The 72089-nt window shown below is 33.9% G+C and overlaps 2 protein-coding genes, 1 long non-coding RNA gene and 1 pseudogene across 3 annotated transcripts; 2 read left to right on the top strand and 2 right to left on the bottom strand.

Annotated features, from left to right (window-relative positions):
• Nucleotides 1-1875: 1875 nt before the first annotated feature.
• On the bottom strand, nt 1876-5656 carry LOC120143159 (annotated as a pseudogene).
• Nucleotides 5657-17078: 11422 nt separating this feature from the next.
• LOC120143161 (receptor-like protein CLAVATA2) lies at nt 17079-19591 on the bottom strand. Its single transcript, XM_039157550.1, has 3 exons — nt 19507-19591; nt 18543-18808; nt 17079-17772 (listed from the first exon to the last, which is right to left on the bottom strand). The coding sequence occupies exons 1-3, from the start codon at nt 19589-19591 to the stop codon at nt 17248-17250; spliced, it is 876 nt and encodes a 291-aa protein (XP_039013481.1). The 3' UTR covers nt 17079-17247.
• Nucleotides 19592-20947: 1356 nt separating this feature from the next.
• Nucleotides 20948-33219, top strand: LOC120142984. The gene is made up of 3 exons (XR_005517904.1): nt 20948-21151; nt 32376-32379; nt 33209-33219. It is a non-coding gene; the product is annotated as an uncharacterized LOC120142984 (long non-coding RNA).
• Nucleotides 33220-47468: 14249 nt separating this feature from the next.
• Nucleotides 47469-70348, top strand: LOC120143162. The gene is made up of 7 exons (XM_039157551.1): nt 47469-47554; nt 48009-48189; nt 66862-67002; nt 67457-67785; nt 68766-68942; nt 69135-69395; nt 69472-70348. Exons 1-7 carry the CDS (start codon nt 47469-47471, stop codon nt 70346-70348), a joined length of 2052 nt encoding a protein of 683 aa, XP_039013482.1.
• The last annotated feature ends 1741 nt before the right edge of the window (nt 70349-72089 follow it).

Below are 72089 nucleotides of genomic sequence, written 5' to 3' on the forward strand. Positions count from 1 at the left end.
TCGTTCATTTTTTTACTTCGTAAACGCGAATCAAATGTTTGCTTCACCAAAAAATGTCGTAAGCTTTACAAATATAGTTTAAAAACACTTCAAATTCCTTTAAAAATAAATTGTAATAATAAATTTATCATTACATTCCTTTAAAAACGAGGAGACCAAACATCTAAATTTATATCATCATACATTCATATTATAATGATAAGAATTTAGTTTATATAAATTTTAATAAATTCTATATTACACGTAATTTCTGTCTTTATTTTTTCTAGTATTTTGTGTATTATATAAGGAACTTCATGTCATGTGTAAACGTTTTCTAGTTACTAAACAACTTGAAACTCAAATATTAATATTCAAAACCTCAGACACCCCTAATAAAAAAAATAAAAAAATCAGACACCCAAATTTACTAACACCAAGACCTCAATGGAGTTTATTTTAAATTTCTAAGAGTAAAAAAAGCATAATTATATTTTTAAATAATTAGAATGTAATGTATTGATAACATAAATAATCAAAACATAATTTTTTAAAATTAATAACCAAATTAAGCTAAACTAAAAATAAAAGGGATCATTCTTATTATTTTTTTATTTATTCGGGGTGATTACAAGATAATATGTATTTGAAAGTCTCGAAATCATTTGACAATGAATGTTCATACACCCTTGCGAACATTGAATTCAAACTTCAGACTTTAAAAAATAACAACTATCTCTTTAACCATTGATTTTGTTTCATTCGTGTCGATCCTATTATATTAAATATAGTGTTTACCACAGACAAATCACAAATCATAGTCGAGCGACGTGATAAAACTATCCACAACCGCAAAACGCGTATCCAAATCAATCCAAGGGTCCAAAACATGAAATATCAACATGATAACAAATAAGCGACATCTTGATCAATCGTGGTGATGTCGAATCCAACCATGAGATAAAAGATAAATGAAAACAAACAACAAATAGCCGAAAACTACCAAAAGACAGAGAAAATATACTACAAATGCACAGATAAACCTGTCACAAAAACAAAATTATTCTTATTAAAAAACTAAAAAAGAAACAAAGAGAAAAATCGACCGATGATCGACAACCATCATCAAAACAGGTACCGCCACCAACTAAATAAAATTAAAGAAGAAAAAGTTAATATGATTTATAAAAAATAACACAAATTGTAAGAATAAAAAGGGGAGAGGATGGAGGGAGAAGAAACTATACGAAGTTATTTGATAGTAATTAGCATTTTTGTTTATAAATGAAAAAAGTTCATTCTTTTAAAAATTTTATTTATGCTAACTTTTGTTACAATGGATATATATTTTATGTTAAAAATATATTTATAAACATTTTAACAAATAAATATTATTAAGTAGCAGGAGATTTCATATAAACACATTGGTTTTCAACTCAATTCTTAAATAATATTTTTAAATTATTTTATTTAAAAAATATAAGAATATAAAAGATAAGATTATTTTTATAATATTTTTAACTAAATTGATTCATGAAATGAATTTAATCATTCATTTTTAATATAAAATACATATATTATGTTTTTGAAAAAACAATTGACATTTTCTTGATCTGAAAATTAGTTTTACTGGATAATAAATAGGAGAACGTGCACATGCACATACACATGTAACATGCAAAGATGGTATTCTTTAACTTTAACTCCTAAATAAGCCATAATACATCCAGACAAATCATGTTGTCATGCAAACTCAAACTATATTATTAAATATTTGTATTTGATGCTGTCACATTTATACATCTGTACATATATTTAATTTAAAAAACTTTTTATCCCATGGTGTGTAAAATTTATATGCATCAAGTAAAAAATGTATATATGTGTGTAGTTGTTGTGAAGGTTAAATGATTGTGGACTAGCTGGTTTTCATCACGTTATAGTCCATAGTTTGCTTTCATATATGTATTTGTGATTTCTTATGGTTCATCTGTCTTGAAGAAGCATTTCCTTCTTCTCTTGAACAAGAACTTTCTCCGTTACTATTCATACTTGTACTTCTACAGCTACTGCTACCGTGATCGTCGCCTCCGTCATCATTGTCGCAATCGTCATGGTCCGATTCGTCATCGCTACACTCCTGGAGTTGCAGATTGGATGAGATGGAGGGAGGAAGATTGACAGGATCAGAGTGGTCATTTTTGGCCACGGAAAGAAAACTCAAGGCTGTCACAACATCACTCATCAAAGGACGGGCAGTGGCTTCGTCCTGCAAACACATGGCTGCGATCCCGACAGCTTGATTCAAGTCCCGTTCGGGGAATTGCTTCTTGAGCAAAGGATCATCCATTTCCGGGAACCTTCTCGGTTCCCTGAATATCGGTTGAGCCTGTTTCCATCATATAGAACCAGCAGCCAACAGGTAGATAGTTACTAAAAGTTCAATGGTACAGAAAGATTGGAAAACTATGAGTAACCAAATACACTTACCCAAGCAACTAAATTCTGCTTTCCAACAGGTTTAGTAGTGTCCATCACTCTTCTTCCAGTGATAAGTTCCAATAGGACAACCCCAAAACTGTACACATCTGCAATGGGTGTGAGTCTACCTGATCTTGAATACTCTGGTGCACTGTAACCATAAGTCCCCATTGCCCTTGATTGCATAGGCATCTTGTCGGTCGAAGGGTCGTGCTTGTCGAGTCCGATATCAGACAGTTTCGGGTTTAATTGTTCATCCAACAAAACGTTTGAGGACTTGAGATCACGGTATATAATGGGTGGGTTGGTCATGTCATGTAAATACTCTAGACCTTGAGCTGGCCCACATGCTATCTTCATCCTGGTAACCCACTCTAAGGGCTTACCCTGAGCCATTTTGCCTGCAAATTCACGTTTCTCTCCATCAATGCCATGTTAAGGAGAAAATTCCATGAAAAATGACCAAATAAGTTGCAATTATACCAAGTAGACGGTCTTCTAAAGAACCCTGGGGCATGAATTCATAAACAAGAAGCCTTTGATCTCCATCAGCACAGTATCCAATGAGATTCACCAAAGTGGGATGCTGTAAGCGACTGAGTCTGGCAACCTCAGTAAGAAACTCTTTGTTTCCCAGCACCGCATTCCTGTCAAGTTGTTTCACAGCAACCACCTATCTCCAATTTCCATCAATGGGTGACTACTGACTAGGAACATACAACAAACGAATTTTATTTCTTTTTACCAATAAAATAATCAATGTTTAGTATCTAAATTATTAATTTAGTTTCATTTTAATATTTAATATTTTATTTTTTCTCTTCAAAATCATACTCAACGTTTAAGTTAATTTTTAATTTGGTATCCCACTGTTAAAAAATTAACATACCTGCTGACGTAACATTTTTTTTTATTTTTTTAATGATGACGTGACATTATCTTATGACAATACATTAATATCACCGTTAAGTTTTAAAGGCGGGATACCGAAATAAAACCTAAACTAAATGTTAGGCATTAAAAACAAATAAAGTTTAAGTACAAAAAGCAAAACAAAAGTAATATTTTAGATACTAAACGTATAGTTTACCAAGTAATCAATAATGTTAATACTAAATATATATAAAAAGAAGGGTAAATTACACGTTTAGTAACCCAACTATCACTTTTGTTTTGTTTGTCATTCAATTATTAAAAAAAAATCAAGCATAACATTACATTTTGGTTTCATTTTGGTCACCTACCATTAAACAATAATAATGGAATTGCTGACGTAATATTTTTCTATTTTTCAATGATGACATGACATTACCTTATGGTGATACATCAATCTTACCATTAATTTTTAACGGTGGATGAACGAAATGAAACTAAAACTAATGTTAGGTGTGAATTTTAAAAATAATAATAATAATTTAGTAACTAAAATTAGAAGTGTTCATTGTTCGGCTAAAACCGAATTAACCGACCGAACTGAAAATTTGGTCGGTTAATTTTGGGTTAGGTCGGTTAACTTTTAATGGTTTTTTCAAACTTCGGTTTCGGTTAATTCGGTTTGAAATCGATTAATTAACCGAATTAATCGAAATTATTAAATATTTAATAGGTTGTTTATATTATTTAGCTTTAGGGGTTTTAAACTCGGTTTTAACCGAATAAACCAAAAATAGTTAATATTTAATATATATTATTTATAAATTTTAGTTAATTTGATTAACCAATCAATTAACCGAACTTAATTTGGTTCGGTTAAATTTTTTTGAAAAAATTTCTGTTCGGTTAATGGTTAAAGGGGAAAAATTCGATTAATAAAATTTGGGTAATTCGGTTCGGTCGGTTAACCAAATTACCTGTTTGAACAACCCTAACTAAAACGGAATAAAAGTGATTGTTGGAGTACTAAATGTATAGTTTGCCCTGAAAAGAAATATTATTAGGTATGAAAAATAAAAAATTTAGTGTGTAACCTGGGCTACGACTGAAGGGTGCCCTTGTAAACTTTACCGAAACCACCTTCACCCAACACAGATTCTTGACGGAAATTCTTGGTGGCGGCAGCTAGCTCTCGGAATGTAAATGCTTGAGCCTCTACATTCTCATTTTCATCCTCCAAGTTTTCTTTCTTTGCTTCTTAATCCACACAAAAACGACAACTTTATTCTTTAAATCTTTCTTTCTCAATAAAATCACATATTCATAAACAATATTTCATGTTTTAATTATTATGAGATAATATTTTTCTAATAAATCTCATTACGAAAATACACAAAAAAAAACCTATAATAAAATAAATTTACAAAATCACTCATGTTCCAGTCGTTGGTGCTCGAATCTGGAACCGCTAAGGTAATTTAGTTTGTTTCAAATTTAAGTATTTAACGTAGGCAAAATCTCACAGAAATCATACAATTTTTAAAATATAAAGTTAATATATAAAATATTATAAAATTATATCATTAATTTTTTTTATTAATATGGAGTAAATACAAAGTAATATCCATTGAAAAAATAATTCTCAACGATTAAACGTTCACACCTCTAACATTCCTAGTGCTCAAACCTGAGATCTCAAGAAATAACAATAATTCATTTACTATTGAGATCGTTTGATTCATGCTATCATTAAATAATAACGAGATCTTAAGTTGGTCAAGTGATTATTAACGTCACCATGTCTTTATAATTAAATTAATTGAAAATGTAATGGTATAAAAAATATAAAGTCAAATGAACGGATGTAATTGTTTTCTTAAATTTTTATATAATACTTTAATTTCCAAAATAATTTATATATATTAATCTAATTTCAAAACATTATATAGTAAATTAAAGATTAAACATGTAAAATCACCCAATGCATTTAACATATATCAACTCTAAAGTCTAAACGTATCTTTGTTTCTCTTTCTTCCCTGGAAATTCTACATCTTAAAAGGAAAAAAAGGATAAACTACACCTTAATTATATTTTTTATGAATGCTCTGTATTCCTATGAATGCTGTTCGGAGAAAAGCATAATAATCCATGCGTCAAAATTGAAATGCATTGTGTTTATGGCGTACTTCCTCCCAAGAAAGAAAGACGTACCAGGTGGCTTGGATTTGATAGGCTGGGCGGGAGATCTGTGACTGCGATCCCCTCTGAAGCTAGGTTCGCCCTTGCTTTTAGGCGACGAGAAACAAGAGAAGCAATTCATTTTTGCTGACGATGCTCTTTGGTGATAAAATCGTGGAAGTACAAGAAGCCGAGGCCAAGAGTCCCAGAAAGGAGAGACAACGGATAACCCTGTAACACCCCAACCCGTATCTGATCCGAATACGAGTCCGAGATGTTACATTGACTTTTCAAAACATTTTTCTTACAAAATATCAAGACATTTGAACTCTTTTTAAGAAAATACGATGATATATTGTTGAATCATGTTTGTTATAATCAATTTAAGAAAATATACGTTTTATGAACAATAAAATACGATATGAACAATGAAAAATACCGTATGAACATTAGTGAACAGTACCGTGAACTGTACCCGAATGTTAAAATTTTCCAGTTTGTAATAGGGGAACCGATCCCCTTACTACAGGGAATCGATATCCTGCTACAGTACTTCCGTAAAATACGTATAAATTTATAAAAATCTTAGTTTTCATCCGTATAAAATTTCCATTTACAAAAATACGTTTAAACATTACAAAACTTGTTCAGAGCATATTAGATTCAAATCTTTTTATTACATGCCAACTAAATTCTTTCTAACAAAATACATGTAATTCAATCTACATTTCTGATCTGATCTTCGGTAAGGAGAACTGACCTGTCTTGTTCCTCTTTACTTCTCTTTTCGCTTTCCAAACCTACGTGTGAAACAATCACATGCTAAGTCGATGACTTAGTGAGGCATATAAAACATATAGTATAACTAAACATATCTCCCATTGTATAACCAATGCACACATATACATTTATCATGAACATATTTATCACTAATCATATTATTATCACTAATTCCTTTTTATCATATAAGCATATGTTGAACATTTCCATACACATCATGGAACATATATATCATTTCATAACAAAACACACTAACATCGTATAATTCATATAATGCATTTCGTATCATAGAAACAAACATATACATCATATATATATTGTATTTGATATTGTCTCTTTATTAGCCCATGGTACACTGGTGAGAACTGAAGGTATGTAAGTACTGTGAGGTTGTGCACTATGCTGTCACCACAGCTCGTATAAATTTGCACCGAAGTGCCACGTAGAATTTGTCCCGAGGACCGCGTAGAAATGCACCGTAGTGCCATATAAGATTGTCCATAAGGACCACCTATAAATTCCTTATTTTGTCCCGAAGGACCACGTAGACCCTCTACTCTTGGCATGCCAACTATACCTCTAGATCTCATGACACATAACATGGGCATTATTTTTCATATTTATCACATATCATATCATCACATAATTCGCTTACACGTAGAACATTTTCATATGATTCATATTCATATGTCACATAGCTTATACTTTGTCCTTATGCCTTCTCATAGACATATATTCTTTCTCACGTAGTCACATAGGTCCATATTATATAACATATATCATTTCTCATTTGTCCATGTACGTATGTCATATCTTGTTCACATATGTTCGTATATACATCACATAGCTCATCACATAGACATGTATTCTCATATATTCACATAACTTGGATTGAATATACATATATTCCCATATACATGTCATTTTATTTATCCTTATTATTCTTATCATCCCCATTGACCCCTTTTTACTTACCATATTCATATCACATAACACATATATCACAACACCAAGGAACAAACATGTCATCATGTAATTTCTATAACATATTTCATATTTTTATATAATCTTATAGATTATTTATATTGTTTCATATAACTTATCACACTAACATATACTTATGCAAATCATGTAAGATACATAATAACCTGTTAACACATATAAATCACATAACATTTTAGAATTTACTTCTTACCATAGTAAATCCGTCACTGGCTCATCGCAAGCCAATGTTCGTTCTATAACATAAGCACAAATTAAATTGCACTCACCTTAGCCTTGCTTTGATTCAATCCTAATCCTTTGATTATTCTGGAACTTGTTTAGGCTCAATATCTACATAAATATAACATTTCAAAACAACTATCAGAAGCCTAAACCTTAAACTTGATGTTAATAACTTAAGCCGGTTTAATGAACCAAAATTCCATTTTTCATTTAAGGGGGAATCGATACCCCCCAGGGGGGAATCTGTTCCCGCTGCACAATCTGGAATTTTCGTTCAAGCCCATAAATCACTGTTCATTGCACGAAAATTCTCTATTTCCACTTCAATTCTTCATATTTCATCCCCTTTTATATTCTTAACTCAAATATACATAAACTAATTTATATCCATTTATTTCATCTTAAATCTCAAAATTCTATTCTCCATATAGAAATCAATAATCATACCAAATTTTCCAGGTTATCCAAAACTTAATTCTAACACTTCTAACTTCTTATTCTCATAGATGACAAGTCAAATTCATCCTCCAAATTCATTTAAACCTTCATATTCAAAAATTCACTTCAAAACCCATTTTCTTTAATCTGTCATAACTCATTTATATTTTGATTTTAAGATAACTTAAGCTTTCCTTAAGCTTAGTTATCATCTAACGATCAAAACCCAACCTTTAATTCAACAAATAATCAACAAAATAGAAAACTCACATTTGCCTAGCTTCCACAGGGAGGAGGAAGAAGAAAGGAAGAAGAAGATGAAATGTTTTCATCATCCCACGTTTTAATCTCCTATTAAAGGGGATAAAAATATATTTTATTGTCAATTGACCAATTTTCCCTTTAATTCATTTGATAATTACTAATAACTTTCCGGAAATATTCCCAAATAAATCATTGAATTATTCAACTATTCTACTTTAATCACCAAATTTTGAAATTTTACAATTTGATCACTAACCCAGTATTGAGGATGTTACAAATCTCCCATCCTTTTAAGAAAATTCGTCCTCGATTTTTTATTGCACACATTGATAAGAACATATATTTTAATACTCTCATGTTGTTTCCTTTATTTAATCTTTCCTTTCTTTAGTTCTTCAACTACATTTTCCCCTTATTTATTCATCTACTATAATTTATCATATAAACAGTAACCTCATCCATTTCAGTCTTTTCTCTCCTTCGATTATGCATTTTCTTTTGGTCTTTCTAAAATTCATATAATGTCACTCATCACGTAGACACTAACATTCATTCCTTACTACTCAATATTATGAATCAATTGATTTCCTTCATCATTCTTTAATTGCTTTACACCATAAACCAAATCTTTACTCATTCCTTAATTCTTGTCTATATTACAATACACAAAATCTTTTCATATAATCTCTCATACTTGTTCAAGGAATAATCACTTTTTTTTACCAAAAGGTATTAACTTAAATCTTCTTTTAACGTGATTAAACGTATACTTTATAGAATCACACAATCTTTCACATTACCTTGCACATTTTTCTTACTTCTCCATCGAACTTATAATCTACACTTACCTATAACCTTTATCATATCTGATCCTTTAATTTCCTTATCCCTTTTCTCTTTCACAATTCAAAATCTTCTTGTAACATAGATCATATCTTTTAATTCATGTACACATACTCTTTTCCTATCACTTATATTCATCTCTAATTACCGATCTTTATCACATCATTATAGCTTTGATAAGCATCTTCACTTATACATAACCTCATTCTTTACCATCTCTTGTACTTGTATTTTTTTTCTTTTCTCAAAGCTCCTTTTTAAAACCTATAAATACTTTTCTCATTGCCTTCATCATATCTATATGGTTAAAATACATAACCATATATAGATCCATATTATACTTGATTAATTCACTTTATCTTTTCTTCCAATCTTATTACTCTATCATCTTTACTCTTACAGCTAGTCAATAACAACTGTTCAATCTAGGGCACATACCCTTATCAATTAATCATATACCTTTTTTTTCCAACCAGAATTATCTCAACAATAGTTTACTTAACTTTTCAAATCCACTTCATATTAGGTTATCATAACCTGACAATATCTTATAATTCCAATACATTTCTATCACATAATTTTTTTAGCCATTGCTAACTCTTTCCATCTATAATACAAATCTCTTATTATATCCACATTCTTGCTTATACACAATACTATTTACACGTCTACTATTCCCTTTTACATATCACCTCTTCAATAAATCTTTCGTGCTATCATAAACTTCACTTCATTACTTTAATTCTTTCATTACCTTTTCCCTTATGCTTTTACATTCCTTTCATATCATTTATACTTTTTCTTCTTTATCCTTTTAACTTTTCTATCAATCCATAGTTTCCGTCAAACATACAAATCCTTTAACCTTAATACATTCACTATCACACTACTTTATTAGTCAACTTATTTCTTTCAATCAAAACGTAAACCTTCATCAAACTATCCATATATGTATTCTTTCCAGTCAAAATAATTCATCATCTATTTCTTTCACTTATCAAACCTTCATTCTCACCCATCCATAATACGATTCCTTTAGTTCGAATTCAACCATTCCATTTACCTTTTTATAATCAGCATTGTCTTATACATAACTAAATCATATCACGTCCTTTATACTCACATGCTCTTGTATATCACATATATTTATCCTTAACTATCACTCCTTTGATAGTCAGATTTACTTGCACATAACCTTATTCTTTATCATTCTTATACTTGTGTTTTCTCCACTTGTTTCAACAATTACCAGATCTCAATACTCATCTCATCCCTTTAAAATAATTTTTCTGCTTCAATTTTCATAACTTCTAACAGAGCTATTAACCCAATTCACAAAGGTTGTCTTTAACCCTGACTTATTATCAATTAACTCCTTGTTTAATCTTTCAAGATCAAACCCTACTGCTTGAGTTTGTCGGACTCTCATCTGATTTGATTCTCTGACGGAGAATACAACTAATTCATATATGATTTAAAGTTGAAAACCAGAATCTCTATCTTTCTTTGATGGTGCTTAACTCTATGAAGCACTAATTCTCTTAATCATATGAGATTTTTGTTCTCCAATCCTTTCATTCTTAGCTCTTGCTAGAGCTTTAACGCGATTAACCATTTCTTGAAACGAGAACAAATTCAAAACCAGTAACACTCTTTAAATTTAAGGCGCAAACCGTAAACAACCAATCACATGTATCCTTCTTATCATTCTTAATCAGAATTAATTCAGCAATAAATTTGCTTAACTTATTAAAATTATGCTTATACACATACATGTGTAATTCCCTTTCTTCAAGCTTATATATTCGAGCTTCATTTGTCTTATGATCTGGTCTTTGATTTACTTATTCTTGAATTCTTATACAAATAATAACCATGTCACTTGATCCTTTAACATTCTTATGGTGACATTTGTCCACCATACTTCTAGCTTGCCTATGTAGTAACGAAACTACTCAATTTAACTTCTCCAATTTGGAGAAATGAAAACCTTCTAACATTATCTTCCTATTATTTAATCAAATGTCGATAACAATGGAACATTTCTCAAATTCGTCTTTGAACTCGGGTATTCTCAACTCTTTTCGATACATTCCTTCTATGAATTATAGAAGTATAAAATTGAAAACACATCATAAAATCATTCAACATCATGAAACATTCTCTAATCTTGTACAGACACTTCCTGAGGTTTTCGCTCTTATCCCTGCTATTGCCTTGTGCTTCACTTTGGAAACTCTCATTATCATACATCTAATATAACATAACACCTTAACTATATTATCAAGACATTATACTCCTTACACTATCAGATCAGAAAATTTTTCACATTGTGTTGGCATATATACTTTTTAAAACACTTTTAACTTCATTTTTAGCCTAGAATCGGCTAAACCTGTAGCTCTGATACCATTAAATGTAACACCCCAACCCGTATCCGACCCGAATACGAGTCTGAGATGTCACATTAACTTTTCAAAACCTTTTTATTATAAAATATCAAGACATTTGAACTCTTTTTAAGAAAATACGATGATATATTATTGAATCATGTTTGTTATAATCAATTTAAGAAAATATACGTTTTATGAACAGTAAAATACGGTATGAACAGTGAACAGTACCGTACGAACAGTAGTGAATAGTACCGTGAACAGTTCAAAACCTTGCTTTGATTCAATCCTAATCCTTTGATTATTCCGGAACTTGTTTAGGCTCAATATCTACATAAATATAACATTTCAAAACAACCATCAGAAGCCTAAACCTTAAACTTGATGTTAATAACTTAAGCCGGTTTAATGAACCAAAATTCCATTTTTCATTTAGGGGGAATCGATACCCCCTCCAGGGGGAATCTGTTCCCCCTGCACAATCTGGTATTTTCGTTCAAGCCCAGAAATCACTGTTCATTGCACGAAAATTCTCTATTTCCACTTCAATTCTTCATATTTCATCCCCTTTTATATTCTTAACTCAAATATACATACTTAAACTAATTTATATCCATTTATTTCATCTTAAACCTCAAAATTCTATTCTCCATATAGAAATCAATAATCATACCAAATTTTCCATGTTATCCAAACTTAATTCTAACACTTCTAACTTCTTATTCTCATAGATGACAAGTCAAATTCATCCTCCAAATTCATTTAAACCTTCCTATTCAAAATTTCACTTCAAAACCATTTTCTTTAATCTGTCATAACTCCTTTATCTTTTGATTTTAAGATAACTTAAGCTTTCCTTAAGCTTAGTTATCATCTAATGATCAAAACCCAATATTTAATTCAACAAATGATCAACAAAATAGAAAACTCACCTTTGCCTAACTTCCATGGGGAGGAGGAAGAAGAAGATGGAATGTTTTCATCTTCTCACGTTTTAATCTCCTATTAAAGGAGATAAAAATATCTTTTATTGTCAATTGATCATTTTTCCCTTTAATTCATTTGATAATTACTAATAACTTTCCGGAAATATTCCCAAATAAATCATTGAACTATTCAACTATTCTACTTCAATCACCAAATTCTGAAATTTTACAATTTGGTCACTGACCCGGTATTAAGGATGTTACAAACCCATTGAGCAAGATGAGACGGTTGCTTTTGCCGATAAACCAAACAAAAACGTTTCATTTATTTTCCCTTTTCCTTGTTCGAGAAAAAGGGCAATTCCCTAAATTTAGTAGACGGACTATTATTTTAAATATCCCTATTACGTTGATGTTAGGAATTTATTCAGATGTTTTTAAAATATAATGTAGTTTAAAGTTATTTTAATTAATCATATTTGTCCGTCTTGTAGATCAGATGTTATGAGATTCAAGAGAAGTGAAACTAATGCTGCATGAGTACTATTACCTTTGATTCATTCTCGTGCCGTTGCATGTAGTCTCATTAAATCCATTCTATTCTTACTTGCACTTCGCATCATCGTTTTCTTATTAACATGCTTGCAATACTTATTCTTAAATCTTAGGTGGTGTTTGTTTTTACTGTGTCAGGTCTGCAAAGCTCTTATGTCTCCGCCGCGCAGACCACGCGCAGACATTGGGCTTCGCAGACCGTTTGTTTTTTAGAAGACAGAAACTCTTCTAATGTTTGCGTGAGGTCTTCTTGGTGCATACATGGTTTTATGTTTTCAAAGGTCTTCAAACCTCTTCAAAGAAATTAAAATTATTTAAATCTATTTTAAAATGTATTTTAAAATATGGATTGATTTATTTTAAAATATGGAGTGATTTATTTTAAATTATGGAAAAATTTATTTTAAAATATGAATTGATTTATTTTAAAATATGGATTGATTTATTTTAAAACATGGATTGATTTATTTTAAAATATGGATTGATTTATTTTAAAATATGGATTAATTTATTTTAAAATATGGATTGATTTATTTTAAAACATGGATTGATTTATTTTAAAATAAGAAAAAAATTATTTTAAAATATGGATTGATTTATTTTAAAATATGGATTGATTTATTTTAAAATATGGATTGATTTATTTTAAAATATGGATTGATTTATTTAAAAAAAAATTATTATTGTAGTTGTATGGATTATTTAAATTTCATTATTATAAAACTAAAATTATTTAAATTTCAGTATTGTAAAACTATTTTAAGTTAAAAAAATCAGTTTATTTTAGCAGTATGCAGACGTTAAAAAACAAATAGTCTTCTTCTTGCAGACTGTAGACTTTTGGTCCACATCTTCTGCTGCATATGCTTGCAAATGTGGTCCGTAGACTGCAGACTTTTTACCTCTGTAAAAACAAACACCTCCTTAGTCTTTGTGTCATTCATACTCTATTATGCCTACTTTATTATTTGATAACGGCGAGCACTCTTATTACGCAACGCAACAAGTCCTTGTCATGATTAATTATTACTATTGCATTTAACTTATTTCTTTCATTAGATAAGTTGAAACACATCAGAAGGGACACTAAAATTGTGGCATCAAACTAGAAATTGACATTGAACTTGCAGGCCAGCCTTGAATTATTACTAGCTGCCTCCTTTACCTTATAGGTTCACAATTTTTTTATAAAAGCTGGAGTTCTCATTAAAAACCCCCTTCTTATTCGTCCACATACTAACAAGTATGTTACCGAACATTGGAAGAAAGAAAAGAGTACCTCAAATTTCATTAAATAAAACACTCAATACATATGACAACACGAAATACCCTCATACAAGGACAAAGACCATTACAAAAAACCAAAATAACCTAAAAATCGCACCACCTCAACCATAAAGCCCCAAAGATAATCACCCTAATCCTAAGTTACACCTCCAACAAAAGAAAAACAACCCAACACCTAAGGACATAATAAAAATGAAAAAACGAAATCAACCCAACACCTACAACCATAAAAACGAAATCAACAGTCTTTGAAGAGAACACCACTGAAAGCTCCATTACAAACCAAAGCCACAAAAAACAAAGAAATCATCAATGGAACAAAACCACACTTCCTTCCAATCAATCAATATGTCCTTGCAACTTAATTCTAAACTTCTTTCTTTTGCTTGCATTTCTTAACCACACGATTTCTTCTTAATTTCCCGAGGAGAGGGAACACTGCTGAGGAATTTTCCCGTAATTGTATTGCATCATCGGATAGACCATTAGAAGAAAAGAGGCCCATCATAAGAACATCTTTCGAGGCTCGGGGGCTGATTCCATTAGAAGGATCAACTGATTTATCAACACAAAGCTCCACGATATTTAAGTCCGAATGATCCAAACCCTCCGTTGAATAAAACCCTGAATCTAAACAAGAGGATGAAGACAATCCAAACCCACCACCAACGGACCTGCTTTTAATTATATCATCCTCATCAAATTCGTTACTCAAATTATCAACACCTTTGGCACTCTTCCGGAGTGAAACCTTTTCTAGGCTGGTAGCTTCAATTGCAACATCTTCATCGGAGCATTTTGAACTAGAGTAAAACATCGGCGTCCCTGACTAAGAATTGTCCGGCGAAGCCCCAAAAGAAGAAACAAGTTCTAATGAATCATCACCTTACTCAGGGACCCAAGACTTTGGTTTGAAGGAAGGCTCAATTTCATGCACCAGGATTTTAAAAAAATTATCACCGACCTTCAAATCCAACGACTCATCAATTCTCACTTGAGCCTTTTTGAGGATTTGAATTTTTTCCCGATCAAAAGACAAAGGAAATTGAGAGCTTTCGTTTATTTCTAATAAATTTCCCCACCTAGCTACAATGTTCTTGAAAGTACCCCAATTCCAAGCGTGAAAAGGAATCCCTTCGCAAACTATCCACACTTGATGGCTCTCTACAACCAGACTATTCGACCAAGTAGCAACTTTGGAAAACCACTCTGCAAGAGTCTCTGTTTTTTCATTCTTCACATTTATCAACATAGCAGGCCTTCAAATATCATTAGAACTACGTTCCCAACAACTCTCATTAACTAGAAACCAGCGAGGCCTTTGGCTTGCATTTGGCTAGCAAGATTGTCGATTTTGATAAAGTTCTTGCACCACCCCATTAGACAGTTTCCCAACACTTGAAGTTTATCTTCTTCAATAACACCTTCTACTTCATAAAGATTATTCCTCGTAACAACTTCCATCTTAGACTTTCGGTGGACAACTGGTGAGGACTTTCTCCAATAAGACCGTCGAGGGTTGTATTTAGCCAAAGAGGCACCAATTTTGTTGCCACCAATGTGAGAACCATTCATCTTTGAGATCGCTTTCCTTGCTTCTTCAATTGTTGCGAAGCGAATGAACCCGAAATAAACCCCTTTGTATTTCTTTTGTTTGGAATGAAAGCATCAATGACCTGACTGTGGATGCAAAATAAATATCCAAACCTCTTCTAATGGATCTTCTCTGGTGAGTTTTCAATGTGTAATATAAAGCATCCAATTATGAACTCATTCCATATTTTTGGGACGCCTTCCTTCCACCAATTATTAAAACTGATTCTCCCACTTTTTGCTGCTGTACCATACTTGTCATCGCAACACCCAGCCTGAACAGACACAAAAATGCTTGGAGCTGGTACAGGAGCTGAATTTGGTTCACAATAGATTAAGGTAAATTGTGTATTTTGGTTCCCTTTTACTCACGTTTATAAAAATCATCAATAGCATTATGTTTTGGTCACCCGTCGTTAAAAGATTAACGATGATACTGAGGTGTCACCATAAGGTAATGTCACGCCACCATTGAAAAAAATACATTGGCAGTTTTGTTAATTTTCTAACGAATGATGACCAAAATGAAACCTAAACGTAACTTTGACAATAATTTTGAAAAAAAAATAGTTGGATGACCAAAATGGAACCAAAGTAAGACTTAAGTGACTAAATATGTTATTTACCCTAGATTTAAATGCCAGACTTGCAAAATTTACTGCATTCTCCTCTTTTATTTTTTTCCAATAAATTTCAGTTAATTGCACTTTTTAGAGTCTTGGTCGTGTGTATTTGCCGTTTATCACTTCTTTTTCACCCTACAATAAGGATTTATTGCATGTAGATGATCGGGAATTAGTAATATTTTTGTTTAATCTAATGATAGTTACTGTTTCCCCCCTTCATTTTAGACTGAAAAGGATTTTCATTTTAATCAAAATTGCTTGGTAAATTACATGTTTAGTACCTAAACTATTTTGTTCCATTTTGGTATCCAAACTTTATATTTTTTAAAAATCATACGTAACATTTAATTTATGTTCCATTTTGTTACCCATCATTAAAAATTTAACGGTGATGTTGCGTGTCACCATAAGGTAATACCACATCATTCAATGTTCTAGAGAAGTTGTTGGAGCTCAAATCTACAATCTCTAAAGATTTTAACCCTGCCAAGGTCAATGTGATCTCACCAGAAATCTTGTTGTGGCTTACATCCAATTTCTTCAAGCTGTCCAGTGCAACGAGCTCGGGTTGAATTTCACCAGAAAGATTGTTGTTGTTCAGTATCAATGCAAATGACTGAAAGTACCCAACAATATCTAATGGAATCGAACCGACAATGAGTTGTGTAACAAATCAATCACTTAGAGATAAGTCAAATTTCCAATCCTTGCTGGAATTTCTCCCGTGAGGAGATTATGAGAAAGAAACAATGCTTGCAAGCTTTTCAGCTCGGTGATCTTCAATGGGATTTTACTGGAAAACTAGTTCTTAGAGAGGTCCAAAAAAAGAATGCCTGATTTTTCTGTTGCCGCTGTAATCTTCCCCGGAAGAGGGCCTGATAAATCATTGAAACTCAAATCCAATGCAAGAAACTTTTCAGTAAACACAAGTCTCGGAGATATGCCATAACTCAGGTGATTAAATGACAGGTTAAGATAAGATAACACTTCCTGAGAGCCAATACAAGTAGGTATTCCTCCAACAAGAGAATTATTAGCCATTGTAAGAAAAGTTAGACTCTTTGTAACAGCAGAAAAACAAGGCAAAGTACCAAAAAACTTATTCGAAGGAAGACTGAGATACTCCAATGATTGATAAAACTCATGAGCATTGCCCGATAAATCATTGCCTCCGAGATTCAAATGCCTCAAAGACTTCAAATGAAATAAGCAATCAGGTATCTTGCCATGAAACGAATTCGAACTCAAATCAAGTTTCTCCAAATTGCTCGAGAAGTTACCAATCCACCGCGGTAAAATGCCACCGAGTTCTTGTTGGGAAATAAACTGCGTACGAGTAATTTCCCTATAACCAGATTAGTGAGAATGCGAAATAAAAGCAGAAAAATAATACCCGAAATTGATAACGGAGTTTAGCCAATTATGCCTACATCTCCGGACTGTTGCAGATCTTTTATTAGAGAGAAAATTTACAGGTGTTTACAAAACACTCACTACTTAAAAGAAAACTCTCTAGTATTGGGAGAAAGAAATGATTTGGGATTTTGGATGATTTTGAAGCTAAATGGGATATTGTATTTATAGTTAAAGCTTAGGGACTAATCTTGTAAATACCATAAAAAATACAATGAATAAAGTTGCAATATTTTCATTTTCATTTTCAACAAAAACAACACCGAAATCGGTGCATTAATTCCCAACCAAAATTGTTGAAAGTTTTTGGCTCATGCTTGACTTTTCAACAATCTCCCACTTGAAGACTGATTTTAATATGTCTTCACACATCGATCAATGCAACAGTATTTGCAGTCTTGTTACTCTAGCATGCCAACTGAAGCTAAACACAACTTCAGTTTGTCTGTAGTCACCGCCCTGTAAACCCACTTGTTATTGGGCAGTTTCTCCGTGGTTACCTTGTCCCTCAACGTCTTGGCTCCCTTCGACTCTTGTCCACTAGTCTTTGAAGGATTGTTCCTCACTTGAACATCCTCGGTAAACCCTTGTTTTGACCCTTCTCTTGAGATGGTTTCTGAAGCCATGTTCTCTACACGAACATGCTCGGCAAACTCCTTGGACACAGACAACTCTTCTTGCACTTGGCTTCTACTAGCCTTGGCAGTAACAAACTGTACTGAGCCGAGTCTCAACGCCTCTTCGATCCTGGGTTCATCCACTTCTCTGGACAACTCAATCCTGGGCTCATCCATCACCTTGGATGACTCGGCTCCCCTCTGGTAATTTTGCAACACTTCTAGCGTCTTAAGTCTGCGCCCCCTCGCTTGCTCGACTCTTATCCTTGGCTTAGTATCCTTGGCACTTGAATTTGTGCGAAGACTGCACACATCTTCCCCAGACTTACCATCTGGTTCATCATTGAGTGAACTTTCTCTGCCACTCGAGGAACAATATTCCTCATCCTCTGACTTACCTTCATCACCGAATTCCTTACCGCCATCCTTGGCTTTCGACTTTGCTTTGGAAGTCTTGTTCTTCTTGACTCCAAATTCTTTGATGGACTCAGTGGTTGTCAAGACTTTAGACAACTCCTTGACTTCCCTTCGTTCCAACACTCTCTTTGCCCACGGCTTCAATTCGAACATGAATGTGAAGATTCCATCTTCTTCATTCAAACTTGGGACTTTGAGCATGAGTTTTCTGAAGCGGCTCACATACTCCTTAAGTGTCTTGTAACATCCCAAACTGTTGGGGTGTTACATGTCCCTTTATGCCTGAGACGCCTCAACTTGGACCACGCCTTTATCCTGGCATACTCTGAGCAGACTCGATCACTTTGCACCCTTGGCTTGGTAGATTTAACACTTGCAACCACACCAATTCCTACTACTTCTCCTTATTCCATCCTCTTCATGATGGTTGTAAGACGACGCTTCTCGGGACATCCTCTAATAAAATAAGGATCATCACAGAAGTAGCACTTCAATATTTCTTTGCTCCCCTTCTTCTTCGCACCGGACTTAGCCTTGCCATTCTTCCCTGATGGCTTTCCTTGGCTACGAACAGTCGATGGCTTTCCTTGGCTACGAACAATCGATGACTCACCTTTGCCATTCGAAGAGCTTTCTCTACCATCTCCCTGCTGTACCTTTTCCCGGTCTCCCCCACTATTGCCACTATCTCTGGGCATGGGCCTGGATGACATATCAATACTTGGCTTGTCACCTGCAAGCTCAGTCAGCTTTCCGGCTACAGCTATGGCCTCCGAAAGTCTCTGGGCCTTTCCTTGCTCTTCCCCGAGCATCGCCCCTGGTCAAAGTCCTTCCAAAAACGTCTTGAGCGCACCCCATTCACTCATTGCTCCCTTGCATATGAGCAGCTCCCTCTTGAGCTCATCAACTTCGTTTCTCAAGGCCACCGCTCCCACTCAAATCTGGCTTCTTTGGATCGTTTTTGGCAATTTTCGTGAACCACCGTGTATTAGAACACCTCCGTCGACAAAATTGTATTGCCGACAATTTTTTTACTATTCACGAAATTCACCATTCACGTGAATAGTAATGAATAGTAACCTCACAAAAAAATTGACAAAATTCACAACCAAAAGCTCTGATTACCAGTTGTTGGGAAATAAACCGAGTACGAGTAATTTCCCTAAAACCAGATTAATGAGAATGCGAAATAAAAGCGGAAAAATAATACCCGAAATTGATAACGGAGTTCAGCCAATTATGCCTACATCTCCGGACTGCCACAGATATTTTATTGGAGAGAAAATTTACAGGTGTTTACAAAACACTCACTACTCACAAGAAAGGTCTCTAGTATTAGGAGAAAGAAATGATTTGGGATTTGGGATGATTTTGAAGCTAAATGGGATACAATATTTATAATTGAAACTTAAGGACTAATCTTGTAAATATCCTAAAAATGCAATGACTAAAATTGTAATATTTCCATTTTTATTTTCAACAAAAACAGCACCGAAATCGGTGCATTAATTCCCAACCAAAATTGTTGAAAGTTTTTGGCTCATGCTTGATTTTTCAACAGTTCTCAGTTTCCACTCAACACAAGTTCCCTTAACTGCCCAAGTCTCACGATATCCTCAGGTACAACTCCATCAAAGCTATTGTGAATAAGATCAAGAATGTCAAGACTACCCAATGAACCAAAACATGTTGGAATTGTGCCATTGAAGTTATTATCAGACAAATTCAAGTACTCAAGAAATGAGAGTTCACACAAACTAGGGTGCAATCTACCAGACAAGTTCATATTAGCCAGGTTCACAGAAACAACACGACCGGTCCGGTTTTCACAAGAAATACCAGTCCAACCGGTGCAGTTTGAGCCAAACCAGGTGGCTAAGCTATGGTCAGGGTTTCCAACTGATGACCTAAACAACAACAGTGAGGCTTTGTCTCGAGGGTCAAGATCAAAACACTGAGATAGGCTAAAGGAAAAGAGAGAGAGCAACATTAGCAAGAGCAAGAGTGGCAGTGTAGGCAATTTCGAGGATGCCCGGGGTTGAAAATCAGGGATATCCAACTCAAAACAGAAACTAAACTGGTGAAATATGCAGAGATTGAAGCCAAAATACAAAACCCATTTCTTATGATGCTACAAAAAAGCTAAACATTTGAAGCCATAAACTAAAAACTCAAAAGAGTAGAGGGGCAGGAGAAGTAAACAGGGACGAAATCTGGAACCCTAGCTGATTCTCAGGAAATTTAAGAACCCAGAAACTGTTGAGAAACAATGAGATACTTACCAGAGAAAGTGGAGAACTTTAGCCGAGAGAGGAATAATTTAGTAATTACGCAAACACTCTCTTGCTTTATTCTTTTTTAAGTAAAGTCCACATCATTATTACATCTTTATTCTTTTACAGGAATGGGAGCAGAAACAATCACTTAACTGTTAATAGTTATTAAATTTTATTCATCATAATTTAGATAATAAGAAATAATTCATCATTATTAATAGTTTGGTTATACCATAACATATAGTTAACCTATTATAACTTTTTTCAAACATAACATAATTTCAAAATTTCAAAATTTAATCAAACATACAACGATAGAAATATATATATATATATTTGTAAACTATTTATTTATTTTATATAAATATACATATTATGAGGTATATTTATTTTTTATAATTTAAAAATTTATGTGTATAATTATATTTTGTAATTTAAAATCATATATTTTTATATATGTTTGATTTAATGTACTTCTATATAAGATAAACATGATAATTAAAAAAAAGAGGAACCATTTCTAATTCTATTCTCTAAAAATATAATTAATTAATTATAATTTATTAACGGTTAACCAATAGTTGATCACTTATCAAAATTTATTAACCGTAATCGTAATTGTTAATTGACATTTTTAACAGCTCAATTAACCGAAATCGTTAAACCTTAATGGTTAATGGTTATGTTACACCAATTAATGATTAAATATAACTTAATAAAATATAACGATTACACCGATTAAACGATAACAACTTAATTTAAACACCCTAACATTCGAGTGCATTTATGGACTCAATTTTAGCAAATAAAACCTGAATCATTAACATATTGAAAAAGCCTCACAATTGCTTTATTCTCTCTCTTAAAAGAAACACTCGTACAGAGGAAGAGCTTAGATATATAAATCATTACATGGCAGGTTATAATACTAAAATAAACTCTGTAACCACTCAGGAAAACAATTGAATGTAAAAAAAATAATATATAAAATTTAATAGAAAACTCAATGAAAATAGAAACTAAGTATTGTTATTGATTCATCGTTTACAAGAACACTGCCCATCTTTATATACAAATAACGGTGCAAATGTAACATCTATAACAATTATAACAGAAAGGTTGTTAATGCTGTAAACTAACTGAGCTCACTAAGCATTGCTAAGCTGGTGCACACTGCATGCTTGTGCACGCTTATGCTGTACTCCATCCAATATGCTCCGTGCTTCTTCCATCTTCAACTTCTTTTAATGACACAACCCCTAACCTTTGTCTAAACATATGAAAATAATCTTTTGACAATGCCTTAGTGAAGCCATCAGCTACCTGATGCGAAGATGGAACATAGTTCACCTTCAATTTGTTTGCTGCCACATTTTCTCTCACAAAATGCACATCCAACTCCACATGCTTAGTTTTAGCATGGTAAATTGGATTTGCGCTCATCGATATGGCGTTGGAATTGTCACTCCAGATGATTGGTGTACCTTGTAGCTTGACCCCATACTGTAACACCCCCAACCCGTACCCGACCCTGATACGAATCCGAGATGTCACATTGACTTTTTAAAACACTTTTCTTGCAAAATAACAAAACATTTGAATTCATATTAAGGAAATACAATAATATACTATTTTAATTATGTTCGTTATAAGCAATTTAAGAAAATATACATTTTATGAACAGTAAAATACGGTAAGAACAGTACCGTGAACAGTGCTATAGTACATCGATGCATTGCTACAGTGCACTGATGCACAAAAAAATTGAATGCAAATTGTGCATCGATGCACTGCTACAGTGATTTTCGTAAAATGTACATAAAACTCGTAAAACTTTAACCGTTCATTACTATGCATTTATATTTACATAAATACGTTTAAAACATTATAAAACTCGATTAGAGCATAAATACTTAATTTACCGACTTTGTTTATATGCCAACCTATTTAACCCATAACAATACATAAGATTTAATCTACTTCTGATCTGACCTTCAAGTGGAGTTATGTTGTTCTGCTGAGCTTATAATGAATCTCTCTACTTTTCGGTACCTACGTGTAAAACACTTACACGCTAAGTCATCGACTTAGTGAGGCATAATAATAATAACAATGAAATATAATAATGATGCCATAATAAGATGAAATGTAATGAATTCATCTAAGCAATCTATGTAATCTGCATAACAATGTATCTTACCAATAATTTCATCAAATTAACCATCATGAATTCATATAATAAGTTCAATAGGTTCAATATCCCATGATATAATACTAAGAAACTGAGGTATGTGAATACTGTGAGGTTGTGCACTATGCTGTCACCACAGCTCGTATAAATTTGCACCGAAGTGCCACGTAGAATTTGTCCCGAAGGACCGCGTAGAAATGCACCGAAGTGCCACGTAGAATTTCACCGTAGTGCCATATAATATGTCCCTAAGGACCACATAGAAATTCCTTAAGAATCATATACATCTACCAAGGATCAAGTAGGTGCCTCAAAAGACCTCATACATGTTCCAAATAATACATATATGTCCCGAAGGACCACGTAGAATTTGTCCCAAATGACCGCGTAGACCCTCTACTCTTGGCATGCCAACTATACCTATAGTTCTCATCTACATAACATGGGCTTTCACAGTTCACATAGTTTATATCGCGTAGACATATTATTTCCATACCTTTATCACATAGCTCATATAACTTTTCCTGCATATTCATGTCACATAATGCATATATTATGAACTCATATCATGTTTCATAATATGAAATGTGAACTTGTATCAAAATATTGAATCTAGACTTATCACAAGTCTAGAACTCAATATACTACTATATTCATGTTATGCATATGCACTCACCTATATCTCTTTTGCCTTTTCCTCGATGGATCTTACTTGTCACTTGTTCCGGAACTTGTTTAGGCTAAATATCTACATAAATATAATTTTCAAGACAATTATAAGAAGCCTAAGCCTTATAATTCGATACTAATAACTTGAGCTAATTTAATGAACCCAAAAATTCAATTTTCATTTAGGGATGTACCGATGCACTATGGATGCATCGGTACTCAAATTAGGTTTGAAATTCCAATGCATCGATGCACCCCTTAATGCATCGATGCACATTCAAATTTGGTCTTAGTGCATCGGTGCCCATTCATAGTGCATCGATGCACATGTCAATAAAAAACTGGTTTCACCCGAAAATTTCACAACTTTTCATTAAATTTCCTCATATAAAACTCCTTTTATATCATTAAACTCAACTACAAACATTTTAACTAGCTTTTATCATTCCAATACTTTAGAATTTCCCATATCTCATTCAAAATCTTAAAACTAAGAATCATACCGAAATTTCCATGTAATCCAAACTTATTTCTAACACTTATAACTTATTATTCACACCTATGATAAGTCAAATTCAACTTCTAAATCCATTTATATATCCTTATTAAAAATTTCACTTATCCACTTCCTATAGTTAATCCTTAATAACTTATAAAATCTTTGAGTTTTTATGACATTTTTCATCTCCATCTTTCCTAAAGCTTCATGAATCAAAACCATACTTTAATTTGAAGAATTAACCAAAAGAAATCCAACTTACCTTGGCTTGAGTGCTTCATGGTTGGGAGAAGAAGATGAACGAATTGTCTGGAAACTTTTGTTTCCCACAATTGTGCTCCACGTTGGTTATAAGATAACCCAAACAATATTTTATTCATTCACTTGTTCAATGACCCTTTTATCCTTTTACTCTTCATTCATTTGCTAATTAATCCTGCACCAACATCTTTCAATTAATTCATTCACTTTTCAATTTATTTAATTTGGTCATTGAATTTAAAAATCTTACACTTTAATCACTTCCCCGGTATTGAGGATGTTACAAATCTCCCATTAAAAAAATTCATCCTCGAATTTTAATTACACGAACAAATGTGGGAACTGATGCCGCATATACTCTTCACATTCCCACGTTGCTTCCTCTATTTCGTGATTTCTCCATAGAACTTTGACCAAAAGAATAGTCTTATTCCTGAGTTGTTTCACTTCGTGAGTTAATATTTGAACAAGTTCTTCCTCATAAGTTAAGTCAGGTTGAACCTCAATTTCTTCTGGTGTCACTTTATGAGAGAGATCATATTTATATCTTCGAAGCATTGAAACGTGAAAAACATCATGTATCTTTTCCATCTCAGGTAGCAAAGCTAGTTTATATGTCATATGTCCTACTCTCTTTACAATCTCATAAGGTCCAATAGATCGAGGACTAAGCTTTCCTTTACGTCCAAACCGTAATATTTTCTTCCAGAGAGATACTTTAAGGAAAACTTTATCTCCAACTTCAAATTCAATCTCTTTTTTTAAGGTCAGAATAGGACTTTTGTCGATCAAATACCACTTTAAGATTGTGTTGAATTTCCCAAACTTTCTCTTCCACATCTTGAATCAAATCTGGACCAAGAACACTTCGATCTTTGAGTTCATACCAGTTTAATGGCGTACGACATTTTCTTCCATATAAAGCCTTATAGGGTGCCATTTTAATACTGGACTGGTAACTATTGTTGTAAGCAAATTCTGCCAATGGTAGATATTTCTCCCATAACCCTTTGAACTCAATTACACACGTTCTCAACATATCTTTCAAGATTTGAATAATCCTCTCTGATTGTCCATCACTCTGAGGGTGAAAGGCTGTATTAAAGTTTAAGAAAGTTCCCAACGCTCCATGTAGGGATTTCCAGAATCTCGAAGTAAATCGAGGGTCTCGATCAGAAACTATAGAAACAGTCACTCCATGTAATCTAATAATTTCTCTAATGTACAGCTATGCGTACTTTTCCATAGAGAAATCTATTTTAACCGGAAGGAAATGCACTGACTTAGTCAATCGATCAACAATTACCCAAATTGAATCTCTTTTGTTCGAAGTCAAGGGTAACCCCGAAACAAAATCCATTGTCATATTTTTCCACTTCCATTGTGGAATAGAAAGCGGTTGCAATAATCCTGACGGAACTTGATGCTCAACTTTAACTTGTTGACATACCAAACACTTAGACATAAATTCGGTGATACTTCTTTTCATTCATGACCACCAATACCGATCCTTTAAATCCTTATACATCTTGGTTCCACCCGGATGCATCGTAAATGGACTGCAATGAGCCTCTGTCAATAGACCTTTCTTCAATTTCTCATCATCTGGTATCACGATTCTTCCTTTATAATACAAATTCCCATTCGATTTAACCTCAAAATCTTTAATCTCTTTATTCTTTACTTGATATATTCTTTTCAAACACATTTCATCTTTACTTTGTAATTTTCCAATTCGATCTAACCACGTTGGTTTAAGCCTTAATTCTGCACATAGACCACCGTCTCCAGTTAAAGATAATCTTACGTCTATAGCTCGTAAAGCTACACACATTTTCCTGCTCAAAGCATCTGCTACCACGTTAGCCTTTCCATGATGGTAGTCAATTATTACATTATAATCTTTTAAAAACTCAACCCATCTCCTTTGCCTCAAATTAAGCTCTTTTTGAGTCATCAAATACTTTAAACTCTTATGATCCGTATACAAGTAACAACGTTCTCCGTATAAGTAGTGACGCCAAATCTTGAGAGCAAATACTACAACAGCCATTTCCAAGTCATGAGTTGGATAATTCTTTTCATGGGGTTTCAATTGTCTGGATGCATACGCCACCACTTTCCCTTCTTGCATTAATACACATCCCAATCCATTATGGGACGCGTCACTGTACACCACAAAATTCTTACCGGATTTAGGTTGAACTAATACATGAGCTTCTGTCAAAATTCTCTTTAAAGTTTCAAAACTTTCTTGGCACTCTGAATTTTAAACAAATGGTACGTTCTTTCTCATCAGCTTTGTTAAAGGTAACACTATCATAGAAAAATTCTTAACGAACCTTCGATAATAACCGACAAGTTCAAGAAAACTCCGAACTTCAGACACATTCTTTGGAACTTCCCAGTCCATTATAGCTTTAATGTTTTGAGGGTCCACCATAATCCTATCTACATAGATCACATGCCCCAAGAAAATTACTTTATTTAACCAAAATTCACATTTAGACAGTTTAGCATAAAGCTTCTTATCCCTGAGAATTTGCAAAACTATTCTCAGATGTGCGCTATGCTCTTCATGGGATTTCAAGTACACCAATATGTCATCAATAAATACAACAAAAAGCTGGTCCAAATAGGGCTAAAAAATCCTATTCATGAGGTCCATGAAAACAGCAGGTGCATTCGTCACTCCAAATGGCATTACAGTAAACTCATAGTGACCATATCTCGTTCTAAAAGCTGACTTCGGAATGTCTTTCTCTTGAATCTTCAATTGATGATAACCAAAACGTAAGTCAATCTTCGAAAATACTGAAGCTCCTTTTAACTGATCGAATAAGTCATCAATTCTAGGAAGGGGATACTTGTTCTTGATTGTCACCTTATTGAGTTGTCGATAGTCAATACAAAGATGCATCGAACCATCTTTCTTCTTAACAAATAACACTGGAGCTCCCTAGGGCGACACACTTGGTCGAATAAATCATTTCTCTAGCAACTCTTGCAATTGCTTCTTCAATTCTTGCAATTCTTTCGGAGCCATACGATAAGGTGCCATGACAATAGGAGCTGTTCCCGGTATTACTTCAATTTGAAATTCTACCTCTCTATCTGGAGGTAATCCTGGTAACTCAGTAGGGAACACATCAGGAAATTCTCTGACTATCAGAATCTTATCTAACCATTTCTCTTTAACTCTTGTATCTACTACATTTGCAAGAAAACCCTAACATCCTTGTAGCATCAACTTCTTTACAGACATTGTCGATATTACATTTGTTAAAGGATTCGTTCTTTCACTTATTAAATTTACTTTTATCCCTTATAGACTCTTTAGGGTTATATTTTTCAATCTACAATCCACATTCACATAATAACGAAATAACCAATCCATTCCCAGAATTACTTCAAACTCATCAAAAGGTAGTTCCATCAGATTGACAGAAAATTCAATTCCCTGAATCCTTATGGGACATCCCTTACAAACTTTATTTACCCGAGCATTGTGCCCTAAAGGGTTAGTTACTATCACCTCATTACTCGTAGCTTCTAATGGCATTCTCAATTCTTTTACTAATTTACTACTAATATAAGAATAATTGGTACCCGGATCAATCAACACCAATACTAATTTATCATACAGTTGGAAAGTACCTGCTATAATATCGGGATCATCACGGTATTCACTTGTCTTTAAATTGTATACCCGTGCAGTGGAGTGAATTTCAGGTTATACAGAGGATTTAGATTGATTCCTCCCTTTACATATTCCTCGTCCTCGTTGTGAGACGGAAATATTTCTTTCAGATGGTGCAGACTCACCCACCATTAATGGGCAATTCCGAATAAAATGTCTGGCATCTCCGCATCGAAAACAGACTCCATAAGCCATTCGACAGGTTCCAAAATGATTCTTCCCACAATACTGACATTGTGAATATAAGTGATAGGAAAAGAGTATGTGAACATGAATTAAAAGATATGACCTATGTATAAGGAGATTTTGATTTTGAAGAAATAATGGAATAAAAAAAATTGAAAATGGATGTTACTGTCTACGTGATGAGTAACATCATATGAATTTTAGAAAGATCAAAGGAAAATGCAGAATCAAATGAGAGAAAAGATAGAAATGGATGAGATTACTGGTTATCGTTTATATAATAAACGACATTAGAAGAATGAATAACGAAAAAAGTTAATTGAATAACAAAAAGAATGAAAGATTAAGTAAGGGAAATAACATGAGAACATTAGAAGATATGTTCTTATCAAGAGGTGCAATGAAAATTCGAGGACGAATATATGTAACATCTCAAACTATGGGTTAGTGACTAAATTATAAATTTTTAGAATTTGGCGATAAAAGTAGAATAATTAAATAGTTTAATGATTTATGTGGAGATATTTCCTAAAAGTTATTAGTAATTATCAAAGGAATTAAAGGGCAAAATGGTCATTTGGCAAGAAAGATATTTTCCCCATTTATATGAATGATTCACGTGGGGTGGGGAAGAGTTGTCTACAAACTCTTCATATTTCTTCATCTTCTTCCTCCCGTGAAGGCTCCAAGGCAAAATGTGAGTTTTCTATTTTGTTGAATTAAAGGTTGGGTTTTGATCATTAGATGATAACTAAGCTTAAGGAAAGCTTAAGTTATCCTATAATCAAAAGATAAAAAAGTTATGAAAGATTTAAGTGAAGGAGTTTTTAAATGAATTTCTGTGAAAGAGTTAAGTTGAATTTGAAGTTAAATTCAACTTGTCATTAGCTTAATTAAGAGATATGAAGTGATATAATTGAATTTAGAGTATATTGAATATTTGGTATGATTATTGAAGTTCATAAAGAGGAGAAGATTTTGAGGTTTAAGATGAGATAAATGAGTAGAAATTATTTTAAGTATATTTGAGTTAAGAATATGAAAGAGAATGAAACATGAAGAATTTAAGTTGATATAGTGAATTTTCGTGCATGAACAATGATTTTCTGGGCTTGAACGAAAATTCCAGATTATGTAGGGGGTACAGATTCCCCCTGGGGGGTATCAATTCCCCCTAAAGAAAAAAAATGAAATTTAGGTTCATTAAACTGACGTAAGTTATTAACATCAAGTTTAAGGTTTAGGCTTCTGATAATTGTTTTGAAATGTTATATTTTTATGTATATATTAAGCCTAAACAAGTTCCGGAACAATCAAAGAATTAGGATCGAATCAAAGTAAGGCTAAGGTGAGTGCAATTTATTTTGTACTTAGGTTCTTAAACAAACATTGGCTTGCGATGAGCCAATGATGAAGTTACTATGGTAAGAAGTAACTCTTAAAAGGTTAGGGTATGTGACATGATTTAGATGATTATATATATATGAACATAAGTAAACAAGACATGACATAGGTGCTTAAATAAGAACATGAGAAATAAAATAAGCTATGTGATAAGGATACAAAGAATGAAATGAATGATATGAAAGGTATGTATGCTTGAATATATGAGTGATATATGTGATGTATTGGAAACATATGAGAATAAGAGATGACATGATTTGTATGATGTATGAATTCATGAGTAAAGGCATATGTGAATATAATTTGTATGCATTATATGTCATGTGAACATAAGAGGATAGAGCATGTTATATGATATGAGATTAAGTGATGAAACATAGATGATATATATATGATGATATAAGAATAAAACATGAATAAAATGATATATATGTTTATGTGAATCTATGTAAAGTGATACGAGCTATGTGACATATGAATATGAATTCATATGAAAAGTGACATGAATTACATGAAAGTAAACTACGTGATTATATGAACATGTGATATGTGATCATATGAGCAATGATATTAGTACATGAATATATGAAGCAAAAGAAAAATGCCCATGTTATATAATACGAGAGCTACAGGTATAGTTGGCATGCCAAGAGTAGAGGGTCTACGCGGTCCTTCGGGATAATTCTACGTTGTCCTTCGGGACATATATATGTAATTCTGTGGAACATGTATGTGGTACTTCGGTACACTTATTTGGTCCATTGTATTATGTATATGGTTTTGAAGGAGTGGCCCTTCGGGACATATGTGATAAGTGGTCCTTCGGGACATTTCTACGCGGTCATTCGGGACAAATATTCAGTGCCCCTAATGGGAATTTATATGAGCTGTGGTGACAGCATTAGTGCACAACCTCAATGTACTCACATACCTTCAATTCTCACCAGTGTACCATGAGCCAATAAAGAGACAATAATAAATACAATATATAAGATGCATATGCTTGTGATGATATGAAATGTATTGCATGAATTATAGGATGCTATGTGTATTTTCTTTGTATAGTGATATATGTGTTATATGATGAATATATGGTAAGTAAAAGGAATTAATGATAATATTTCCAGATGTATGCCTTTTGTTTATATGAGATGGTATATGGTTATAATATATGTTTTATATGCCTCACTAAGTCATCGACTTAGCGTGTGATTATTTCACGCGTAGGTTCCGAGAAGAGGAAGAATGATAAAAGTTAAGCAAGACATGTCAGTTCCTTCTTTCCAAAGATCAGATCATAAAAAAGTTAATAGTATGTATTTTGTAATACTTGTAGTGGTTGGCATGTAAACAAAGATTTGAATCCGATATGTTTTAATCGGTTTTTTAAATTCATATGTTTGAGTTTTGTAATATTTTAAATGTATATATGTAAATGGTAATTTTACACGGATGAATCCTTGGATTTTTATGAATTTATACATATTTTACGGAAGTATTGTAGCAGTACTATAGCAGTATTGTAGCAGGGTATCGGTTCCCTGTAGCAGGGGAATCGATTCCCCTATTATAATCTGGAAAATTTTAACATTCGATGGTACTGTAGCAATTATTGTTCATGAAATGGTTTTGAAGTTGTTCTCATTTCAAGAAATGGTTAATCACGTTAAAGTTCTTGAGAAAGTTCAAAATAAAAGGATTGGAAAAAAAATCACAGATGATTAAGAGAATTAGTGCTTAATAGAGTTAAGCACCATCAAAGAAAGATAGAGATTCTGGTTTTCAACTTTAAACCAGATATGAATTAGTTGTATTCTCTGCCAGAGAATCAAATCAGATAAGAGTCCGATAGACTCAAGCAGTAGGGTTTGATCTTGAAAGATTAAACAAGGAGTTAATTGATAATAAGTCAGGGTTAAAGACAACCTTTGTGAATTGGGTTAAAAGCTCTGTTAGAAGTTATGAAAATTGAATTAGGAAAATTATTTTAAAGGGATGAGATGAGTATTGAGATCTGGTAATTGTTGAAACAAGTGGAGAAAACACAAGTATAAGAATGATAAAGAATAAGGTTATGTGCAAGTAAAGTTGACTATCGAAGTCATAAAAGTGTGATAAGGAGAAATAGTTAAGGATAATTATGTGAAATATAAGTAAAGGAAATAGATGATGAATTATTTTGACTGGAAATAATATATATATATATATATATATATATGGATAGTTTGATGAAGGTTTATGTTTTGATTGAAAAGTTAAAAAGGATAAAGAAGGAAAAATATAAATGATATGAAAGGAATGTAAAAGCATAAGGGAAAAAGGTAATGAAAAAATTAAAGTAATGAAGTGAAGTTTATGATATCACGAAAGATTTATTGAAGAGGTGATATGTAAAAAGGAATAGTAGACGTGTAAAGAGTATTGAGTATAAGCAAGAGTGTGGATATGATAAGGGATTTGCATTATAAATAGAAAATACTTAGCAATGGCTAACAAAATTATGTGATAGAAATGTATGAGAATTATAAGATATTGTCAGGTTATGATAACCAAATATGAAGTGGATTCGAATACAATGTATATTTTAATTATGTAATGTGATGTAGTGAAGGAGATAAGGATTTGAATGTTCAAGAGAAGATAAAGAGTAATAGAAAAGTTTGAGAATGATTATGTCGGTGAATAATTTATAAGATAAAGGAAGTTATAACATTTGATTTTGAAACAGAGGAATAATATTGTGTATGAGTAAGAGTCTGAGTTTGAAAAGTTGAGTAAGATACCGTTGAGGAAAAATTCGATGGAAAAGAATGTATATGATCAAGTTGATAAGAGTTGTACCCTAGATTAAAAAGATAAGGATTATGTTCAGAAAATTGAATGTGCAACCGAATAATGTTAAAGGATCTTCACTATTCTAAAGTGGAAAAGTTAGATGAAATAATTTAGTTGCTATGCGGTTGAGCTAAAATATGTTAAACAAATGTTATAATGAGAATAAAGGAAGATTAATTGATGTGAATATTGTTTATGAAAAAGTTTAAGAAATAAGTATGTCGGTGATTATTTTATAAGATGGAAGACGTTGAAATGTTGAGAGTGAACAAAGAAAATTTCATGGTGTATGAGAATGAATGTAGATTTGATAAGTTAAGTAAACTATTGTTGAGATAATTCTGATTTGGAAAGGGTGTATATGATTAATTAATCAGAGCTTGTGTTCTAGATTGAAGAGTTGCTATTGGCTAATTGTAATAGTAAATGTGATAGCGTTATAAGATTGGAAGAAAAGATAAAGTGAGTTAATAAAGTATGATATGGATTTGAATATGGTTAGGTATTTGGATCATATAGATACGATGAAGGCAATGAGAAAAGTATTTACAGGTTTTAAAGGGAGCTTTGAGAAAAAAAATACCAAGTACAAGAGATGGTAAAGAATGAGGTTCTATATAAGTGAAGATGCTTATCAAAGTTATAAAGATGTGATAAAGATCGGTAATTAGAGATGAATATAAGTAATAGGAAAAGAGTATGTGAACATGAATTAAAAGATATGACCTATGTATAAGGAGATTTTGATTTTAAAGAAATAATGGAATAAAAAAAATAAAAATGGATGTTACTATCTACGTGATGAGTAACATCATATGAATTTTAGAAAGATCAAAGGAAAATGCAGAATCGAAGGAGAGAAAAGATAGAAATGGATGAGATTACTGGATATCGTTTATATGATAAACGACAGTAGATGAATGAATAACCAAAAAAGTTAATTGAATAACAAAAGGAATGAAAGATTAAGTAAGGGAAATAACATGAGAACATTAGAATATATGTTCTTATCAAGAGGTGCAATGAAAATTCGAGGACGAATTTTCTTAAAAGGAGGGGAGATTTGTAACATTCTAAACTACGGGTTAGTGACTAAATTGTAAAATTTCAGAATTTGGTGATAAAAGTAGAATAATTAAATAGTTTAATGATTTATGTGGAGATATTTCCTGAAAGTTATTCGTAATTATCAAAGGAATTAAAGGGAAAATGGTCATTTGGCAAGAAAGATATTTTCCCCCTTTATATGAATGATTCACGTGGGGTGGGGAAGAGTTATCTACAAACTCTTCTCCCTTCTTCATCTTCTTCCTCCTGTGAAGGCTCCAAGGCAAAGGTTAGTTTTCTATTTTGTTGAATTAAAGGTTGGGTTTTGATCATTAGATGATAACTAAGCTTAAGGAAGGCTTAAGTTATCCTATAATCAAAAGATAAAGAAGTTATGAAAGATTTAAGTGAATGAGTTTTTAAATGAATTTCTGTAAAAGAGTTGATAAGTTGAATTTGAAGTTAAATTCGACTTGTCATTAGCTTAATTAAGATATATGAAGTGATAGAATTGAATTTAGAGTATATTGAATATTTGGTATGATTATTGAAGTTCATAAAGAGGAGAAGATTTTGAGGTTTAAGATGAGATAAATAAGTAGAAATTAGTTTAGGTATATTTGAGTTAAGAATATGAAAGGGAATGAAATATGAAGAATTTAAGTTGATATAGTGAATTTTCGTGCATGAACGGTGATTTTCTAGGCTTGAACGAAAAATTCCAGATTATGCAGGGGGTACAGATTCCCCCTGGGGGGTATCGATTCCCCCTAAAGAAAAAAAATGGAATTTTGGTTCATTAAACTGACGTAAGTTATTAACATCAAGTTTAAGGTTTAGGCTTCTGATAATTGTTTTGAAATGTTATATTTATGTAGATATTAAGCCTAAACAAGTTCTAGAACAATCAAAGAATTAGGATCGAATCAAAGCAAGGCTAAGGTGAGTGCAATTTATTTTGTACTTAGGTTCTTGAACAAACATTGGCTTGTGATGAGCCAAAGATGGAGTTACTATGGTAAGAAGTAACTCTTAAAAGGTTAGGGTATGTGACATGATTATATATATATGAACATAAGTAAAAAAGACATGACATAGGTGCTTAAAAAAATATGAGAAATAAAATAAGCTATTTGATAAGGATACAAAGAATGAAATGAATGACATGAAAGGTATGTATGCTTGATTATATGAGTGATATATGTGATGTATTGGAAACATATGAGAACAAGTGATGACATGATTTGTATGATGTATGAATTCATGAGTAAAGGCATATGTGAATATAATTTGTATGCATTATATGTCATGTGAACATATGAGGATAGAGCATGTTATATGATATAATATTAAGTGATGAAACATATATGATATATATATGATGATATAAGAATAAGACATGAATCAAATGATATATATGTTTATGTGAATATATGCAAAGTGATAAGAGCTATGTGACATATGAATATGAATTCATATGAAAAGTGACATGAATTACATGAAAGTAAACTACGTGATTATATGCACATGTGATCATATGAGCAAGGATATGAGTACATGAATATATGAAGCAAAAGAAAAATGCCCATGTTATATAATACGAGAGCTATAGGTATAGTTGGCATGCCAAGAGTAGAGGGTCCACGCGGTCCTTCGGGACAATTCTACGTGGTCCTTCAGGACATATATGTAATTCCGTGGAACATGTATGTAGTACTTCGGTACACTTATTTGGTCCATTGTATTATGTATATGTTTCTTAAGGAGTGGTCCTTCGAGACATATGTGATATGTGGTCCTTTAGGACATTTCTACGCGGTCCTTCGGGACAAATATTCAGTGCCCCTAGTGGGAATTTATATGAGCTGTGGTGACAGCATTAGTGCACAACCTCAATGTACTCACATACCTTCAGTTCTCACAAGTGTACCATGGGCTAATAAAGAGACAATAACAAATACAATATATAAGATGCATATGAAATGTTTTGCATGAATTATAGGATGCTATGTGTATTTCCATGGTATAGTGATATATGTGTTATATGATGAATATATGGTAAGTAAAAGGAATTAATGATAGTATTTGCAGATGTATGTCTTTTGTTTATATGAAATGGTATATGGTTATAATATATGTTTTATATGGCTCACTAAGTCATCGACTTAGCGTGTGATTGTTTCACGCGTAGGTTCCGAGAAGAGTAAGAATGGAAAAAGTTAAGCAATACATGTCAGTTCCTCCTTTCCAAAGATCAGATCATAAAAGAAGTTAATAGTATGTATTTTGTAATACTTGTAGTGGTTGGCATGTAAACAAAGATTTGAATCCGATATGTTTTAATCGGTTTTGTAAATTGATATGCTTGAGTTTTGTAATGTTTTAAATGTGTATATGTAAATGGTAATTTTATACGGATGAATCCTTAGATTTTTATGAATTTATACGTATTTTACGGAAGTATTGTAGCAGTACTATAGCAATATTGTAGCAGGGTATCGGTTCCCTGTAGCAGGGGAATTGATTCCCCTATTATAATATGGAAAATTTTAACATTCGGGGGTACTATAGCAATCACTATTCACGGCATTGTTCATTACTGTTCACGGTACTGTTCATACCATATTTTACTGTTCATAAATATGTTTTTACCTCAAAATTTTATAACAAACACAATTGAACAATATATGATCGTATTTTCTTAATATAAGTTCAAATGTTTTGATATTTTGTAAGATTATCGTTTTTAAAAGTTAATGTGAAATCTCGGACTCGTATCCGTGTCGGGTACGGGTTGGGGTGTTAGAAAACTCTTCCAAAAATAGAGACCAAGTTACTTGATCACTTGACATCCTCATGGTGACATTCGTCCACCATATTCTAGCTTGTCCTCTAGGTAAAGACACAGCTGCATCCAACTTCTCCACATCAGAAAAGTGGAGACCATCTAACATGATTTTCAAATCATTTAACCAATGATCCGCTGTAACCAGACCTTTCTCTGTTTCTCCCTTAAATTTGGGAGCTCCTAATCCTCTCAACTCCCTTGCTACATTTACTGCTTTCAGCGGGCCGATCATCTCCAGCTTCACTTCTAGAACTATCATGTCCGGACATCTATTAAGAGTAAACATATCATTCTATTAGCAAAACAACATACTCCATACTACACCAGATCATAAGTTTTCATTATTTTGTTGACATGTATACATTATAAAACACTATAGACTTCGATTTATGCCGAGAATCGACTAAACCTTAGCTCTGATACCATTAAATATAACACCCCTAACCAGTACCCGACCAGGATACGAATCCGAGATGTCACATTTACTTTTTAAAACACTTTTCTGGCAAAATAACAAAACATTTGAATTCATATTAAGGAAATACGATAATATACTATTTAATTATGTTCGTTATAACTAATTTAAGAAAATATACATTTTATGAACAATAAAATATGGTATGAACAGTACAGTGAATAGTGCTACAGTGTATCGATGCATTACTACAGTGCACCGATGCACAAAAATTTCGAATGCAAATTGTGCATCGATGCACTGCTACAGTGATTTTTCGTAAAATATACATAAAACTCGTAAAAATTTAACCGTTCATTACTATGCATTTATATTTACATAAATACGTTTAAAACATTACAAAACTCGATCAGAGCATAAATACTTAATTTATCGACTTTGTTTACATGTCAATCTATTTAACCCATAACAATACATACAATTTAATCTACTTCTGATCTGACCTTTAAGTGGAGTTATGTTGTTCTACTGAGCTTATAATGGATCTCTCTGCTTTTCGGTACCTACGTGTAAAACACTTACACGCTAAGTCATTGACTTAGTGAGGCATAATAATAATAACAATGAAATATAATAATGATGCCATAATAAGATGAAATGTAATGAATTCATCTAAGCTATCTATGTAATATGCATAACAATGTATCTTACCAATAATTTCATCAAATTAACCATCATGAATTCATATAATAAGTTCAGTAGGTTCAATATCCTATGATACAATACCGAGAACCTGAGGTATGTGAGTACTGTGAGGTTGTACACTATGCTGTCACCACAGCTCGTATAAATTTACACCGAAGTGCCACATAGAATTTGTCCCGAATGACCGCGTAGAAATGCACCAAAGTGCCACATAGAATTGCACCATAGTGCCATATAATATGTCCCTATGGACCACATAGAAATTCCTTAAGAATTATATACATATACCAAGGATCAAGTAGGTGTCTCAAAAGACCTCATACATGTTCCAAAGAATACATATATGTCCCGAAGGACCACGTAGAATTTGTCCCGAAGGACCGCGTAGACCCTCTACTCTTGGCATGCCAACTATACCTATAGTTCTCATCTACATAACATGGGCTTTCACAGTTCACATAGTTTATATCGCGCAGACATATTATTTCCATACCTTTATCACATAGACTTATCATTTCCATACCTTTATCATATAGCTCATATAACTTTTCCTGCATATTTATGTCACATAATGCATATAGTATGAACTTATATCATGTTTCATAATATGGAATATGATCATGTATCAAAATATTGAATATAGACTTATCACAAGTCTAGAACTGAATATACTACTTTATTCATGTTTTGCATATGCACTCACCTATATCTCTTTGCCTTTTCCTCGATTGATCTTACTTGTCACTTGTTCCGGAACTTGTTTAGGCTCAATATCTACATAAATATAATTTTCAAGACAATTATAAGAAGCCTAAGCCTTATAATTCGATACTAATAACTTGAGCTAATTTAATGAACCCAAAAATTCAGTTTTCCTTTAGGGGTGTACCAATGCACTATGGATGCATCGGTACTCAAATTAGGTTCGAAATTTCCATGCATTGATGCACCCCTTAATGCATCGATGCACATTCAAATTTGGTCTTAGTGTATCGGTGCCCATTCATAGTGCATCGATGCACGTGTCAATAATAAACTGGTTTTACCCGAAAATTTCATAACTTTTCATTAAATTTCCTCATATAAAATTCCTTTCATACCATTAAACTCAACTACAACCATTTTAACTAGCTTTTATCATTCCAATACTTTAGAATTTCCCATATCTCTTTCAAATTCTTAAAAACTAAGAATCATACCAAAATTTCCATGTAATCCAAACTTATTTCTAACACTTATAACTTATTATTCACACCTATGACAAGTCAAATTCAACTTCTAAATCCATTTATACATCATTATTCAAAATTTCACTTATCCACTTCCTATATTTAATCCTTCATAACTTACAAATCTTTTGAGTTTTTATGACCTTTTTCATCTCCATCATCTTTCCTAAAGCTTCATGAATCAAAACCATACTTTAATTTGAAGGATTAACCAAAAGAAATCCAACTTACCTTGGCTTGAGTGCTTCATGGTTGGGAGAAGAAGATGAAGATGAATGAATTGTTTGGAAACTTTTGTTTCCCACAATTGTGCTCCACGTGGGTTATAAGATAACCCAAACAATATTTTATTCATTCACTTGTTCAATGACCCTTTTATCCTTTTACTCTTCCTTCATTTGTTAATTAATCATACATCAACATCTTTCAATTAATTTCTTCACTTTTCAATTTATTTAATTTGGTCATTGAATTTAAAAATCTTACATTTTAATCACTAACCCGGTATTGAGGATGTTACACATACTGTTGAGTAATGCAGCCACCCACGTAACATCAGAGGATGCATCAGCCAAACTCCTATACTCAGCTTTAGTTGTGGACCTGGATACAGTTTTCTGTTTCTTGGAATTCCATACGACTAGGTTACCAACAAGATACAAACAATTGCCTGAGATTGACCTTCTATCATCCATGCTTCCTGCCAGTCAGCATCTGCAAATGCGACTAGTTGAAATGGAAATTCATTTCGAGACAGAACAAGTCCATGATCCAAGGTGCCATTCAAATATATGAGAACACGTTTCATAGCAGACAAATGCTGCTCGCACGATGCATGCATGAATTGTGCTAATTTATTGACACTATATGTTATGTCTGGCCTTGTGTGACACGCATACAATAGTGATCCTACAAGGCTCATATATTCATTTGGATCAATGAGAAGACTACCAGCTTATTTGGTCAGCTTGAGGGATGAGACCATTGGTGTAGGCATTGGTGTGGAATTGCTTATCTGCACTTTGTCCAGCAATTCCATGATGTACTTCCTTTGACTCAGAAATATACTATCACCCACATACTTGACTTCAATTCCCAGGAAGAAGCTGAGTTGCCCCAAGTCCTTGAGTTAAAATTTCTCACCAAGCAATTTAACCACCTCTTGTACTTTGCAAACAAAACTACCAGTAACAATTATGTCATCTACATATACTAGGACATAAACTACATATTATTCTCTTTTCATCACAAACAATAAATAATCAGCAAGTGATGCTTCAAAACCAATATGTATCAGGTGTTCCTTTAGCTTAACATACCAATTTCGAGGGGCCTGCCTTAGTCCATACAGGGCTCGATTTAGCTTGCACACTAAAGGAGTACCATCAGAGTCAACTTCTTCAAACCCTTGAGGTTGTTGCATGTAAACTTCTTCATACAAATCTCTATTTAAAAAGGCATTATTTATGTCTACATGTCTCAGGCACCACCTCTTTTGTACAGCTACAACAAGTATCACATTGATTGTAGAGGACTTTTCTACTGGGCTGAAAGTGTCTTGAAAATCTTACCCAGGAATTTGAGAAAAGCCCCTAACCACTAATATGGATTTGTACCTTTGTAATGTGACATCCACATTTATTTTTATTCTAAACAGCCACTTGCATCCAACTGGGAGTCTTCTCTCTGGAAGTCTAACCAGTGTCCATGTATTGTTTCTGACCAGGCATTATATTCTTCTTGAACAACTTCCTTCCACTTAACAGACTTAAGTGCAACATAAATTGAATGTGGTTCTTCCTCTTCATAATTTTGCATGCTCATGTACACTTTGGGTTTGAAAATCCCTCTCTTACTTCTAGTTATCATGTGATGACTAGAGACATCCTTGGAGCTTGAAGCATTTAAGTTTGGCTGAGTTATCTCTTGTTGCTCACTCATTACTTCATTTTTCAGCGTTTATATGTTGCTCAGATCCTGCTTCTTCAACACCAAGCTCAGTTGTATCAAGATGCACAGAACCAACACCTTCATCTTCAGCAGACTGGTTTATCAGCCTAGAATCAGACTCTTGAACTGAACCACCTATAGATGGTGAACCACATACAAATGGTTGTGCATTGATCTGTGAATTTTGTCTAATGTTCATACAATCATCAACTCGAGCACACACTCTATGAGCACCATTGATAACTGCCAGCTTTTGAGAAGTTATTTGACCTGTGTCAATCGATTTGTCACTGCTTCCTGCAAAAGGAAAATAACACTCATCAAAGATTACATGCCTTGAGATATAGATTTTTCCACGTGGTGTTAAGCATTGATAGCCCTTATGATGGGCACTATAACCCAGAAATGTGCATGGTTGAAACCTAAAGTCCAACTTGTGTTGTTGAAACACTCGAAGATGAGGGAAACACCTGCATCCAAACACACACATACAACTGTAATCTGGTAACTTGTTGTAAAGGGCTTCAAAAGGTGACTTGCCATGCAGAACCTTAGTGAGAAGCCGATTTATATGATACACTGTTGTACTTACAACGTATGACCAGAATCTTAATGGAACTGATGCTTGTGCCATCAATACCAAGGTTGATTCGATAATATGTTGGTGTTTTCGCTCAACAATGTCATTTTACTCTGAGGTGTGAGGGCATTTCAATCAATGGTAAACTCCCATATTAGCCAACACCACTTTTAATGGTCTGTATTCTCCACCCCAGTCAGTTTGAAGTTCCCTTATTTCAGTCTTAAACTGAGTTTTAACAAATGCATGAAACAACTGAAAGGCCTGTATTGTTTAGTCCTTGTTCTTAAGAAAATATACCCATCACTGCCTTGTATATGCATCCACAAATGACACATAGTACTTGAAACCATTCAAAACTATGTGTGAAGATCCCCATAGGTAAAAAAAAACACTAACTGGAAGGATTTATCATACACGGTGGTTGATTCATGAAATGGTGTTTTATGATTTTTCCTCATTCGACAAGCTACACAAACATTTGTACTCTCTTTATTAAATGAAGAGGCAACATTAACCCCAATTTGTTTACAAATTTGCATCAATGAAACATGTGCAGGATGCCCAAGTCTTTGATGCCATAAATCATACATGTTTATACTAGTGGCTACATTCACTACTATTGAACTTGACTTCTTATTACAAGGTGTATGATCAGTAGAAAAGTGATATAGACCAGCAGTCTCCCATCCTTGCAACAACACTTCTCTAGTCCTCTCATCTTTTCACCAAGCAGTGACTTGCATGAAACTAAAAAATACCCCGTTCTCTCTAGAAAACTTAGAGACAGATAAAAGGTTTTTAGTAACATCAGGAACATGCAGAAGATTATTAATGTAAAGAGCTCGAGATATGGTTTGAATGAGAGATGAACCAGTCTTATATATATTAAGATTATGTCCATTTCCAATAACTAACTTACCTGGTCCTGAATAATCAGACCCATTGTTAAGTTTGGAACTGTCTGGAGTGACATGGTGAGTAGCTCCTGAGTCTATAACCCATTTATCCGAGTTGGAAGGTAATGAAGAAGATCTTTGTACTGGTGCACATCCATTACATGTACATGTATAACGTTCATTTTCAAAACTCGATACCTATGTATTGAAAGATTCTTGTTTGTCAGCCAACACTCCAGAAAATGATTGATCAAACTGATGCCAGCATCGATCCACAGTGTGACCCATCTTTCCACACAATTGACACTGCACACTTACTCTTCCACGACCTCGAGAACTAGTTCAGCCATGAGAGAGTACTGCTACGAGCTTCTTTCATTCCCATTGTAATGTTGATCGGTAGATCGATCAGTGAACTTCCTTTTGTTGTTATTCTAAACATGCACAACATTAGCACTGAGAAGTGGTTGAGACTGTGCTTGAAAACTTTTAAGTTGAGCTTTAGCATCAATTAATATTGATTGAACTCCATCCACTGTGAAGGCATATTTGCTTGCAGTAATAACAACAACAAAAGGCTGATATTCAAATAGAAGTCCATTCAGAATTGTGGTAACCTGATCAATATCAGATATCACACTGCCACATGCTGCTAATGCATCGCAAACTTCTTTGATTGAAGTAAGGTACGATCGCATGCTCTCATCTCCTTTGTTGATGAACCGTAATTTGCAGTGCAAGCTCATTATACTGGTAGTCGATCGATTTGAAAAGAATTTAAGAACAGTAGCCCATACCTCAGCAGTAGTTTCAGCACCAACGAACTGTGGGAGAAGATGATCACTAATGGTGGATAATAGCCAAGAAGCCAGGGCACTATCTTGTGCCACAAACACATCATACTCTTCATTGATTACAAGATTACCATCAACATCCAGTATTCTCTCAGGTGGAGAGCTCAGATCGCCGGTGAGTAACCTCTCAAGTCGATGACTTCGAACTGTTAAGAGGACCTGCTGCTTCCATCGAAGGAAATTCATTTCGTCAAGCATGATGTTTATGCGTTTATTGGTAAACATCTTGCTGGGCCTCAACGACTCTGAACCTCCAAGAATATTTCCAGAACCCTGAATGCCAAGACAGTAGCTCTTGCAAGATGGATCTAGAAATCTTGCCAAGAAATATCACGCAACAGAAGAAGAAAAGAAGTTTATCCCAGAATCAACTGAGCGATTGATACCATAATAGAAAACTCAATGAAAATAGAAACTAATTATTGTTATTGATTCATCGTTTACAAGAACATTGCCCATCTTTATATACAAATAACGGTGCAAATGTAACATCTATAACAACTATAACAAAAAGGTTGTTATGATGTAAACTAACTGAGCTCACTAAGCATTGCTAAGTTGGTGTACACTGCATGCTGTACTCCATCCAATAAAATTTAACTATTAAATTAACAAATTAAAAATATAATAAGTGAAATAAGAGAGAATAAAATTCAATGACCGGAAGAAACAATTCCAACCTTTATTTCTTTTGTTAGGATCTATAGTAGGATATAAAGTCAAGTTCTTCAACACCGGCGCATTCATCAAAAGGTATCCGACGAGTTCAATCTCTTGAAACTCACCGACTACGATAATTTCGGCCGTCTCAAGATTGGCCCTTGATAGTACAACCCTCATATGACCCCTGTAACAAACAATGATAATTAGATTAATACAATGATTGTCCAATGGTCGTTATGTATAATTGACTAAGTTCGGTGTATAATATGTGATTGAAATTTTGTCCCAACTCATTCATATTTATAAATGACCTTATTCAATATATAAAAGATTAGAATTAAATATTCAACGTACCTTCTTTAGAGAGAAAGAAGTCAAATTAGGTGAACGTTCCTCTATGAAACGCAAAGCATAAGAAGGAAACTTGTTAAGCTTAATCGCAAGATGGGTCAAATTTGGCCAAACAATTGCTCCATTATCATCCATTTCTTCCAACAAAACATTCTGCAGTATCATATATAAAAAAGGGTAAATTTTACCATTCAATTTTCTTATTGAATAGGAAACTTAACATAATTAGTATTTTTTGTCACTCAACCGTTTTCTCACTAAACGGCGTTATAAATGAACTGTTATATAGATGAAAAACGATATCGTTTTGGTGAAAATTTTGTTTTTCTAAAACAACGTTGTTCCGCCGTTAAAAATTTAACATACTTTAGGGGAAGGAATGAGAGTATTTTTTGGTAAATCTAAAACCCATAACCTAAAAGAATACGATGAAACGAAGATAAACAACTTAAACAACCGACTAAACGTGCTTGTTGAAATCAAACTGAAGTAAAAGGAAGGGAAAATAAACATACATCGGCATTATATATCAAATGCGGTACCGTATTAGAGATTGGCTTAAAAAGATTTTGGACGAGTTTGGACGGACGAGTAACTTCAATGCTAGCTGAAGCCAGGGATAATACACGATTTGAATCATCTTCATCATGTATCCCACTAGGTTTAACAAGGTATTCTTGGACTACAACCTCGGCAGTCGTATACATTGAGTACCTGTCCGAGTGAAGAAAGCAATCTTCGATTTCGAGAATTTGGAGCTGAGGGCATCCGGAGAGAAGCTTGTTCAATGTGTTACCACCCACGACTGAAACACCTTTGAGTCGGAGGGTTTTAAGACACGAAAAAAAAAACACAGACATCGATGGAGATTTCTTCACTACGACCTGACATGACCGGACAAGCATACGGTTTCGAGTTTCTGGCATCAAGTGGTCGTACTAGATAAATCGAGATGATAACTACGACGAGTCAGATGAATACGAAACACTTGAAGATTAGATCGACTAGGGGTCGTCAAGAGATCAATCCACTCACGAAATCGTGGCAATTGAAACGCACAAGACGAAATCTCTCGACCAAGTTTTCATTGTTCTTTAAGACATGGTCAATGGTTCTTTTGAAGGTACGTGATGGATACTCATCGTCTCTAAGATCGAGTGCGGCGACGGACCTCCATAAGTATAGGAATCTTGTGGATAAACATCTCATTCTTAATATACAATGAAACGGAAGGAAAGAAAGAACATTGCAGAGAAGCTCATCAGGCAAATCACTCAACCTATTGACCATTTCCCCATCGGCTGCCATTGTTGATGATGTTAGTTAAACCTAGATTCAAAAGTCCGGGCACTTAAATAATAAGCGTGGATGAGATAATGGTTAGGGCTTCGAGATTTCAGTGATAAGAGAGAATTCCATAGAAATCTCCGGTTTAAATAATTGCATTGCATAATACATGAGTTATTAATTATATTAGTGCAATTTTTTGTTACAATCATTCTCAATTATTTAAATAATAATAATGTACTTATGTTGTTGGTCCGTAGCATTTATACTAAGATTCACTAGATTTAAAAAAAATAGTTTCTCAAAATTATTATTTTTACTTCGTTTATACAAAAATAAAAAATATGGTGAATAAAAATATACGTGTGACAAGTTCATGTTTTTATTAGACAATAACAAAGGTTTACATAAAATTAAAAAATTAAGATACAATATATATATATATATATATATATATATATAATGTTCATAAAATATTATATAATTTGTGGGTTTCGAGTTTACAACTAAAAAAAGTCAATCAATTTATAGTAATTTTGATTAGAACAAAAAATATTAGAAATAATATAATATTTTCAGTTTCAACCTAATATGTTATTTTATCTAATCTAAAAAAATATACTTTTGATAAGATTTTGGTTTCAGCTGATTTATTTCGGTTTTTAACTTTATATTAAATGAGTTTTAGACTTGTCTACAGTGGAGCAATTGCTATAGGATGATTGTGTTTCCTAGTGTATTAGCGTAGACATTCTCTTCATATAGCTCATATTTATTGTTCAGTACTATAAAGGACAATATTGAATGGATGATTGCAGTAGCAATATAGCATGCCTTGTTTACCTCATGTATTTACGGTGTCTTCTATGTCAAATTTTATGTTATATTGGTTATTATTAAGGCCAATATTGTCGCTAGTAACGTGATGAGTATTTGATTGGTTGATTAAGAAAATCAGATTTTATTTCTGTTTAAAATAGGATATTCGACTATGTACGGGAAACTAGGGTGTAAATGAACAAAGTGTTAAATGAACTATTTGTGAACCACTTGTATAATTTTTGTTTAGTAAGTTAAATACACAAATATGAACAAAATTTGTATCTTCATTTAATAAATGAAACACTAACATATGTGTGTTCGGTTCGTGAACAATAAGGTGAAGGTAGAAACTAAATTGAATATAAGTTGACCCTTGGAGTTCAAACTGTGAAGACTAAAGAACTTAAAGACTATTAGTGTAATTTCACTATTTTTCTTTGGCTTGAAAATAAAAGGGTAAAAAGAGAGCATTGACTATGGAACATTAGCGAACGCTAATTGAGCATATTTAAGAATTTTAAACGAACGAATATGAACATGTTGAAAAATAAATAAACGAACACAATATTAAAAATTTAAACAAACACGAACCGAACATGAATATCTATAAAAGTAATAAATGAACATGAACATAAATTTGTTCGTTCAAATCGGTTCACTTACACCCCTAGAGGAAACATCCTTTGCATGCTTCCTTCTTGTTACAGTGTTCACAAGAAATGTTCATTGTAAGGATATATTAGCAACGGTTTCTGGAAACAGAAACTCCCTGCTAAGAATTGGAAATATAGTGATTCTAGTTGTCTTAAAAAAAGTCATTACATATGTTCATTTATCTTGCTATTAATATTTTCTGAAGGCATTGTTAATTCATTGTTAGACTAGATTGATAGATGCACCCGAGATGATGAAGCAGGGTGTGAGGCGACTCCTTGTTCCAATGAGCAATTTGGAGAGGCGTGACCAAGAGATTCTCACTTCTTTACAACGGCAAGTGGCTCAAGAACATTGAAAATGGTAGTAGCAAGAACCTCATTGTCAATGCCAACATCCACTCTTCGTCCACCTCGACCTACATGCACGACAAGTTTTGCTGTCTCTCGAGAGAAGACATGATCTGTTTCCTAATCGGTTGCCTCGGTACTCTAGGTCCACTCCCTCTCGGCTGGATGATTCATTACGGGGATTGAGGATAATGCGAGTTCACCATTTTTTCCCGACATTTCTGTTGATTCACCGGACCAAGTTGGATTGGTGAAGCCAATGAGCTCGGGTTTCATGTTTATAGGCAGAAGTGCACTTTTGACATGTAAAATCACGAGCTCATTGGCAGCTGTAATGGCTCAAATGTTGTCTCACAGGGCAACCCATGTGTTGGTGACCGAAGATGAAAATGAGGATGTTTTAGTTGGGGTGGTCGATTATGCGGATATTTTGGTTGCAGTTACCAAACAGCTGGCAACATTGGTTCCGACAACTCGATCGATCGTGGAGCTTGGCTCGGAAATTCGAAGTTGAATGCCCATCTTGTCGGTGTCTGTGTGCATTTGCCAATATTATACATGGTTGTTGCAGGGTGCAATCCACTTTTCATGGAAAGATATTCCAGCCAAGCTAAAAAGCTTGTAAGTGGAACCGAAAAAATTGTTTTGTAATAAAATTGTTTGGAAACACAATTCCAATAGAGGATGTTATCTATCTGAGACTAAATTGGAACCTAAGAAAAAGTAAAGGAAATAATCTAATTCCTTTAAAAAAGAGAGAGAATTAAAGGAAATAAAATACTCTATTTTTTATCCTAAGATCGGAATCAGTTGAGGCCTGTCTTTATACAGTTTCCTTAAGACAGATTTTCGGTCACTCCTTGGTGCTCTAGATCCTTTGGTCGTTTGTCTTTCCTTGCCTTCGACTATCACCTTGCCTTCGACTATCACCGGAAAAACTAAGGGAAAAAGAATATTTTCTGAGAATGAGAGAAAATATTTTTTAAAAGAATAAGACTTCTTGAATTATGAGATATGAAAAACTAAGAGATTTGCTCATATTTATAGGAGAACTTTGAGAGAGATTAACTCCAATTAAAACTCTTTTAATAACTAAATTTAAACATATAATAATATCTTTTAAATTTAAAATAGTAAACCTAAGAGATTTACTACATATAGATATCTTTTAGTATATAGATTTAAACATATAATAATATCTTTTAAATCTAAGATATTAAACATATATACACTCCTTTTATTATTCAAATTAAACAATTATTATTTTTAATTTGAAATATACAAAAATATATATAATTATCTTTTAATATTCAAAGTTAAAAAGGTAACAATTTTAAATTGACATATTAAAAGCGTAATTATCCTACTAATATTCAAATTAAATTACATCTTTTACTTTGCAATATTTAAAAGGATTCTGAATTTAATATAAATATTAAATCCATCAAATTAATTCACCTTTTTTTTCCAACAATCCCCACATGAATGAAATTAATGATTTAATCAAAACATTTTGACACGATGTGGTATAGCCTCTACAAACGATAGTTGCATAGGATTGATAGTTATCCTCCTTTGAACCTTCACTTGTGGCAGTATATTTACTTTACTGGTTAAACAGTAGACGCGATGTCCTTGAATTGTTCTGTCGTTTCTGTAAACGATGGCACACTTCATACAAATACCCTTCTAACAAGAATTTAGTTCTCATGGGTATGTCCTTAAAGCCATGGACATCGCCGCAAGAGTTTGAGATAACTATACCCCAATAGTCTCCTTGAAGCGGTCCCACTTCACTCTCACATAGGTGACTTATGTTGCTTGGCTCACTGCAGCACACAATCGTCATTAAAAGTTTTTTGTTTAACATATACCACTTTGATCACTATTTACATTATAAGAATGAACTTGGGATAAGAAACCTCACAGTGACCGTACACATGATATACAATTAGGTTGTCCATTTGAACCTAGATCTTGGGATCTTTAATCAACAAGGTAGGGTTTTACTTCACATAACACCTTTAAATTTCACGGGCTTTAGTCTTATTCCTTTAGACGTTTTCTCAACTTGATCTCGATTTAACCCTCTGGTTAGTGGATCGATGATGTTATCCTTTGATTTTACAAAATCAATAGAGATAACTCCATTTGAGATTGTTACCAGGTTTGATCTTCCCTAAAGAGTAGTGAAGCAGATCGCTTTCTTTCGGGTTCAATCTTCCTTGAAGATTAGTGAAGCGTACATTTTCCAGATTTGATCTTTCCTGAAAAATAGCAAAACAGATTAAATTCAATCTCCCCTGAATTTGCAGTGGAGGGAATTACACTCGGAGATTTATGTTTGTCATAATCGAACGAAAAACTTATATTCTTTATCTTTGTCCTATTTTTATTACATGATAATGGACAAAGAGGGGCACTGTATATACTTGTTTTCTTCCGGGGGTATATAAGTTTTTTTAAAAATACATATTATACGTATATATGTTATAAGTAAAGTGATAAATAATATATTTTTGAAAATATATTATATATTTTTAAAATTATGGTTTTTGAAAATAATGTAAATATTATTATATAGTTTGGAAATCGAGTTTTAAAGCATAGCTTTTAAAAATAAGTTTTATAATTTGCGAAGTATTAACTATTTGTTTATTTTGTTTTGTTTATTTTTTATTTTGATTAAGAATTACTTTTATGTTATTTTATTTTCATTTTAGGTCCGGTTTGGTTTGCAAAAGTAGAGTCCAATGATATGCTCGCTTGACCCAGCAAGCTAACCAAATGGAATGAGACCAAGATTTAATCGAAGTCCAGGAGAAAAATGTACAGTAAGAAATTCAATGGTCCAACAGGCCCAAGCAAAAGGTTCAACAATTAGGGTTGAGTTCTCATCCAGATGTCGTTTATCAGGGGCCATTGGATCTGATCTAATCCAATGGTCCTGATTAAGAGAATCAAACTAGGTTTTTTACAACCCCCTAAGTGAAGCTTGTCGCACACCTTGGAACCGCCAGATCTGAACCAATCCTATGGTCCAGATCAAGGGACCTAACTAGGGTTTTCATTACCCTACAATTGAAGCACGCACAGTTGTCTTCTGGCCGTTAGATCTGGCTTTGAGATCTAACAATCCAAAGTGATCAAGATTATGGTTTTACCCTAATGACCAAATTGGCAACCATCTTCATCGAGTCTCAACCGTCGATCTCCTGACGCGTGGTGTGCACGTCTGAGCCCCCTAAATTGGTCACAAGCTTAAAAAGACTATTCTGACCACAACACGTTCGGATCTAGTCCCCATAGAGATCGTCATCCTCTCTAAAAAATCACCAATGATGATAGCAACGAAACCACCTCTGACATGTTCTCTCTTCCACAGTCATGATAGTGGTAGAGACACTCTTCGCTCGAATGAGCAAATAGACTAGAGGAGACCCGGGAGCCCTCGATCTAGCCACTGTGGAATCATCAGCGGGGAAATAAGCCTCATTTACTTTCCCCTCACATGCAAGACAAATGAAAAGTAAGAAAAGTAAGAAATCAAAAAGAAAAAAAGGAAAATCAGGGATAAAGGGTATATAAAAATCCATCAACCAAACCAAAAAAGGGGCAGAAAAAACAGAGAGAAAACCGAGAGAAAAAAAGAAAGGAGGAGCCTTTACCTTTGGAGAATGGGTGGCTATCATGGTTTCCCCAGAGTAAAGAGACCATCTGATCATCGAAGGTAACCTTTTTTGCCTTGGGTTTCAGTTCAGGGTTAAAAACAAAGGGAGAAGGGGATACTTTTAAGGTTTTCTAGAGTTTCAGGGGTTGTTTGGTTGAGGAAATGTGAGATTCTCATGGGAATGAAATCTATATTTTCCCGTTTGATTGACCAGGAATCTTATTTCTGATAATGCAAGATTACCAATAGTGGATTTTTGGGGTATATTACCAGGAATATCATTACCCATTCCCTTAGGTATTATTGGATTACCGACGTTTTGGACTAAAATGTCCTTAAAATTTTTTTATCCTTCTTATGTCATTTAATAATAAAAATTCTACGAAGAATAAATTACAAATTTATCCTTAAACAATTTTAGATTTACAAAATAAATCTATAATTAAAATTTTATATGAAGTTCAGGGGTTAAAATAAAATTTTACCCTTTCATTAAACCTTTTTATAATTTCAATTTTGTAAAAAAAATTATATAAATTTTATGAATTTAAATTTTTTAAAGAAAATATATAAATATTTTTCAAATTGTTAAAAAACAAATATATAATAAGTACAATTTGGTCAAATATGCATTCCAATAATCTTTTATTCTTTTAACCAAACACAGTAATCTTACATTACTAACCAAACACAAAATATAACATTCTTAGTATTTCTATTCTCTAGTAATCTTCTATTTCCACTAGTAATCTTATATTCTGTGAACCAAACGCGCCCTTAAGATCTAAGTTGGAGGCTTTTTGGTCTTAAGAAGGTTTTTAAAATCGAAAAATGGTGTCTTTAGTTGTTTGGGTGGGTGTTGTTTTCTACGGTGGTGAAAGAGGATAGTTTAGAGAGAGTGAGGGTTTTCTGTTTTTGGTAAAGATGAAAAGTGAGCAAATGAGGGGTGAATACCTGTTTTAGGCATAGATTTGGACTTAAACACTAGATGCTAAATGACATCGTTTTGAAGGGGAACCAAGCATTTTGGGTTTGGTTTATTAGTATTTTAGGTCCTTCCCTTTGTATCTTTTTTTATTTTGGTCATTTAATGAAATATGGATTATTATGTTTTTAATACTGCCAATTTCATTTTGTTTACGTTTTGATCTGTGTTTAATGATATGTTGATTGGATGTTTGGATTATTCGCATGTTGGGTCCTTCTGATTTGTTTGAATTTATACTTAACCCTATTTTGAATGGTTTAATAATACTTTAGTCCCTGCATTTTCCTCATCATGTTATTTTAGTCATTTTTTAAATACATACATATATATTTTAAAGAGAAAAAAGCGTCAGTGACCGAAAATTGCATTTGTTTCTTAAGAATTTTCTCTAAAAAGATAGTATCCGCGCGGACGTGTCGAAGACACGTATGACCACGACCACGACCACGACCCGAGACGAGACGGTGGCGGCGGCGGCGCGCGAGAATCCCCTTGTTCTCTTTCACTCAACAAGGAAATGAGAAATACAAGCCTTAAATACACTTCCCAATAGTGTTTCCAATACTATGTGGGATTAAGCATTACCAACAATTGTTCCCAATATGCCTATATTTTTGGACTATCTCTGAATGCTTTGATAGAAGCTTGTTATTATTTTTGTGTTATTGTTTTTGTTTAATTGAATATTTTTGTCCCAAAGATACAGCTCCACCATGAGTATTAACCTTTTCCTGCATTTGAGAAAAAATAGACCGAGACATTAAAAAAATATAAAGAGTATATTAAAGCTTAAAGAGCATGATGAACAAGCCAAAATAAACCCCGGAAAAAGAGTCAATTTCAGATTTCATGAATGAACTATTCAATTAAAACGAGATGACTTTCCAAGCTTAATTAACTCACATTTATATCAGTTTTTAAGTGCAAAAGTCCGAGGCCAAAGTTGCGAGGAAATTATTCATGGCTTCACACTTGTACAAAAAAACATAGGCATATTGGGAACAATTGTTGGTAATGCTTAATCCCACATAGTATTGGAAACACTATTGGGAAGTGTATTTAAGGCTTGGATTTCTCATTTCCTTGTTGAGTGAAAGAGAACAAGGGGGATTCTCGCGCGCCGTCGCCGCCGCCGTCTCGTCTCGGGTCGTGGTCGTGGTCGTGGTCGTGGTCGTGGTAATACGTGTCTTCAACACGTCCGCGCGGATACTATCTTTTTAGAGAAAATTCTTAAGAAACAAATGCAATACCAACAGCTCTACTGCTTTTTTCTTTTGACCGTTTTGCGATTATCTGAATCGCGTTGCGATTCTTGGAAGACATTGCGATTCTCTGAATCGCGTTGCGATTCTTGGAAGACGTTGCGATTCTTGGAATCGCGTTGCGTTGCGATTTTCTAAATCACGTTGCGATTTTGTTGGTCATTTTGGCAAATCAAAAAAAAGTTGGTTAAAATCGTATATTATAAGGTATTTTCGGTCACTGACGCTTTTTTCTCTATTTTAAATACTATTTTAAGATTTTTTATATATGTTTAATATTATATATATATATGTATGTATGTATGTATATGTACCTATGATTTACTAAAAGCAATATTTTTAATACTTTAATATGTTTCAAAATATGTCTTCTAATATTCAAAATTTATAAAATTGCTAGTATCGATACTCTTGAAAGAGTATCGTTACTCTTGCCCAGAAACTCACGAGTTTGCCCGAGAAGAAGAACAAGTTTCGATAATATCCACTAGTATCGAAACTCAACCCGCAGAGAGTATAAAATAGATGCAAAAACTCCTATTCTTCTATCCCAAAGACCTTAGTGAGGTCCCTAAACATTAGTGTTTATGTAGATACAATGTATCATAAATAGGGCTTTAAACATATTAATAACTCTGAAACATGAAATCTACCATGGGAGTGCTTCAAGCTCATGCAACCTACTACATTTCATCTAAATGACTTACACATGGTATAGTTGACTCAAAAGTGAGTTACCTTTGATGCTAAACTACTGAATACACCAAATGCTCAACCAAGGCTGAGTTTTTCCTTCCTTTTAGCTTTGAAGCTTTCTTCAACCTCCCTCACTAAACAAGATTCAAAAAAAATATATTATTAGTTGAAAGTGAAGTCTAAGAAGGGTTTAAAAACACTTTCTATATCTAGGAAACACTGAAAACGAGCTAGATTCTCTGAATTCCTTAAACCCATTCAAAACTCGTTTTTGTCATGCATCACCAAACCTTGCAAGAGTGAGCTTGAAATGAAACTTGGGAAAAGTATAATGTGGTTCTTACCTTGGTTTAATGGGATAAACTGGAGATAAACTAAAGCTCCCACCTTTGCTCAAGTTTTCTAAGAATGAATGTTAAGCCTTAGAAGAAGAAAATGGCAAAGGAGAGTTGAGAAAATGAGGAAGGAAAAACAGATGTGAAATCAGCTTTAATTAAAGGATTTCAACTTTATTTTTTAACAAGGGTATAATTGCTACCTTGGTCTCTCCAATTCTGACCGCAGATTAAAAACACCCTTTTTATTTACTATTAGGCTTACCTCAAGCCCAAATCCTCCCTAATTTAAGTCAAGGCTTCCTACAAGCTAATGAATTAAACCAAGGCCCATCTCGGGTTAGCCCAATACCTCTAACCCGAGATTTGGGGCGTTACACTTTCCTTATAGATGTATGAGTTCCACCAAATTTTAAATTTTAATAATTATAAATATTTTTGGTGTCTTTTTCATTTTGTTTGTCATATTTGATATCTTATGCATCTTGTAAATGACATTTATTAATGCTGCATTCATAAACCATGCATTGTTTTCAGGTTTTCCAAAATAATTAAGGGCAATGTTGTCTTGCGTTGTGGGTTAATGAAATTATGGCCAACATGATTGGGTTTCACGTTAATTTACATAGTGAGGGGATATCCCTTTTAAATAAAATCGAGTGGATTAGGTCATTTTCATTGAGTCAAATATTTTAAAAAAAACTAATTTTTCTCTCAAAATTCAAATTCAGACTTGTAAAATTCCACCATTTAGACTACATATAATCAAAGAGTACTAATTTTGGGCGCTGTGGGGGTGCTCACCCTTCCCCACACGTAATCGACTCCTTAACCCTTAAAAATGGATTTCTGGTTTAACGCATACCGATTTTGTCTTTTTAAATGATTTTTCTTAAAATTGTTTTAAAATGCATTTTTAGGTATTTGACCAATCTAATCAAAAGGTTAATGGTGACTGCAAACTTGTTTTTGAAATAAAACCCAAATTTCTCGAAACATTTTAGTCGAGTGGCGTTCTTGGGCTTAAGGATCATTCTGAAAATAATATTTCAAGCAATGGTTCGATGACATAATATAAACGGAGACCCGATCCACAAATTATAGTTCAAATATTTTTGAGATAAGATTTTATCATATCCTAGTCAGCAAGTTAACATCTAGCTTAATAAACTATTATTTTTAACGAAAAATGACGAATTTGAAGCATATGCATAGTCGAGTGATCATTTTATAATTTTAATAGTCAATGGAGTCAACAAAGTAGGGTCCAATAGTTGGAGAATCATTTTGTAACTTCTAATAGTCGAGAGACTCAATAAAGTAACATCCTATAATCAAGGAACCATTATGTACTTTACCCAAAAGAATTTGAGTGTTTGATCGATTAATTATATGTGAGTAGTTTTTGAAATTGTCATATGACCGCTCACCATAAAGATTCTAAAAACCAATTATGCATACGTGAATATTTTATTTATAACAAATACTAATTTATAATTAGAGAAAATCACCTCAGTGACCAAAAATGCCTTATAATATACGATTTTAACCAACTTTTTTTGGATTTGCCAAAATGACCAACAAAATCGCAATGCGAAATAAAAATCGCAACGCGATCCCCAGAATCGCAAATCAGTTTCCAGAATCGTAACGCGATTCTGGAAAATCGCAATGCGATAGTACAAATTCGAATTGCGATTTTGCCAGAATTGCAACGCGAATATGAAAATCGCAACGCGAGCATATAAATCGCAATGCGATTCTGACTATCGCAACGAGTATCCGTAAAAATCGCAACGCGTATCCGTAAATCGCAACGACAATACATAAAATCGCAACGCGTATCCGTAAATCGCAACGAGAATACGTAAATCGCAACGCGATTCTGAATATCGCAACGAGAATACGTTAATCGCAATGCATATCTGTAAATCGCAACGAGAATACGTAAAATCGCAACGAGAATCTGTAAATCGCAACGAGAATCTGTAAATCGCAACGATAATCCGTAAATCGCAACGATAATCCGTAAATCGCAACGAGAATCTGTAAATCGCAATACTGAAATTTTGGGTATATAACTATGCAACAGCAGCAAATCATAAACTAAATCCCTAAATCGCAACTCATTCCATCTCCATCTATCGCTCTCTCCGGCGACATCCGTTCCTATATCCAACGACATCCTTCCCCATCCGGCAACAGGTTTTAGTTTCGCAGCTCGTCTGTTTAGTAAATTAATTTACAACCATGAAATCATCTAATGTTGATCATGTTTGGATAGATTTGTGTTTTGGAGGGTCATGGGAGAATGTTCATGGTGTTTTACAATATATGCCTTTACCTATGAATCTTCAACTAAAACTGTCTTTACAAAAGTTAACTTATGAAACTCTAATGTTACGTGTTTCAAAGAAATTGAATTTAGAGCCCCTAAGTGGATTTAGGTTATCTTATCAGAGAAAAGGTAAAGTTTATTTGTTATCCGACAATGAATATGTTGAACGATTCATTGCTTACATTAGAGTTTCGCAAGATGATGTTACATTGTATGTTGTTGAACCTAGAAGTAGTGAAGTTGGGTCAGTAACGGGTAGTAATCAACTAAGTTCTTCAGCCCCAGTTTATGGTGCTCACAATGTACAACGTTGTTATCAACCTCAAAATTTAATGGTTCCACCACAATTTCATCACCAAGAAATTTTTGTTTCACCGCATTTCCAATACCAAACACAATATCAAACACAATCTCAAAACCTACAACCTTTCCCTAATCCAAATCCCAATCAACTTTCAGCACCAAATTTCGGTTTTCGTATTGACCAGTTAGACGATGATGAGCCAACAGAAAAAAATTGTGAGTACTAGTCAGTATTCGAAATTTGATCTTGGTCAATACTCGGACTTTGATCTTGGTCAATACTCGGATTTTGATGATGTTTCAGAAGAATAATCAAACCCGGCGTGTAATGATTTTGATATTGGTCAATACCCGAATTTTGATGATGAAACAGGCGTTGCCGAAGAAGATGTTGTTGATGATAATGAGCAGGAAGTTACGAATGTGAATGAACATGTTGAACATCCATTCTGTAATTCATATAACCCTGAAGAAGAAACAGAAAGAGAAGAATTCCCCGAAGAAAAGAAAAAGAAGAAAATGCCACGGGGAGTATAACTGGAATATGCCAGAATTACTTCAGATACCGGAAGAAGAGTAGGTAAATAACGCAATTGATTGTTACACAAAAGTTATTCGTATCAAGAAAGATGATTGTTTTGATACAAAGGAAGACTTGAAGATAGCTTTGTATACGAAATGTGTGGAATATGATCGTTTCAAAACAAGGTGTATGATTGACAAAAACTGTACGTGGCGTATGATTGCAAAGAGGATAAAAGATTGCGAAGTGTTTCAAGTTAGGACTTTTATTGATAAACATACATGTTCAAGAACCCAAGTTTTTCCTAACCATAGACAGGCAAACAAAAAGGTGTTGGGTGGTTTTCTGGATGAGTTAATGTTTTTGAATGGCAGAGTATATCGGGGACATGAAATTATGACTGACATGAATGCTCGGTTCAAGATTAGTATCTCATATTCTCAAGCTTGGAGAGCTAAATGTTATGCCTTGGAATTGTTGAGGGGGTCGCCAGAAGCATCGTTTGCCCAACTGTCGGCTTATTGTCACAATTTAAAGCTGAAAAATCCTGGGTCGGTAACTCATATCAAAACAGATAGAGATGGAAGCTTTGAGTTGTTGTTTATCGCCATTGGTGCTGCGGTTAGTAAATCAATATAATTTTGTTGACTCATTTTTGTTAGTTACATGCATTTCACATTTAAATGATTATATTTCTTATGTATATTATTTGTAGATTCGTTCGTTTATTACTTGCATGCGCCCAGTTATTATAGTTGACGGAGCACATTTGAAAGGTCGATACCTTGGAGTAAACTTATTAGCAGTAGGCATGGATGCTAACAATGGGATATTGCCAATAGCTTACGGGGTTGGCAAATCTGAAACCTCTGATTCATGGACATGGTTTATGGGGCATCTTAGGGATTGCATAGGTCCTATTAGCAATCTGACAATCATATCCGATAGGGCAAACTCAATTGACAACACTGTTAGAAGGTGTTTCCCAGATGCTTTTCATGGACTTTGTGGTGTTCATTTGTATAGAAATCTAAAATCAAGGTCTGCTAGTATAAAAAATCACAGATGGACATACTGGAAGGCTGTAAAAGCTTATCGGGAAGTGGATTTTAATAAGCATATAAACTGTTTAAGACGTGTTTTGCCTCAGTGTGCTAAAATACTAGAAGATGTCGGGTTTGAAAGATGGTCAAGAGTACATCAACTTGGAGCAAGATATGGTTTCATGACGTCTAATAGTGCAGAATCAATCAACGCTCTAAGTCGTCATTCCCGGAAATTACCATTACTATGTTAATGGAGTTTTTTCGAGCCTCTATTCAACAGTGGTACTACAAGAAAAGAAACCATGCAGGTAATTATTTCTTTAAAATCGTAACTTATCATATATTTTACTAAGTATTGTTTATTTAAATTTACAGGAACATTGGAACATCGTGTTACACCATAGACTGAAAAAAAGATAACGAAACGTGTTGTGAAGTCAACGTCATGGAGAGTTGAACCGTGTTCAAACACTTTGTTTCAAGTACTGGATAATAACTTAAATGGGATGGTCGATCTAAATGCAAAGACGTGTAGTTGTATGAAATGGCAAACATCTGGTTATCCGTGTGGCCATGTTATAAAAGTTGCTCTTCTTCTAAACCAAGATCATTCAAGCGCATACGCTATGGATTGTTACACTACGAAGTTTATCGACATACTTATGCCGAGATTGTCTACCCTATTCCACATCCTTCTGAGTGGGACATACCGGATGACTTATAAACAGTTTTGCCACCAGCCATAGACAGAAGGCTACCTGGCCGACCAAAAAGTCACGATCGTATACCGTCTAAGGGTGAAGAGAAGAAGAGATCGACATGTAGTCGGTGTAAGGAAAGTGGTCATACAAGGTTGACATGTGGATCACCAGTGCCATCACAATCATCTTTTCCTCTACCAAAATATGGATCCTCATCAAAATCCAAAGCTCATACGGTGTCAAGCAAAAGGCAATCATCTTTAAAATCCCAATCACAACTGGCTTCACCTTTTGGGACTGTTAACTTAGGTGATTTTTAAATGCAAACGTTGTATTATGTGGATTTTATGTGTGAACTTTTAACATTTTCAGTTGAATTAATGACTCAAGCTAACCATTTTGACTTAACCAACTCTTACTTGTTATTCAGTTGTTATCACTTATTAGGCATTCATTTGACTATCGCAACACGGAAATGACGTTCGCAATCATCTTAATGACTATCGCAACGCAGAAATTACAATCGCAACGAGAGAATCGCAATGCGAAATGAAAATTACAACGTGAAAATCACAACGCGAGTATGAATATCACAACGCGGAAATGACTATCGCAATGCGAAATGAAAATCGCAACGAGAGAATCGCAATGCGAAATGAAAATCGCAACGAGGGAATCGCAATGCGAAATTAAAATCGCAACGCGAATTTAGTTTCGCGTTGCGATTTTGTCATTGCGATTTTCATTTCGCATTGCGATTCTCTCGTTGCGATTTTCATTTCGCATTGCGATAGTCATTTTTGCCTTCAACATAATGCAGATTGAAATCAACAAAATCAACTATTACATTTCAATCAATTAAACAAGCACAAATAAGAATTATGTTCACATCAATTAAACAAATCAACTTTTACAAATCATCTTTTACAAATCAATTAAACAATAAAAAAATAAGCAATAATTCTTATTATTTCCTCATCTACTATTGAATCAACTTTTGCAGCCATACATCATTTTCACGCAGCTCACTTCTGAGATTAACCTGCAAAAACCAAACATTTACTCAAACAACACTTTCTACACATCTAAAACCTACAAACAGCAAATTATTGAATTCTAGGTACTTAACCAAACATTTTCAAACCAAAAGCCTATAAACTTACCAATTGTTTATGGACATTTTTATAACGCGGATGCAGGTAGGCAGCGTCTCGTATATATCGATCTAGCCATATAATGCCGAAACCACAAGGCTACTGCAGCTCTATCTCTATCGGTGGGAGGTAGATACTTTATATTTCTTGTCGTCAAACGCTCCAACGCCAAGCATACGAGAGGACCACAATCCCCTCTGGCTCATTCCGTTTGTTGTGGTGCGGTCTCGTCTCTGATAACTGTAATATTAAGCTTCTTGTTTCCAGAACGAGTCCAATAATTTATCGCATCCAAGAATTTAGCCAAATGAGAGCTCCATCCCTTAATAACATCTCTTAAATCAGCCAATGATATGTAATTTATCAGGTTGTCATATACTATTGTCTTAAGGGATGGGAGCTGAAGCTCGACGAGAAGCCAATGTTTACGTTCCAAAACAGGGATAAACACCTGCAATCATAAGTAATAATTCATTCATTTGCGCACTTATTTATGAATACCTTTAAACTCAATCTAAAATAAATACTAATCTTATCGACCTCCCACCATGCAGGATAAAGTTTAGCTTGTCCATTGCCCAATGCAAATGATTCATCTCGTTGATTCTTCAAGTGAACGGTGTTAAAAGACGTCGGCATAATTGTATATCGTGTATTTCTTTTATTTTTCTTAAGTTTCCTAATTATTATAAGACGTGTCACCCACGCATCGATATGCTGTTTTACAAAAAAAGACATATATTAGTGACTTACATAAATTTAAAAAAAAATTAATCAAATTGAAATATAAGAAAAATATAAGACTTACCCCCCATCGAAATAGCCATTGTCTTCGACCCCTAATAATACGCCCCACCAAGACCGATCAAGCAACAAATAGATATCATCGGTGAGCTTGCATATGTCAGTGAAACACCCTGGCTCCGCTCATATAGATTAAAAATCAACTGCGGTCTTAGCCCAAAGGGTGTTATCCAGAATTGTGTCCGGTAGTTGTCTCCTCTCCACTTCAGATACCGGAATGGTACTGGCCGGTAACTAATACGAGAGCCAACTCTCATCCATCATGTCCGGCACGTCAGAGGGTTTCTCAAGAATCTTACATATGACGCCATGTGAATCGGGCTCTTGAAAGGTGGGAGGGACCTCTTCAATGATGACAGTGGCCTCTTGAACGGTGGGAGGGGACTCTCGAGGAATGATAGGGGCCTCTTCAACGATAGGAGTGGACTCTTGAGGGATGACAGGCGAGCCGGGCTTCTTCTTGCGGTGCCTTCGCACTATTGGGGTGTACGGAGACTTAATAGCACGTGCACGCCGTCTGATGCGTGAACTCCGTCGTGCAAGCAAAACCCGACGTAAAGCATCCACCTTATCGGGCCGCTAAATAATTAAATACAAAAATCAATAAATAAATAGACATGATATTTAAACAGTGAAAACAAAGACAAATATGTTTCAAACTTGCATTGTATTCACCCAAGTCATTATTCTATCATAGTTCTCAAAATGCATCAGATAACAAAGACAAATATGTTTCAAACTTGCAACACTGTCAAGTTAGTATTTGTCTTTGTCTATTGGTTGAAGTAATGCAATCCATTCAAGTTTCAATTTGCAGAAGAAGAAATAGTTTACTTTCGCAACACGAAACTTAAAATCACAACATGAAAAATGACTATCGCAACGCGAAATGAAAATCGCAACGAGAGAACCGCAACGAGAAATGAAAATCGCAACGCGAAACCAAAATCGCAACGTGATTATAGTTTCGCGTTGTGATTTTGGTTTCGCGTTGCGATTCTCTCGTTGTGATTTTCATTTCTCGTTGCGATTCTCTCGTTGCGATTTTCATTTCGCGTTGCGATAGTCATTTTTCACGTTGCGATTTTAAGTTTCGTGTTGCGAAAGTAAACTATTTCTTCTTCTGCAAATTGAAACTTGAATGGATTGCATTACTTCAACCAATAGATAAAACAAAGACAAATACTAACTTCAGAGTATTAAAGAATACACAGTTTAGCAGAATTGGTAGCAACCGAACAAATTTACTTTCAACCAAAAGACAAAACAAAGACAAATACTATTTCACAGTGTTAAAGAATACACAGTTTAGCAGAATTGGCAGCAACCGAATAAATTTACTTCAACCAAAAGACAAAACAAAAGAAAAATATTAACTTCACAGTGTTAAAGAATAAACATTTTAGCAGTATTGGCATCAACCGAATAAATTTACTAAGCAATCTAAGTGAAATGGTTAATCTAAGTGAAATTACGAGTAAATTTATCATCAAGTTAAATATGGAAATAAACTTACCTCGTTGCGTAGAGTATGAACCTCATTCTGCAACGATACTACCATCTCACGTAGAGCAGCAACCTCACCACGTAAAGTAAACACCTCCACACGCCATGCACCATCGTTATCGCGTAGAGTACCGATCTCCTCACGCAAGGCATTGACCTCATCACGTAACTCCCTTGACTCATCCCGTGGAGGTGGAGAACAGGGAGATAGAAGTCGTGGCATCTTTGTCGGTCGCCTATCATGAGGTGATGGTGGAGAAGAGGCTCGATGATGTGACGGGATAGGTGATGGCTCTCGTTCTAGAGGTGTATAGTCGGGTCGATCAGGTGATGGCTCTGGGTGAGGTGATGGCTCTCGAAGTGGAGGAAGTAGAGACTGCTCATCATTCGTGCCATCAAAAAATCGCTGACTAGCTTGCCACCAATCAGTGGCAAGCTCATCCTCCGTGGGTGTCAGTCTTTGTAATGGAGTGTTGGCCTCCTAACAATATAAAAACTCAAACAAAGTTAAACGTCTACTATTAATAACTTGTTTATATATGAAAGTATTTGTGTTAACTTACATTATTTATTGTCGCATATGGTATTAAGTCTTCCCAATCCAACAGACGTTTCCTCTTTTAGGAAATAACCCTAGGAATATCATTTGAGGTTTTTAATGCATATGTCTGCATGATGGGGAAAGCCTCGAATATCCAAATCTACAAACAATATAATAACAAACATTAGTAATTGTTAAATAATTAATTATAATTTTGGAAACATTATATAGAAATTCTTACCTTAAAGGCCCAAACAAAGCCTGACAAAGTGTATTTCGACCCATCGCCACGCAAGCTTTTACGGTCATAAAAGGCAGACGACAACTTAGTCCAGGTAGCTTTCCATATATACGAACCCCATGGAAACAGATTCCATGCATTTAGGTCATCTACCAATAATATTAGCTCCTGACGAATAGGTTGTCTGGCCTCTCTGCCTAAAAAGCCGGCATACAAAAGTACTAGAAGGCATACTCGGACAACATCGACGTCGTCCATCCGAGTAAAACCATCTTTCTTATTAAACAATTTCTTCAGGTCGTCGACGTGTAAGTTCGGCTTCTCCATTGACTCATCAGGAAAAACCCAGGATAACCATGATGGGCGGGCGATATAACGAGTGTACCGGCCTACATCATCGTGTCCGAATCGTAGACTAGTGATTAAGCAGAACTCCTTCCGCCCAAAACAAGTATACGCCGGTGGAAAATGAAACCATATCTCTTCCTCACCACGTTGTATACTGTCGGGTAGATCGCTAGTCATGGTCTGAAGCCACAAATGGGTCAAATTAGCATCTCCACCCGGATGCTGTACTCTCAGCCATGGCCCGAAGCAGGTTTCCTCAAACAATTTTCTTTGTGCAGGTGAAAGCTTCGAAGCAATTGTAGTGGATAGGCTAACTTTATTCCTTAATGTCAATGAAGCCGAAAAAAATTTCTACAAAAACAATAAACATACCAAGTTAGATATACCAAAAACTACACTGTGAAGATATACCAAAAGCAATAAACATAAAGAGTAGTAGTTTATTCTTGAAACTAAAATTTGTAACACTGTTTTGTCTTTTGGTTCAAATGAAAATCGCAACGAGAGAATGACTATCGCAACGCGGAAATGAAAATCGCAACGCGAAATGAAAATCGCAATGCGATTTTGGTTTCGCGTTGCGATTTTCATTTCTCTCGTTGCGATAGTCATTTTCGCGTTGCGATTTTCATTTCTCTCGTTGCGATTCTTCTGCAAATTGAAACTTGAATGGATTGCATTACTTCAACCAAAAGACAAAACAAAGACAAATACTAACTTCACAGGGTTAAAGACTAAACAATTTAGCAGTATTGGCAGAAATCGAATGAATTTAATAAGAAATCTAAGTGAAATGGTTAATCTATTATTGAAATTACCAGTAAACTTATCATCGGTTTCAATATGAAAAACATAAAATAATGCAAAAATTTCAAAATAAAAATAATTAAAAAAACTAACCCTCGGAGGTTGATTTTCCATTTCTGAATGATTGTGAGGGATTTCTGACCGTGAATGGTTGTGAGGGATTTCGCCGGAGATGGGGACAGAAATCTTCGGAGATGGGGACGGATTTCGCCGTAGAGAGTGAGAGATGGAGATGAGACTGAGTTGTGATTTTAGGTTTTAGGTTATGAGTTACGATTACGGGATATACTGTGGACGGTTCAGTGTTCCGATAATTAATATTCGTGTTTGGAATTTGAAAATAAAATACACGTAGCGATTCTAATGGCGCTTTAAAAATCGCGTTGCGATTTATGGATACGCGTTGCGATTTTAAGTATTGTCGTTGCGATTTACGGATACGCGTTGCGATTTTTACGGATACTCGTTGCAATAGTCAGAATCGCGTTGTGATTTATATGTTCGCGTTGCGATTCTGGCAAAATCGCAATGCGAATTTGTACTATCGCATTGCGATTTTCCAGAATCGCGTTGCGATTCTGGAAACTGATTTACGATTCTGGGGATCGCGTTGCGATTTTTATTTCTCATTGCGATTTTGTTGGTCATTTTGGCAAATCCAAAAAAAGTTTGTTAAAATCGTATATTATAAGACATTTTTGGTTACTGAGACGATTTTCTCTAATAATTATCTTATTTTAAAAGAAAAATATTTTATGCGGAGCGTTAAAGACGTGGGACACAATAATGTCCAAGTAGGAGGGCACCTGAGATGACCCAACATGTGTGTGGTGTAAGCTTGCAGCATTGGAATATTCAGATTGGCCAATTTGATGAAATGCCTGCACTATTCTTTTTCGTCCTCACGAATTGCCATATCGATCTTCCACTAAACACTTGTTTGTAAGCACTATTGTTTCGTTATAGAGTGGGTTTTACCGATAGATAAATAAATAAATACATAAATAACTTCGAGAGTTACACAAAATTTTATGTTAAAAGATAAATTTTTAAAATAAAACTTATAAAATTTTATGAAATAAAAAATAATTTTTAATAAAAAAACATAAAAATATATAAAACATATGATAATTTTAAATTTTCATTACTTAATTCATTTATGAATATATTAAGTGACACGTGTACCTTCAAAAAGCACACATTGTGGAATTTATTCTGGACTGATCTAATTTATAAATGAATAGATGATGAACTGTGCGTCTTTTTGTCTGATTTGGGAAAAGCCATTAAGCAAATGTAATAATTATTTGAGAAATGGGATTAGCAAAGCTCTTTATTTAAACTGGCATTTTGCTGCTTTATGTGTAGGGTTTGACCATGCACATAGATTTATTAATGGTTTTTTCTTCGGTTGCTTCTAAGGTTTTGTTTTGATTAATTTGGTCTGATACTGAATTAACTCGTATTATATATCTAACTTTAGTGGATAAGTTTGATCCGAATTCAAGACTTTATTTAAGAGATATTAAACTGTTTAACACTTGAGTATATTTATTAATGCTTTTATGGAAATATTAAGCAACCACCACGATTAAATACTGTTAATGGCCAACAACATATAATATTTTAAGAAAAAACATTCATCAAAAGGCAAATTGTTTGGCCTTCTTACGTGGAGTTTACTAGTTTAGTGTTTCATGTGCTGCGGTTGTAGCTACAATGGAAGAGATTAAATTATTTTATCGGTTAATTGTCTGTTATTAAAATTTATAATTAAATCGATTGATCTAATCATTTTAATATATATTATTATTTTTACTTACTTTAAATATACTATTTCATATCCCTGTCATGGTAAAAATAAATATTTATGTAAAACTATATTTAATGAGAATTTATTTAACGAGTGACTATACATACATAGAATGGTAAAATATTTGCATATAATCTATTACATGAATATTTTTTTTATAGGGAGATGGAAAGGGATAAAATTCTGCCTATTCCCATTTCCCGATTTTGGCATGCAGATTGCCGTGTATGGTGTGGGGGAGAAGTCGGACATGTACAGTGTTCGATTGCTGCTGGGCGAGGATGAGATCTCACAATTGTCTGCTGGGTTTTTCAAACGTTTTTGGGAGCGTGCGTGTCAACGAAAAATCAGGATTCAGGTGTGGAAATTTTATAAAAATTTCATCGAATCTTTTTATTAAAAGATTAGTTGCAGATCCTTTTTGCCCGAACTGTTTGAACGTAATTGAGTCGAATGTTCATATTAGCAGAGTTGTTTATTAGCTCGTGCAGCGTGGGAGGGGTTAGAAATTCATTGGCCATTACAACATAACTCGACAGATTTCCAACAGTGGTTTGGGTGGCTTTTAACTCATTCATCAGCTATTTTTGTTGGTATTTGGGCACTGTGGCATGCACGCAATTTACAATTTCATGAAGGGAAAAAACTGGGAGTATCTGAGATTATTACTTCCATTGGGGCTCAATGTCAGTCCAACCTTCCCAATTTGGATATATAGCTCCTCCGTTTGTCAAGATCAACTTCGATGCATGTTTCAAAGAAGCAAGAAATACAGCATGGTCAGGGGTTATAATTCGCGACGCCGAAGGTAGCATAATGGGAGCGAGCCGGAGGAAGATGAATCGGATTACCACGCTGTAGACCTGGGCTTCAGGGATGTTATTGTCGAAGGGGATTCGAAAGCTGTGATTTCAAAATTATCTTCAGAGACCACTGATTATTCTGAGATCAGTGCACTAGTTTGGGAAGTTAAAGGGAACGCAAGAGGATTGCATGCATGTACCTATCGGCATATTCACCAGTCGGGCAACAAAACAGCTCACTTGTTGGCGACGCTGAACAATGAAGATGAAGATAATCGGTTCTGGGTCGAGGAGGCTCCTCGGTCAGTGGAAGAGCAAGCTTCTGAGGACGTACGCAGGTTAGAGCCACCGTAGGGGGCTCTCTCTCCGTCTGGTTGAGGCTCGATTTTTTGCTCTTTTGTTCTTCGTTCTTCACCACTTGAAGCTTTCAAGGTTTTCACATTGGGTTGACGTTTATTAGAGTAGATAGTGGAGTTTGCTTTTATTTTAAGTGCTTTTGCTTAGCTATGGGTTTTCTTGAGAACTGTGTTTTGTTCCTTTGTTTGTTTTGATAAAAAAATAATAGTTTTTTATTTTTCTTATTTGAAGAATATATTGAAATATAAAAAGCATCACAATGATATTAATTATCATAAAATAAAAAAATTGTTTAATCATTTAAATAATAAATATATAACATATAATGCATTTTAATTACTTTTTATTTTAAAAATAAATCAGTTAACCGAGTAATATTAAGTTGATCGGATTAAAACCATAACACTCGATGAATTTGATTAAATTTAAAAAAAAAAACTGATTATTGCTTGAAGGTTTAATTCAATAAAAATTTTTGAAATAGTGTTTTTGGGAGATATTTTAGGATATAATTTAGGATCTTTAAAAAATAATTTGAATATTTTATAGTTATTCAGTTTTACATAAAAAATTATAATTTGAATATTTTTATTATATATTATGAGGTTAAATCATTCAGTTTTACAAGAAAAAATTTCAATACTACATATTCTAATTGTTTTTATGCGCATGGATTAGATTAATTAATTGATATTTTAATTTTTTTTATAATCATTATAATTTACAATTTAATAATTTGTAACTTTTAGGATTTTTCTAATTTTTATAATTAATGGTTGTAAAGGGTTGAATCCAAAAAAAAAAGAAACACAATCAGGGTTATTAGGAGTGAAAATGGGCAATGTTTTGAAACTTTTGATGGTATGGCTGCCAAATTGGTGGATATCTACAACAAATTAATTGGTGCTGCTGATCCTATGGTCCAGGATTGCCCTACTGAGTGCTTAAAATAACTTCTAAGCTATGCTTTACCTGTTGGTACTGAGAGGGTACTGGATGGAGAGGTTTCTGATAATGAAGTCAAGGAGGCTTTGTTTAGACAAGGCAAAGATAAGAGCCTAGGACCTGATGGATTCACCTCCTGGTTCTTCAAGGTGGCTTGGGGGATTGTTCACTCAGACTTCCTTAATGCTGTGAGGTATTTCTTCCAGACCTCTTACCTTTTGCCAGCCTTTAATGCCACTACAATAGTTCTAGTGTCAAAATCCTTGAATGCATGCATGGCTAAAGAATTCAGGCCTATTTCTTGCTGTTTTGTGGTGTATAAAACTATTACTAGGATTCTGGTTACTCGACTAGCCTAATTTTTCCCTGAAATGATTTCTGCCAGTCAGTCTGCTTTTGTCAAAGGTAGAAGCATCACTGATAATACACTTTTAGCCCAAGAAATTGTTAAGGGCTATTCTAGGAGAAATCTCTCTCCTAGATGTTCTATAAAAATTGATCTGCAGAAAGCATTTGACTCAATTAGTTGGAATTTCTTGCTGAATGTTCTTAGAGCTATGGGGCTCCCTGCTAGATTCTGTGGGTGGATTGAGACTTGTGTAACCACTCCTAGATACTCAATTGCTCTGAATGGCAACCTAGTGGGGTATTTTAAAGGTGCTAGGGGTGTTAGGCCCACTGTCCCCATACCTATTTGTAATTGTTATGAATGTTCTCTCTAGATTGCTTGATGTTGCTGCTAGGAATGGAATTTTTAGATTCCATCCAAGATGTAGGATGATCTTCCTTACACACCTCTGTTTTGCTGATGATCTACTGCTATTTTGTCATGGTTATGTGGATTCAGTATTGGGAGTGACTAGTATTTTAGAAAAGTTCTATCACCTCTCTCGTCTCAAGTTAAATGCCTTGAAAACTGAGCTTTATGTCTGTGGGATCAATGGTGGTGAATTAGAACAGATTCAAGCAGCTACAGGGTTTAGGACTGGTCAACTTCCTGTTAGATATTTGGGTGTTCCTTTAGTGACTCGGAAGCTCTCAAGGAAGCATTGTACTGCTCTGTTGGAGAGAATTAAAGCCAAATTGAGGCTATGGTCTAGCAAGAATCTGAGTTTTGGAGGGAGATTACAACTTATAAAAGCAGTATTATTCAGTATCTTCAACTACTGGAGTAGGCAACTTATTTTGCCTAAGGGTGTGATTCAGGATATAGAGAGGCTGTGCATGAGATATTTTTGGAAGGGTAATGATTCCCCTGCTCGTGGAGCAAGGGTTAGCTGGAACCAGATATGCTCCATTAAATCTGAAGGAGGCTTGGGGCTAAAGAGTTTGACTTGCTGGAATAAAACCTGTTGTTTTATGCTTGTTAGAAATATCTTGGTTGGCGAGGGTTCCCTATGGGTTGCCTGGATAAAGGCGTATTGCTTTAAGCTTGATGATTATTGGAATGTTGTTAATAAACCTCACTTTAGCTGGATACTCAGGAAGTTGATCAAATTGCGTGAGGAAGCTAGAGGCTTATTTCCTGCTTCAGGTAGTTGGTTGCAGGCCAAAGGGGGCTGGATTTGGAACAACATCGGGACAGGAAAAGCAAAGTAGCTTGGCATAGAGTCATTTGGTTTCCTGCTCACATCCCTAAGTTTTTATTGATCACGTGGATGGCCATCCTTGATCGATTGCCTACTAGGGAGAGACTTTGTCGATTTGCTGTGTTGACTGATGTAAGCTGTGGTCTATGTGGTACTGACCTGGAATCAAGGTGTCATCTGTTCATAGATTGTTATTTCTCGAGGGAGGTTTGGAATGTTTTACTACAACTATGTGGGTTGTGAGTGCAGTGGCTAAGTTGGGATCATCTACTCTACTGGCTGGTCAGCAACCTGAAGGGTAAGTTCTTGCTGGTGCACATACTTAAACTTGCATGGACTGGTTTTGTATACTTCATTTGGGAGGAACGTAATCGCAGATGTTTTAGAGGTGTGATGTGTTCGATAGATACTATTGTAAATATCATTAAGGAGGCTGTTAGAATCAAGTTGCATAAACATTGTATGAATAGGCTAGATAGCGTAAATAGGCAGTTGTGCATTGACTAGGGCCTATTCTAGATGTTCTTTTGTACATTGTAACAGCTTGCTGCTTTCATTGGATGAAATACACATTGTTTATCCAAAAAAAAAATTCGACCAAGATGATATTATTTTCATACATTTAACAGTAATTGGTGTTATTAATGATGACTTTAATTAAATAATTTATTCACCAAAAAAATAGCCTATTTGATCCATAATAATTAAAAATGACGACTCCTTTGATTTTTCAAATACAATTGAAGGAGTGAAAAAGGCATTTAACCATTTTTCTTTTCAAACGAATTATATTGTCCTACTCATGCAGGCAAGAAGAATACATGAAAAGAACAAATTCTACTTCAATTAAATTGTCTTCTAAATGGGATATATATATAGTCGGAGTCACAGTTTGGTGAGGGTGGACACGTGCTTACTCTAGAATCTAAATTTTTTTTGTCAGTTATTTATTTTACTGATGATGTTTACCTTGAATTTTTTCGTGACCGCTCTAAAATTTGAGTTTTTTTTTCGATTAATTACTTATTTTATTGACAGAGACCACCCTTAAATTTTATTTGTACACACTTCATTTAAATATTTTATGTTATTAACATACGTGTGTCCACCAAAAAAATATCTATATATCTACCGTTGTATATATAAGCTTTAGAGGATGCTATAATGCTGAAGCATAATTGAATTCAACAAAATAAAATATATAAACAAATCAATTTGGTTTTTTTTATAACGTAGGACCTCCCAAGGTCAGACTGAAGAACCCGACCCTACAAGGCAACTTCCGGAGGGGCTCAACCCAGCCAGCGCGGTTCAAACTTAGGACATGAAAAAAAATTTGGTTTATTAATGAAAATGACTAAACGGAATAACAGAGGCTCAAGCATTTCAGGTTGTCAGTTCATTTCTGTCTCCAAAAAAATTATAATTCAGTACATTAACAATAGAATTGTATTCTAAGTTTTACTAAACATGTAATTTTATATAAATGTTTTCTTTTTTTACAAATAAATATCTATCATCAAAAAGTAAATAAATTTCTAAAATATTTTAATTAATACGTTATAACTTTTCTTTAATATTTTCTGTTTGGAATTTTTAATAAATAATTTTTTTTATTTATAATTAAAAGTATTAGGATTTGAAATTTTTTTCATTCATTAACTCAAACTCAATCTACATCACAAAATTCTATTATTCCTGCATTTAATTTATTTAAAGAGTGTTTTTATATTAATAATTACATCTTTTAT

The sequence above is a fragment of the Hibiscus syriacus genome, unplaced genomic scaffold, assembly GCF_006381635.1.
Source record: "Hibiscus syriacus cultivar Baekdansim isolate YM2019G1 unplaced genomic scaffold, ASM638163v2 tig00110833_pilon, whole genome shotgun sequence".
Lineage (NCBI taxonomy): Eukaryota > Viridiplantae > Streptophyta > Magnoliopsida > Malvales > Malvaceae > Hibiscus > Hibiscus syriacus.

Excerpts from the sequence above, each read along its gene's own strand:
- LOC120143161 (XM_039157550.1), bottom strand. The coding sequence starts at position 19,591 with ATGCCCAGAGATAGTGGCAATAGTGGGGGAGACCGGGAAAAGGTACAG. Across the intron at positions 18,809-19,506 it reads AAGCTCTTCGAATGGCAAAG|ATGGTAAGTCTGGGGAAGAT; the intron begins GTGAGTCATCGA and ends ATGATGAACCAG. Across the intron at positions 17,773-18,542 it reads CCAAGGCTAGTAGAAGCCAA|TTTATTTCCCAACAAGAACT; the intron begins GTGCAAGAAGAG and ends ACTCGTACGCAG.
- LOC120143162 (XM_039157551.1), top strand. The coding sequence starts at position 47,469 with ATGATGAAGCAGGGTGTGAGGCGACTCCTTGTTCCAATGAGCAATTTG. Across the intron at positions 48,190-66,861 it reads CCAGCCAAGCTAAAAAGCTT|ATTGCCGTGTATGGTGTGGG; the intron begins GTAAGTGGAACC and ends TTTGGCATGCAG. Across the intron at positions 67,003-67,456 it reads AACGAAAAATCAGGATTCAG|CATAATGGGAGCGAGCCGGA; the intron begins GTGTGGAAATTT and ends CGCCGAAGGTAG.